Genomic DNA, 72,089 nt, shown 5'->3' on the forward strand with positions numbered 1-72,089 from the left:
CATGCAACCTGTTGTAAAGTAGCACTCAAGAACATGGAAATTATATTGGAGTCAAAACCTTGGCTCAGGCAAACATGGGACCTGCGAGCAAATGCTTTTCCTGATAATTCAAAATTTCTCACCATGTAATGAGCTTCTCCATCTAGTCCATGTATTAGTAAATGCATTAGGTATTTCTATATTTATACTGGTAAATACATTAATTTATCCTATGTTTAAATCTCCTGTATGTAGTGAGTTTGTGTAGCTGTGGCTCTACAAGCAATTTCACAGAGGTCCACTCTGTCTTTGTACTTTGTGCAGTGGTTTTATCCAGAATCTCCAAAAATTCTTATCAGGGCAAGATGCCCAGGAAGCACCATCAGGCTGGTGGTTATCTTTCAGCTGCAGTCAGAATTGAACTAATTTCTTAGTTTCTAATTTGCTTTGGTTATAAATAGCCCTGAAAAGCTTATTTTCACTGGAGTATTAATTTTGTGGAAAAGGACAAGGGTTATGGAGTTGGATTGTTTGCTCCAGTGGGAATACAACAGTTCAATGAGACATTAACTGGCAAATTTAATTTTTCTATTACATTCAAATATTTTTTCCTTCCACATATTTCATCTAACTTCTTCATCAGCTCAAACTCTTTGCTTCACTGTTGTTCAAATAAATCTCCAACTATCCAACAAAATTGACTCTTACAGTGGTTCTACAGTGGTTCCTTAAGTTGGTTTGTTACCTGAGCTAAACATTTGGTACCAAATGCAAAAAAAAAAAAAAAATTGTATTCACATATAAATTCTTCCCATCACCTCTCTGCATCAAAATCCTGTCTGCTGATGAACAGAGGTTCCTGAAACCAGGCTCAGCCCATGCCAAGGGTGATGGTTTCTGCTCCTATCAAAAGTTGGGGAGCACAATCCCGATGTTCCCCCACACTTGTGACAACAGGACAGTGGCTTTCTAGTGTCACTAAGTCAGGCTCTCAGCCCAGAGAGGCTCATACACACCCTGTTGTACTGCACATCACCTGCCAGCTTTTCATCCCTTCAGTCAAAGCATTTCCTTGGAAAATTGTTTTTTGTAATTGAATTATAGCTTACACATTTTGTTTTTGTGTGTCTACAGAAATAGTGCTGCAATTGAATTTTCCTGCCTTGCTATGCATTCCTAAATAGACTTAACCTGGTGAAAGTACACCAAATTCAAAACCTGTAAAGTAATTGAATAGTCAAATACAGCAATTACTTCAGATGTGGAAATTGTAGCACTGGGCAGATGACCTTGCAAGTTACATCTGTGTACAGCTGTGTGGGTGGGACCATGAGCTCAAGAGGGATTGTAGCATAGACAAAGAATTTTTTTTCAAACTGCAGGAGAAAATCTCTGCAAGACACTCTTGACCTTTTTATTTACTGACAGCTTTTATTTAAATTTGTAAAGAGGAAAGGTGAATATTTTCCAAACTCAGATGAAACCAGATATAAATTACCATCCAGGGAAGCTGACTCTTTCAAATTTAGCAAATAGAAAATGATTCTTCATTGAGCTTTTGTTCTAAAAATATCTTTTCCCAGATTACAACTATTTCATCTGTATGTTTGTTTTTGAAATATTTTATTTTCCACATTTTCAAAGACCAGTTATTGTTTAAAGCACTGTAAATATCTTTCATTAGTGAGCATATCACATATGTTTCAGTTCAATTTTCAGATTTGATGTCTGCAACCTCAGCTCTCAGAGGGCTTTCTGAGGTCTCTTGATTTCATTTATTCAAAATAATGAGGCCTCTGAAATACTGGGAAGTGGATGGAGGTGAAGAATAGAAAAGCAAGAGTAACACAGTAAGGAAAAAAAAAAAATAAAATATATATATATATATATATATATATATAAAAAATATTTATTGAATATATATGTGTTTTAACCCTAAATACTAGCCAATTAGTTTGTGATGCACAAGTGTGAAATTATGTAGCTGAAAATCTTAGAAAACTCCCCATATTTTCATCTTCTTTCTTTCTTTCTTTCTTTCTTTCTTTCTTTCTTTCTTTCTTTCTTTCTTTCTTTCTTTCTTTCTTTCTTTCTTTCTTTCTTTCTTTCTTCTTCAAAATAAATTTAAGTGAATTTTTATAGCAACACTTTTATCTCAAGGGATGGTTTCCTTTGAAAAGTGGAAACTATTTAGCAGACAATCAGTCACAACTTGCCACCTCTGGAAATTAATAAGTTCAAGAGACAAATCAAATTCTTATGTAGGAAAGACAGTGCTGGTATCATGTCCTTTTAAGATGATAGATTTTGGAATGCACTTTTTGAAATGTGAAGATTATCTTGCCTTTTCCTTAATTTTTCAGACCACTATATTAGTAAAAATGAAAGTCTTGATCAACCCTTTCATATTCATGACTTATATCTTGATAGCATTTAAAAGTAAAATTTCAGTTGCTATTTTAATTTTAAAGTACTTTCCCCATTAACTCATTAGAAAATATTTGATTTCTGCCTAATGAAAACACACTTGAAGGTCGAAGCACAAATAAGCCCAGTCAGGGTTGAAATCCCTCCATCACTCTCTCATTGCTCCTGACAGCATTAAGCAAGAGACAAAAGGCAAATGTTAATAATGGAGTGTCAGCTTGGATGTTTGTCACTAATGTTGAATGTCCTTGCCCTTCTGTGTACTTTTATCAGTGCCCTTACACTCCTTTAAAATATTTTCTAGGAGAAAAACCTGTAAGCGAAAAACAGCAGCATGTCAGCAAACAGTGTAATTATTTTGAGTTCATTATGAGGATTCTGAGGATCTCTTCAAATGTTGAATCAAGCTCCAAAGTTGCATTCATCTGTCCTTGATGAACTCCTCCCTAATTTTGCTCCTTGAGGGAGATGACACAAAAAAGGACATCACCAAGGGAAACAGTCTAGGGAATTTATGGCCCATATGTTTTCCTAGAAACTATCAGAGATAGTGAGTCACTGATGTTTCCATAGGAAAGCCCTACCAATTTTCCTGCAAGTCAGAAGAGCTGGTCCAACAGCATTCAGTGCATCCCCACTGATAGCTTCTTTTCATTTGCTGTTTGAAATGTCACCATCAAGTTAGCAAAAAATAAAATATGACAGTAGTGGGGCTAAGTTAGTCACATCATTAGCAGCCTGGTCATGTCACTTAACTGATCACCCCAACTGCAATTGTCATCAGATCTCAGGTTTTGGCTACCAGAGGCATCCCAGGAGTGACAAGAGCAGAGACAAGGTTGTTTTTTCTCTGAGCCACTGCTCCAGGTCTGCTCCTTCCCTCATCTGTGATGAGCCAGCTGTTTCAGCCCAATCTCACTTCCACATCTTCCTAACTCCAGATGAAATCCATTGGCCGTAGAGGGTGGGAAGATGAGCTGCTGTACACTCTGCTGCTCAGTGTGATCCTCCAAGGAAATGGTCAGGCCTGGATTAGGCCTTTAGAGACTTTGGCAGCTGGGATCAGGACCGAAATGACACTGTCCATATTTCTCTATTTAGTGCCAAGCTAGGGATCAAGCAAGTTAGTCTCTTCTGAGCCTGTTAGGAATGGTCCAAGATAAAGGATGCTATTGAAAGAGGGTATCCAGACATCCCCAGAATTCCCTCTATTCTATAAATTTTCTATAAAACTTTCACGTTACAAAATAAGCAGCCTCAGCCAAAAATGTTTTATGCAAAGAGAAAATGTACTTGTGGGAATGGTAGAGCCAATGGAGACAAACTTAAGTTTTAAAGTGTGATATAGAACTACCATACACTGTATCATTGTCCTGCCTTGGAATGTGGTAGAGATTTAGGGTGTTTTGCTGCTAATGCCACTGCAACTTTGATGAGCTGGGCACAGTTCTTATTTGTTGGTCTGTTTGTTTCATTGTGCTTATGGCAGCAGATTATCTTATTTATTGTTCACAATGTGCTTCTTCAATCTGTCTTCATAAGTTTAATAGAAATAGGTTGACCTGTGAATAACACACAATAGAAGAAAGGAAAAATATTTTCCTTAAAATTCAAAACAGAGCAGTTTGTTTCTTAACCTGCAGCAGACTTTTGAAGCATGAAATGATCAGTGCAGTCTATAGCACCTTACAGTCTAATATGACTGAAAACTCTGAGGTGAAATGAACTTGTGGGAGAAGAATGAGTGCACAGTTGTGGAACAAGCCTGTGCGGTCTGGATGTAAATGGGCAAAAGATAAACACAGCCATGGACTCTGCTTCAAGCAAGGATCAGAACATCACAGTCCATGCTCCATCCCTATCCTGACATGTTGGTTTTCTCAGGAAATTGTCTGTCACTGGGAATCCCTGTGATGAGCCAGGAACTCTTCCACCAAAAGTGCCAGTTGTGTTTGTTGGGGGATGCAGGAGCTGTGGGAGCTCACACTCACACATAGGAGGGCTCACCATGAGTCTTAGCAAACTTTGTCCTGTGAGAGCAGCATCAGTCTGTGCAGCTGAGGTTCTGATGTGAGGACTGATCTCTGGGAGCATTTTTACTTCAATGTAGTAAAACTAAAGCAGAATCAAAAAGTTAAAAAGAATGAAAGTAGAAAAAAAAGTCTGTCTTTGCCTCTAGTTATTGGTAGAGATGAATCCTGATCACTGCAATGATTTTGGAGTCAGAGACAGAAACAGATGGAGGGGGCCATCAGTGTTTTCAAAAGAACTTACAGTTGCTGCAGTTAAATGGCTGAGTAGGATGAATCTACTCAAAGATTTTGGCAATATTTACATAGGTATTTAGCCTTCTGAACCAGTAATTTGAGTACTTCTGATCAGCAATTTCAACAAATAAAAGAGGAAAGTGGAATAAAATTGAACTGGCAGAACTTTTTATTTGGTTAATAATTACGAACTCCCAAGATTCAGCCTCAAAATCTGTTCTCATTCTGCTGGTGTTTTGTGATCTCAAACCTTTGCTCAAGAGGAGAAATTTTTCTTGTTTCATCTTACTTAAACATTCACACTACAGTGAACCAATTTTGACATCAAAGACATATTAACCACCTCAGGCTTCTTTCTCCTCCACGTTGCAATCACACCTGTTTTAAGTTGTCCTGCCATGGAGATAAATTTATTTAAAATGCAGAATAATTGATTGAAATTTATTATTGTGAAGCATTGTTCTAACTTTTAATGCTGTGTATTTGTTTTTGCTTCAGCAGCACATTTATGACAAGACATCCTCCTGACTGTCTTCCTTCGTGACCAGCAAAGCAGTTACAGGCAGCATCCCTGAGCTTCCACAGCACACATTGTCTGAATAGCCTGTGGAGGACAGCCTAGTTCCTTACTTATGATTTTACTGTGATTTCTATGCTCTAAATCATTTCTTATTTTATTTGTTAGCGCTTTGTTTTTAAAAATGATGGCTGTTAAAAATGCCTTAAAACATACAAGTGCTTAGTTAATTTCAAAGTCCTAAAGTAATTTAAAAATATTAAAAATCAGAGGCTTTTTTATTGTGTGACTTCCTGGAAGTCCACTGAAATCATGGTAGATGACTAATGACTCAAAAAACCTCCTGATAATGTTGCATCTCTAGAACAAAATTGATAGTAATGGTAGAGGCAAGCACCAGTATTCTGAGAGGACCTTGTAAAACTTACACAGATTACTGTGTGTCTATCAGCCTGTCAAAACTCAGGAACCAAGAAAGTTTGTAAAACCACATCTGATTAAAAACAGAGGGGGAAAAAAGGTGAAAACTCTGACAGAACTAGTTAGAGAGCACTGAGATATCTCTGAGTATGAATAATTTATTTTTGCAGGCGTGGGGATTTTAAAGAACATGGTTTAGAGATTCACCATCACTTTGCTGCCATGGAAACATCCAGCAATAAGTGTTCAAATAAAGGCATCATCAAAACAATATTGTTTAGCAGATTTCACCTCAGAAAAATGTTGATTATGTATGCAGTGTAAATATAAACAGCTTGGGAGAGGGGTATATATTACATTTTTATTAGACACGGAATAGGTTTCTGTCTCAAAGTCGTGACTCCTGAAACCCAGAAGAGCAAAATTCTGATCAGTATGGAAAATGTCTTCTATTTAGCTGGTTTATTTTATTCAGTAAATTTATTCACCAGAAAGTATACTTTTGGATTATCAGAAGTATTCATGAACGTTTAGGAAATTCCAAAAAAAATGTTAAAAAATATGCTACAAAGAGGGAGCAAAGTAATGTCAGAGAAGTTAGTACATCTCTTTTCTAACCTAAACATTTTGAGATTTCATTTTAAAGTTTTCATTACATAGGTCAGTGTTTAAAAATAGTGTGTTAGATCAATGAGAGCTAAAAAATGACAAATGAATATTTGATCTGGTCTTTTAAAATTGAGATTGTTTCAAATTTTTGCAGAGAAATCTCTGGGATTTTACTTTAAATTAGTTAACCACCAGCTCTGCTTTCTGTAATTCTAATAACTAAGTTAGAATCTGATAATGTCACAGCCACATATGCCTGGAAATGTAAACACTGGAAAGATTTTAAGTTTCCTATTTGCCCTTACTGCATTGTACAGAAGTGATTTGTTCATAATCTCAACAAAATTAATAAATTATTTTTCAGTAATAGAAAGACAGATTTATTCTTTCTGAGGGTTATACTCATAGGCATTTTACTGACGCTTAGAAGATACAGATGGTATTTTAAAAAGTTCTGAACTGTTTTTAAAATGCTTTCTTTTTGACTGCTCAGCACAGGGTTACATCAGAATTACTTTCTTGATGTCAGCTGTCATGAATGAATCAGCCAAATGAGTATCGAATGGTACAACTATAATATAGTATGAGGTAATAAACCACATTTGGGCTATCACACATATGATAGTCAGCAAAATATCAAAAAATGGTCCAGAATATATTTCTGAATTACATGCCCTTTCACTACCCTGTATATCCTTCATAATTTCTGCAGAGTAAATATAGACTGCCTCAAGTGGACTTTATTACTATTTTTCATGACAAGTAATACTATGTGTGACATGACTATAAATTAAATTAAACATGGAGAATGTGACGTTCAACTTAAAATATCACAAAACCAATTTACAAATATAACTTATAATAATTTAAAATATTATAAATAGCCCTTCAAACAGGGCAATAATATTTGTACAGAGGTTTGTGTAGAAGAGATTATACACATTAAAACCTAACATTACCCAAAATTACATTAAAATATTAATGCAACTACATAAAATATAGATACTAATTTTTATAAGAAGTAGATAAAAACAATTTTTGGATGATTTGAAACATTTCTATTAAACATTTTTTATTCTCTTTATCTCTAAAATATCTGACTAAGTGAAATTACTCCACAATATTTCTAGATGCAGTTCTAGCCCAGGGTTATTCAGCTATCCACATTTCTGGATATTGAATAGAGACAAAGCCTAGTAAGCCTTCTCCCACTTTTTTGCTACTAATAATGAATACTTCTGACTTTCCCATCTGGAGAGCAGATACAAAGGCTACTGCGCTGTAAATCCTCTCTATGAGATTATAAGAAAATGGACAAAATTTGTTCAGAAGAAAGTATCTCCACAGAGGTCTTCATGACTTTCCTCTATTCACAGAGAAAGTAAACAATCTTCACCTTCACAGAAGTGCCAGCACAACGAGTTCCTGGACTAGTCCTGAGTCGATACTGAAGAATATAACACATTGTGAAGATTTTCATAGTTTGCAACTATGCCAAGCTTTTTTTTCCTTCTTTTTATTTTTAGTTGAAAAATATCAACTCTCGACATACTGTGGTAGGTTGACCCTGGCTGGATGTTAGGTGCCCATCAAAGCCACTTTATCACTCTCTTCCACAGCTGAACAAGAGAGAGAAAAAATATCAAAAGATGCATGGTTGAAATAAGGACAAGTAGAGATCACTCAGCTATTACCTTCATGGGCAAAACAGACTTGACTTGAGGGAATAATTTAATTTATTACCAATCAATTCAGAGTAAGAAAAATGAGAATTAAAAAGTAAGTCATAAATTACCTTCTCTCTACTCCTCCCTTCTTCCCAGGCTCATCTTCTTCCCTCTTTTTCTCTACCTCCTCTCCCCAGTGGTGCAGGGGGATGGGGAATGGGAGCTGCAGTCAGTTCATGGCACATTGCCTCTCCTTCCTACGCAGGGGGAGGATTCCTCACAATATCACCCTTCTCCAGTGTGGGATCCCTCCATGGACTTCTCCAACATGAGTCCTGCCCACGGGCTGCAGGTCTTCAGTGACCTCTCCAGCTTGGTTCCCTTCCTTGCACTGCAGTCCTTCAGGAACAAAATGTCCTTCAGGACATTTTCCCTGCAGGATTACAAGTCCTGCCAGCAAACCTGCTGCAGCATGGGCTCCTCTCTCCATGGAGCCACAGGTCCTGCTGGAAGCCTTCTCCAGCATGGGCTCTGTACACGGTCGTGGTCTCCTTCAGGCACACCTTGGTGTGGGGTCTCCCACTGGCTGCAGGTGGTTCTCTGCATCCCCGTGGACCTCCATGGGCTGCAGGGTGACAAATCCCTCACCATGGTCTGCACCAAGGGCTGGGTTCTAGATTTTGTGGTCACTGCAAGCTTTGCAAGGTAAAGAAAGAAATTTGAAAGCAAAATGGATGTGATTAACTGTGCGACGCCACTCTTTCATTCATTGTTGTCAGTTGATGTCATAAAAGGCTAAATTGGAGAGAATTGTTGCTCTCCTTATTTATGCCATTTTATTTAATTGTGAAGCAAGCAAATCAATGTTATTACATTAATATTTTGTTTCCACAGAAGCAGACAAGGAAACTAAATGACTTACTAATGATTTAAATTTAAAGCACACAGAACAATTTGCATTGGACCTCAGTGTGGTAATGTTCAGAAACAGTATTCATTTTTGAAAATTAGTTTCTGAACAATCTAGACCATTTCATCCCAAGTAAAATTATCTGAGCAGAAGTCTAACATGTGCCTTATATTCATAGCCTTAGATAAAAGAACTGCTTGTTCTTAAAGATGTCCTGAGAAATTAGATCTTCCCAGAAAAGTTTATATTTTTGTGTTATAACAGAACTCATGCCACATTGTTGTTTATATGTTTCGAGTGATATATTTCAAAATGTAGTTCAACAAGAGAAACATAACTAAATATGATACACTTGCCCAATATCACTGGTTTAATAATTCACAGAAAATAATTTCATAATACTATATGAGCAACAGTTTATGGAGCACTTACAGGATGAAACATAAAGCCTTATAGATGAGGATTTCCTTTACAGTACTTGTATCAGGTAAAGCAGCATTAGAGCTTCATTGGCAGACTTCTCTTGAATTTTTAGCATTTCATGACTCATGTACAAAGTAGACTGCATAACTTTATAAGGGTTGGTAATAGTGATGACAGATTTTTATGCATGTCTTACAGCAGAATGTTGATCAGATTTCTGCAGCCGCACAAAAAATCTAACTACTTGAGAGAGTAAGTGTGGAAATTGAAATGAAGTAGGATGAAATAACATAAAAAACCCCAGGACTGTTCTTGTGCTAGAAAGTATTAGGAACCTGAGAGCATTCAGAAGGCCTTGCATAATTTCTCACCTCCCAGTAAAGATGATTTAGCTTGGGAACTGCAGAGAGATACTAAAGCAAGAGCATGATATTTTCTTTTGAAAAATTTTAATTTTTTTTCCATTTGAATAACCCTGAACATACTAGGGGAAAAGGCATTATGTTGAAATCTTTGTGTTAAAACATTTTAAAATAATGAGGACTGTCTTAATGAAAATAGAGTTTCTGCTCAACCTACTACATAGTACCACAACAATTTCTGAGGAATAGAATATGAAAACTGCATGCAAAATAATATTCCCTAAAGTCGTGGGACATTTTGGATACAGCAGGACATAATTCTCAAAAAACCTCTTGGTCTTTTTCTTTTCTCTGAAAGGGAGAAGAGATGAAAATGAACTCCCTTCTTTGAGCAGCAATTAAAGGTTGGGGCAGGGTGCCTGGATTCTCTTTTTGAACAAAGGGCTGTTCAGGTCTGTTAGCATAATACCTGGCATATGAAACTATTTATCCTTCAAACAATAAAAGGTATTAAAAGAAATAACTGTGTGGGCTGAAGGTAAAGAAAGGTTTCTGACTGATGTGTAACTTACTGATGAGAGGGCTCTCTCTGCACCCCTGGAGTCCCTCCTTGGCTGTCAGTGGCCACATCCTGACACACTTACCTATAGCATGAAGAAATAACTTCAGGGTGTGGACATTAAGATGTCTGGTTCTATCATGAGTATGTTTATATTGCAAAGTGTACAAACACCACCTGCTTTACAATGACACAAGGTGATCCCAGATGAATATCAGGGCCACAAAACCACCAGTGTGGTGGAATGGAAAATAGAGAAAATGGGTGGGGTTTCAGCTATGATTTATGTAGATATATGTCATTACATCCATTACTCAAAATTTGTTTTAACAGGGAACGCTGTACATATTCCAGTATGTTGCAATGTTTTACCTCCAAGGTTCTTGTTACTACTACAAATTAAATAAAGGCAAGTTTAAAACAGAATTCTGAGTTGGATGGAATCCCCTGTCCTATTGAAGAGAAAAAGAAGAAAATAAGCAAATTGGAGAAAAAATTGTCTGGTGGTGAAACATTATGTTTTCTCATGTGCAAGCTTGACATTCATGTTGTGTACTTTTCTCTTAATAGCCTCAGTGGACCTGGGCTCACATGTGGAAGCTGGAAGACGGAAGTAGTTCACATCTATGATTTCCACCTCTCCTTTGGGATGGCTGTTCCTGTAGGAGGTTGTCTAAAGCAAGCTGGCAAGGATTTTAGTTTGTTTTGCATCACTGACTATGACCTGGGCACCTCTGGAGCTGACAGACCTTCTCCTGAGCCATGACTGCATTAGGGTGGCAGCTCCTCCCAGAGAGGAGCTGGATGGACAGGTGGAAAAGGCTGTCATGTCACCTGGGCCAGTTTAATCCCCACTACATTCAAGAAGATACAATAGTGTCACTCAGTACTGCCTCCTCAGCTGCACAAAGTCATGCTGACTTTAGCAAAACTTTTGCAGGCAAGACCTCTATCACGTTCATCTGAAACAAGTTGAATGTGCACACTGAAGCTTAAGGATGTTTGGAAAAATGAATACTATCACTGACAGAGAGCAAAGAACAATTGAGAGCTGAAATACTGTGCTGTCTGTCAGGCAGCAACTAGCTGAAAATGGAACTTCTTTGCGTCGCTTCTCTTCATTTATTCTCACAATACAGATCATACATTTTTCATGAGAAGCAAGTGCCTATGCAGATAAATGTCTGCCAAGAGTGCAACTGGGATGCAAGAGCCCATTTTGAACTCATATAGGAGTAACCTTTGGAAACCACTAACTGTAATACAATATTGCAATGATTTGGAAGTTATATATGGATTTTCTATTGCATCCTGCTTCTCTAAAGATACACAAACTTCTTCCCTCAAATGGAAAAACAGATCAAGAACACAGTAAGACATTCCTCATTTGATATGATCCTTTGAATGATATGTTCAAAATTACATCAAACTTCACTTCTTAGCATATTTTACTTCTACTGTATTTGCACTTCATATTTCTACAACAGAAAATGAAGAATAAAGCAAGTGGCTTTGAATGTCAGGGTTGAGCTGTAAAGTTTTATTCATTTTTGTTTCTCACATCAGCCTTCTGCCAATCTCCCTGCAAATGTATTCCCATGTTCACATAGAAATCATTGCAGTTTGAGGCATCCAAGTCACTGGGATTTGTGGATGAGATGCAAACATAGGTGACAGAAAGTGTCAACCTCAATACACACAAAACAACATAACCTGTTCTCAACTAAAATAATTTCATAAACCTACCTTAAGTTTAAAACAATGGTCATGAACATTCCATCATATCCTGACATCTGTTTCTCAAAAGGAAAGGATAAAGCTTGCTCCCACAATTTTGAGACAAATTGCCAGCTCCTGCTGTGCCCCTCACTGTGGACACAGACTCTCGACTGCAACTGTGGACTTAAAGTGCATAATTTTCCAGGCTTGAACACATAAAGTCCATTCCCAAGATGAATCCATTTATTGTTGGCGAATTCAACAATGAAAGGAATGAATGAGGAAAGGAATGAGGATTAAAAATTTATTTTCTTGATTCCGGTATTGATCAAAGAGATTGTCAGCCTAATTTAGGGAAGCCTATTTGAATCTTCCCCTAAGCTCAATCATCATTAATCATGCAAATTTTCCTTCCAAATGTGCTTATATTGGTGATCAAGATGGCCCATGCAGAAGATCATTGAAGGCAGTGGATGGATCTAGGCAGTAATAGCCTGGACACAAAAAAAATTTCTCTTATCCTTTCTCAGCCTCTCAGATTTTTCCTCTTATTATGCTTTTTCTCATTATAAAGATGGTATGAATTCAGGACATTATAAAGATGGTATAAATTTCTCAGCGTTAATCATAGGGCTCACAACTACTGAGATTAAGCTTTTCCACAAAGATTTTATTAAATCAGTGACAAAGAATAGAAACAAGTAATGCTGTTAATAGAGACTAATAAGATTGTTGTTCTTAACTAATCATATTTTAAGATTCTTTGTGCAAGGATACATATTCAGAGGAAGAAATAAGACAAGCCAGGATTGTTAGTTATTACAGCAGACTGCAATAAAGTCTTCTCTTCTCCAGCCTGAAGAACCCCAGCTCTCAGCCTTCCCTCAAAGGAGAGACTAGCTCTAGCAAAATTCCTATTCGAAGGATATCATCATGATTGTTTCTCTTGGACAAAGTTTTGTCTTCACCTTTTTCTTTGATCATAAAAGGAGCCAAAGTGCATTGCATTGATATTTATTTGCTACCGCTTATGGCTTTCTCTGTTGGAAGCTTTTGTGGGAAATAGAACTCATCAGCACTCCAAGAAAACTTGTGGATTCTGTGTCCAAATGACATGCACTTACTCAATGCAAAATAAGATCAAGAAAAGGAAAGCAACTTCTAGACTTTAGTTTTGCTTCTTTCTGATTTGAGAGCTTCAAAATCTGCTCCTTGAAAAAATAGGAGAGAGCACTATTTTATTTTCCAGCTCCTAAATGATGAGAATTATGCTACTTCTTCCAGGAAACATTGTATCCATAGGAACAGACCCAGCCTCCCTGTGGAATATCATGGTGCATTGACTTCAGCCAGGTTCAGAGGAGGTTTTAGCTTAGTGCTGCAACATTTCTTATATACATAAGGCGACAGGATGTGAAATAGCTCCAGCCACACCCAGAATGTGGGTGTTGTGAAACTACAGGAGGGAATCCTGACATGCCAGAGATATGCCAGGTGACCAGAGGGTCAGTAGAGACCATTCTGTGCCATAAAGTAATATGGTGAGAGCTAAAAAGTGCCCTGTTAGTAGAGCCACTGGCTGGGTGAGCTTGCCTTGGATACAGTCACCTTTTTGCTCTTCATTTTTCAAATTTAAGCTCCTAATTTATATATCTTCAAGTTTAGGATTATGTATGTGCATATGTGTGTGCATATATATATATATATATATATATATATATATATATATACACACACACACACACACACAGAGATATATGCATGTATGTGCACATATGTGTACATAGGTACAGGCCTTGTTGATGCTAGTTCTTAATCTCTGACCGAACCTGGGATGTTTTTCCCCAAAGCCTTGTTCCCTAGAAGGTGCCCATGCCCCTGAGCACATTGATCCTCTTACAAGCTGAATCATGTCAGGGAAGGAGGGCAGACTGATGAAGCAGGTTTGCCATGCAGCTGGAGATAAGGCAGGAGAAACACAATTAACCTAAACTCAATCTTCATGTCCGAGCAATACTTTGGACCATCTATGGGTCAAGATTTCATTCATAGCAGTTTTTTTCCTGAAGTCTCAACTAGACCTGACTGAGCTGAGACGTAAATTGTTCTGCATTTTCTCCAGCTAAAATTGACCTGCTTGGGTCTACTTTATTTGTGTCATCTTATGTAATTATACCACTCTACCTGAGGTCTCTGTGAAGCCTTTTGTGTCTGGGCCTCAGTAATTATTTTTCTAGCACCTCTTTATACATATTTCCTGCCAGGGCACTTTAATGCAAGATGCCTGGGAGTAATTGGGTACAAAATAATATGAGTTCCATAGAAAAATCTGTGCAAAGGCAAAAGACATGTGTTGTAGTATTTGAATGACCAAAATTATTGACCTAATAAACAACTAATGATGTAGGAAGAACAAAAAAAAAAAAAAAGACTGTGATCCACTTGAAAGCTCTCTTTTTTCCACCCACTGTTTTGACATATACATCTTCCACACTTCTGAGCTGTTCTTTCATTCAGGACTGACTAAGCATAGTATGATTAGCTCCTTTCTGCTCAGGGGATATGTATTTAGTATCCTTTCATGGGAAAGAAAATAATAAGCAACTTGGACTTTCCAATATTAGCCAGAGAGCATAGAGTGTGGTTTGCAAGTGCTATTGAGACTGAAAAAGAATGTAATTTCCAAATGCTCATTTTAGTTTTGCAATTGGAAGAAGACTCTTTTGTAATGTTATTTCATCCATAGGGTTCTTTACAGAGTTTTTTTCCAACAACCACTTTTGTTTTAACATACTGGTTTCAAAAGACACAAAAATTTCTTCATCCAACTGAAGCTTTTTTTTTTTATCAGCGTAATTTAAAATAAACTTCATGTGTATTATACTCAAGGTATTTCCCAATTAATGATGAAATTCTATCTTTACCCATTTTTACCTTGTTTTCTTTCAAGATTTCTATAGAAAATATCAGTGACTGAGGTTTAATAACACATTTGATATCCTCATTGTTAAAACCAAAAATACTATGTCTCTTTTATCAGACATGGAGCTGATACTGAAGCAGTTATCTTCAAAGTAAGTTTTTTATGCTTTCTGGTTTCTCGATTGCTAAATAGCAAAATTAGAGCATGAGCCTTTATTCCATGTATCACTCCTATAATAGGTGTTCAGAGTAATGTAGACTTAAACAGAAACTTTCTTTAAAGGAAAAGATCTAAATAAAACAGAAGTAATGGGGGGATACAAATGTACTTTCTCAATGTTAACTGAGAGTAATTAACCAGCAGTTAATCAAGATGAAGACTAGTTGCAGTGGCTCAGGATGGAAACACAAGCCAGTTTTATTCTTGAGGATTATTTTTTTTTCATTTTTTTATTTTATATATATATTTCAAATTACTTTCTAATCAGGGTCGTAATGTGGGTCTTTGACCATTTTTGGTAGAGCAGAGTGGTGCTTTTCAGGAAATCATACTTCAAGGTAGATTTACATTACTAATATATGTGAATCACCATTTTCCCCCATTGAATATGTTCCCCTCTGGACTAGAAACCACCAGTATAATTGCCAGAGCTGAAAACTCTGGTTCAATCTCCCACCCCTGGGATTAGAGAGGTTACAGACATGAAAAAAAATCACCTACTGTTCCCATGGAAACTTTTTTTTTGTGTAGATGCTTCCAGGCAAATGACAATACTGGTGATTGTTTAAAGAGCAGGATTTCAAATTTCTGTTTGAAATACTTCCCAAATCCCGTTGTTGCCTCAGGGAGAAAAATAACAACAAAAATTGCCAATATTATTAATAATAATACAGTTCTGAGTAATGCATATTGTCTTTAGTTCAATTTATAAGTGATTTGACATGAGTTTAACAGAAGGTCTGGATTAATTTTGGACCAGACACTATAATAGCACCTGATCTGGAAAAGGCTAAATGGGTCTTTTTTGAGGAGTAGTTTTGGTTGGTTTTCTTTCACATTTGGCATTCATTTGTAAGTCACTGAACTGATGCTTTATGTCTGGGCGATGAAGCTTGCCATAGGTTATTCTGCTAGCCTTCATCAGTCTGAGACAAAGGAAAAGGGATGGTATTTCCTCCTAAGTTGCATGTTCCAACATGTGGCATTAGATGTCCCCTCCTTGTGTCTGCCCTCACCAGAGTTCAGCCCTGCCTGTTATAATTCATGCAGCAGTGGTCTCCCTGGAAAAGTTGGAATATATTTCTAGGCACTGAGGCTGGAGATGGAGGGAGCAGAACTTCCTCTGGCCCTGAAGCAGCATCTATTCACCTACAGGTCACCAGGAGAAAATCCCTGATGAGCAGGCTCGGGTCTATGCAGGGAGAAAAAGCATTCTCACCCTGTATTCTTAAAAATTCTTCACAATTGGAAAAAGCTCCCACACCCTTAGAAATCAGCAGAAAAAACTTACTCCTTCCTCAACCTTTGGTGCAGCCCTGCTGCACAGCCCAGGATGAGTATCCAGTGCGCTTCCTGCAGCTCCTCATGCTGACAGCAGGTACAAAAAGCAGCAGCATTTTTTTCTTGGCCTGTTCTTTACTGAATTAATCAATTGGATCTTTTGCACTGCTTACTGGTTTGCCTTATTAGAGAGACTTCACTTCTGTGTTACCTTGAATGTCTGATGTCTTCCTGGAATACCACAAATTACTTTTCAGTTCATAAGATACTTTCCTCCAAGAGTATAAAAGACCACTTTTCTCTGATAATGCTGAATGTTGCACAAAAAGAACCCAAAACTCATATAGATTTTTCTCTATTGAAAATACCCCAAAATACAGAAAGATAAGCAAATAAAAAAACAGTACTGCTTTAAAAATTTAAATGTTAATTAAAGTTAGGACAGAATGGAAAAAAAAATTGTGGAGCTGAATTTTAGGGAACAAGGAGTTACACAATTATTGGGCTCCTTCAGTAAAAGCCTTGTAACCTGTGGACTTGGAGCTGATATCAAAATCCTCACGACCAACCAAAACATGACAGAGAAGGTCTCAAAAATAAACAGTGTTAGTTTTCCCTGAAAATTTGTAGCAGCAATGAAAATTACAGAGACAATTTGCTACTGTTTTTCCAAGAAATGAAAATGTGTAATTGAATATGTTCATTTTGTTCTCCCAGGGCTCTTCTGCATTGATCACTCTAAGTGGCAGAGAAATTAACATCGCCAGCTGAAATGCTATCTGTGAAACAGAATCTTGACCAAGCATACATACCAATGTGTCTGAAATCTCTGCATTAATGCAGCCCCTGGGCAAAGGTGACAGGCAATGGTGAAACAAACATACTAATTAGTAATATTTCTATGCAGTAAACAAATACAAATAAAATATCATTATTTTTTCCAGCTCTAGAGCTATTCTGTTGCCTTCTAACAATGGTGAAGTCACCTTTCTGGTGTGTCTAACTCAAACAGAGGTAATTTATGGCAGGTAAATTAGATGTCAAGGATGTTTTCCAACAGAGATCCCACAGTCTGGCATGCCTCACAGTATGGCATTTCTGTTTCAAGGCACCCTTGTCACCCCTGACTATGAACAAATCCATTTGACATCTGGATGTTTTGTCACCTGCTCTCCTAAAAATGAGTGTCGAGCAAGAGTAACAAAAATTCAGTAACTGACACACAGGAATGAAAGTTTTCTCTGCTTTGAGTTAGAATCGTAATGAAGCTAAGAAGATTCAAAATAAATACCGTCAACTCTATTTTAACACTTTCATAAAATACTTAATGAGCACGGATATATGCCATCTTTTGGAATCACAATTATTTAAAACTCTTGCCTTTGTAGTAATTTTACTTTAGGAAGTGCATAGGATTTCCAATACTGTAAAAAAGTTGATTTTATATTCTATTTTTGCAACAATGTTCTTCTAACAGCTTGCCCGCATTAAGAAAAAATAAAGAAAATTGACTAAAGTAGTGAAATTAAAGAATTTAGTGCCATTGAATTAAAGCTCTCCTTTTTAAACAAAGACCACCGCCACTCAAAAAAAACCCCTACAAAATAAAAACTTTGTCATGCTATGACTGAATTATTCCATTAAATAATTTATTACATTAAAATAATCTTCTTTTTTTTTTCCAAAAAAATGAAACCCGAGGTTCTATTTCTGAAGATTTTTGGGATTTTGTAATCCTTTTTCGAGTTCTTGTTAAATTCTGCATTAGTTTGGGCAGGCAGCAATCAATGAAAGTAGTAGAGGGAGCTAAAGGGAACTAAAAAGGTTAAATTATTATCCCTGAGGCCTACAGGTCAGCAACCAAGATGGTTTTCACTGAATGCTACACTGGCAATTCACTCTTCAGATCCCCTGGGCATTGCAGGAACAAACCCTAAGTCTTGCCTCTGAAATGAAGGACCTCAGAGCTGACTGGGTGCTCAGATCTGCCGCCAGACCCTGTCCTGTATCCAGCCTGGGAAAAGAATGCAGCTCAAATCAAGCATTGTGGTACAGTCCTGGGAGACTCAAGGTTTGGAGTACAGTCCATCTGCTGTCTCACTATTGCAGGTGCTGCATTCCTACTCCTGTCTTTCTGTTAGGATGAGTATCTTTCTCCTTGGACTCTCAAAGCCCTCCACAATTCAGTATCAGACAGGAAAAAGAAACAAAGGAATTAGTACCTTGCCCAGATCAACATTTGGGTTTTTCTCATTAGCCTTCACCAGACAGCATATTATGAAACAGAAGTTTCAGAGCACGCTTTTGATGCTTATTAGCACCCCCTCAGCAGCCTGTCTGAATCAGAGTATGTGTCCTGCCATGTTAACACCTGTGCAAAACCAATCCTTTCCACTCACTTCAGTGGGGACACTTTTACACACAAGATTTTCTTTGGGCTGCAGCGCTGATTTTGTTGTATTTATCTGAGAGCACACAATGGTTCCTAAAGACGCAACAGGGCTATTATTAGTTTTCCTTGTCAATACACACGCAATTCTAAAAGAAAAATAACATTAACCTGATGACGTCAGTAAATCTGGTGGCATTAGTAGGACCTAATCTCCAAATTCAGCTTCCTCCAAGCAGATATCACTTGAAATAACTTAAAGTTTTTATCTTTTCTATTCATCCCTCTTACCATTTATGTCTTTTTAGTCTCCTCTTCTTTGGAAAAGGCAAATTAACTTCATGAACTCACTTTGTAGCTTTCCAGGCTGTTGACATTCCTGAAGGTTTTTAATGTCTCTGAAACATGCACACACAAATATTCGGAAAATCAACAAGCTCTCTCATACCTAGGACCTGATAGTGCTAAACCCCTTTTACTCACCACACAAAGTAAAGGAATTTTCAGGTTCATCTACTACCTCAAAGATTTTTTTAAAAGAAGCTCTGCATGGAGATAGCTTGGTCTATGTCATGTTCACATCTGTGGATGACTATTCTAGCAAGCACTCACCCACAGGTCTGACTATAAAAAATACCATCCAATAATTCAGTCACAAACTTCAGCCTGTTTGTGTGACATTAATCACGCTTCTATTCCACTGACATTAAACTTCAGTGCTCCTTGTCAGCCATTTCTGAAAGGAAGCCTGTTTAACAGTTAATCAGTGCCTTCTAAAATAACTGCTTTCATTTTAAGCTACAATCCTGACATCCCAGCACAAGGCTAAGGAAGTTTTTCTGCAGCAAAACAATACTTTACAGTCCAAAAGGGGATCCAACCTGTGAGCATCCTGTTTCCAGGTAGTTTGTCATCATTCATAACAAATACTAATGAGAGGGAAACACTGCAAAAAAGTTGGTGCAGGAAAAGGTTTGAAGTTTTGTCTTTTACTAACACAGCTTCCACTCACTCCATCAGAAAGCTGGAGCTGCTGCTTACACCAGCATGGATTTACAATGATACTCTGCTTCCACTCTGTGGCGGAGTTTGGTAGCTCACCAGTCATGCAGCAGCATAAATTGAATGGAGGAGGTTTGTACTTATTAAAGAGCTTGAATTAGAAAGAATAAAAATAGGAAATTAGGCATGATTATCAGAAACAGTTTCAATAGTGTTTATCCTTTCACTGCAGTCATTCACTTTTATATTTTCATTTTCATTTTTTATTTTATTATTTTCATGATCTTTTAGTTCATTTTTATAATTTAATTTTCATTTTTATTCATTTCCATCTTCCACCTGTTTCAAGACCACTTTTGTCACCATGGATTGCAATACAAGGTATTCCTCTTTAGATCTCCCTGTTACTGTACTTACTTCCAGACCTGAGGCTGGCTGCTATGTGCAAGAGGAAAGGTGAGATGGAGGGTTTGCACTGAGGATGGGGGTCTGCAGCACGCCCCATCCTGCCCCAGGCACGTGTGGGGCTGACGGGACAGCTCCCTGCCCTGGTGCAGCACATCTGCTCCTTGGCTTAGCCTCTGCCAAAGCCATGAGCAGAGAAAAAAGGAGGCAGCCCCAAGGGTGTTTTCAGTGTCTGTGCTGAAGTGTTTAATAGGGGGTCCATCCAGGTGTGGCCTTTTTGCAGTGGCCTTTTTGCACAAGGAAATCTGGCCCCAGGAATATGAGTCAATGTTTTCCAGGGGCACAGTTAAATCTTTCAAGCAACCAACTCTTCTTTGTAAGGAAATCTCCAGCAACCCACAGACAGAAGGCAGAGTAAAACCTGATGACTAAAAATACTATGACTGAGTGGGACTCCAAACACATTGGCAACAGCTGTCTGCTTATTTTGTGTTGTTTCTGGAAGGCAGCACTATTACTTTAGGTAAATAAATGCTGCATTTGTGTAATCTCTACTTATTTATTTTAAATGTGAAAAACGGTATTTTGATTCCCTTGCTATCTTCCAGCTCTGACTCTTCAACTTTTTGGGGGGGGATGGAGGAGGGGCAGGTTGTCTATAATTTATTAAATCAAATTTCTCTTATTAATCTGAAAGCATTCAATGTCTCCAGACAATGCATACGACTGTATCTTAAAAGCTAATTAGTACACTATCTCAAAAAAGAAAATATATTGGTGTTTTCAATAATGCAAGTACAGAATTAAAAATTAAACCTTCAAACTATTGACCAAAGAATCTATAAATTTTATTTTCTTTATTACAGCGATTTATAGAAAGGTTTTTGTTGCTTTACAGACCTTTTCTTAATTTCTTAATCTTTATTATTGTCCATTAATTGTCCATTTTTCACTTTTTGGTTGTTTGCTTTTTAGTTTTTGGTTTGGGTTTTTTGGTTTTTTGTCTTATCAGCACTAGACTCAATATTTCCAAAATAAGGTGTGTTGTTTCATCTGTTATTTCTCACAACTTTCATTTCTTGCTTAAATCCCCATGTGGACACGTATCTGAACAGGTGGAATGATAACCTGAGATCCCAGAATAGGCCAGTCAGGCCATGGACCAGTCAGACCAGAGGGGACCACGTTTGCATTGCCATTGCAACAGGAGAGACAGCTGTCATCCTTGGAGAAAGAAATCACTAAGTGATATGAAAGGAGAGGAGAAGAGGCTGGATTTTTATCACTGCATTGTGGGAAATGAGACTGAGAAAGCACAGTAGACATGTTTGTACAGCCTAGGCAGAAATTAGCAAATCTGGGACATCAGAAATGCTCTGTTTTAATGATTTCTTTACTAAAAAATGACATTTTGGGAGATTCCTGGCTACTGTCCTGTGGCAAAGTTCCTGTTTGGACAGACTTGGGTACAAGGAGTTGGTCAGGATGGTACTCTGCACACTCGGTATATGGATGGATTTAACACTAGCACTCAAAATTTGCTGTCACATGGCAGAGGAATAAAGATCTGAACTCATCAGCAATAGTAAATGTAGAAAATATTCTGACAAAACTGGGCACCCTCAATGTTGCAGAGCTGGGAAACGTGAACAGGAAACTATTACTGGAAAAAAGTTTTCACAGAAAGAGTGATAAAGTTCTGGAATTATCTGCCCGGGGAGGTGGTGGAGTCACCATCCCTGGATGCCTTTTCTTAAAGACTGGATGTGGCAGTCAGTGCCATGGTTTAGTTGAGGTGTTAGGGCATGAGTTGGACTGGATGATCTTTAAGGTCTCTTCCAACTTAGTCATTCTGTGTATTCTGTGAATACTGGTTGTATTGGGTAGCAAACTTGCAAAAAATCACAAAGTAGGGGCACAAATTTGAATCTCTATAATTGCAACTCATCACATTCATGTTTTGATTCCTCTATGAAAATCAGAATTTTGGTCAGTACCCAGGGTCATACCAGTTCTACAGTTGAAGCTGAGAGAGGAGGGACAGTCCAAGCTTCTTTCTTTGATCCTTCTGACACCGTTGCTGCCAGATCATAAAATTTGGAACAGAACAACCTGTTCAAGGAGCAGACAGCCAGCCTGGGATTTTTCCAAAGCACCACTGTGTGCAGGTTGCAGAAGCCTCCTCACACAAACATCTTCCATAGGTCTTTTTATGAGACCAGTTATGAAGCTATAAAAATGATCTGTGGTCCTTTCCTAATTTTAGTATATTGGACTCTGGTGTCAAGCAATATGAAGGTGAAATATGTTCCAAAACTGACACAATGTAGGTGCCAGAATATACACTGCTTTTTCACTTCACTAGACATAGAAAAAGAGTACAATTTTACCATTGCATTTCAGGAACTATGAGCACAAAGTGACAGTGGGTCAGTGTTGTGCAGGCAGTTTTGTGTCGAGCAAGTGCAATTCAGCTGCTCCTTCCTGCATCCTCCTTCTGAGTGACCACCTAGCTCAGATCAGAAATGTTTCCCTATTTTTTTGCCAGGTGAGTTGTGCTGCCTTAGAGAGATTAAACAGCTCTGCACAGGGTCAGGAGAGTGCTTGAGGCAGCAAGAAGCCAGAGGGGGAAGTAGCAGCAGATGGGATTGGTCTGCTGTGACAATAACAGTGGAATTCATGGCAGAGCAGTGCCTGATACCAAGGTTAGAGTGAGGAATGGAGGGGAGGAGAGGTAACAAGTGGAAATAAAAGAGGGGGTCTGAAACCAGCTTTTCCTCTATGTGGCTGGGAGGTGACCTGAAGCATTTGGAGATATGTCTGAGGACACTTTCCTGAAGGTTTTTTCTGCTACATCTGCCTGGTAGAAATGGAGTAAGAAAAAACAGAGCAAATATTCCCATGAACGTCAACCTTGTAGCCTCTCAGCTGTAGGGACATTTTCCTTCTTGAGCCTGTGCCTCAACAACTGGAGCTATTCTGACCAGGACATGTTTTCTACACATCACAGAGAGGTCTATTGAATGTCATTCTTTTCCATGAAGAAACTGCTGAATTTGGAAACAGTCTCAGTTTTGCCTGTTCTCCTTTCTCACTGAATTGTCTGCCCTGTTGGACTCGGCTTAGCTGTCATTTATGGAAGTAACTCAGTGCTGCAGAGATTCTCACTACAGGGTTTATCTCTGAAAGAGGCTGAAGTCCATATACACTGATCTTAGTTTTTATGAACAGTTTAAATAACTGATGAGAAATTTGCTATAAAAATGTCAGGAAACATGGCAAATAATAACCCAATGAAAAATCACCAACAAATCCTGGAATACATTTTTGTATCAGGGCTCTTTTTGTCTTGCATTAAATGAGAGCTACCAACTTCCACAGCCATCCTCTGATGATCTGACCAGGATTTGCAGAATTGCTGAGTGCTCACAGCTTGAGGAGCTTAAAGGGGGCAGTGAAACCTATGTGCTAACCATGTGAAACCTTCTGTAATACTAGGGAACCCAAAAGTCTTGCCAGAGGGCTTTCCCCACAACTATTTATAACAAAATTATCCTAATCTTACATGCTCAAGAAATGTTGAGAGGAAGAGATTTCTACAGGTCAGTAGTCCAACAATCCCAGCAGTTGCTCAAACAAAATTGTCACCAGACCTAGATCTGGTTGTTTATAGCTTTATCCAGCCTGATGTTGAAAACCTCCAAGCCTGGAAATTCCACAACCAGATCCTACTCTCAGAGAGAAGAAGGTTTTGCAAAAGCCTTTTGTTACACCATCTGCAATTGCCAAGAGGGGTGTAACCCTGATATCTCTGTAGCTATGCCTCAAGCTGCTATAAAATTGCTTCTTAGCTTTCCCTTCTCCCTGCTATAAGCCCAAGTAACACTAATAATAAGGACAGACATGATTTTTAATAGTCATAATTTCTCTTTATCTACTGGCCATGATACACCTTGCATGTGTTTTGCCTTTTTTTGCAATGAGACCGTGATCCTGGCTCATCTTATGGTGTCCACCACAAGCTTATTTTTCTATAAAAAGATTCATTCTTTCACCTCACAAGAAAAAAAAGACATTGGAACATCAATTTTTTGACACTTAGCACTTATAGAGTGACTGTGTGATACCTTAGCACTCTCAAAAAGAGTAAATTGCAACTGGAAAAATGTAGGTAAACCTTAACTTCATTGCTAGGCCAAGACAACGAGCTTAGTAAGATTGACATAGATATAAATTCATGATCATTTTTAAAGTTGCCATTATTCTGCATTCTAAAAGAAATTTTCTAAATTTAATTCAATATTTTCTAAATCAAAATTGAGGCAGAGGAGAACAAATTGTTCTATGAGCTCACAAGCCATGTCTGTCCCACACTGCAGACATATAGCCCAAAGAGGAAAAGTTGCTCATTCCCTACAATTTAGCCCTTTCAGTGCACAGTGGAGGACACTCTGTACCACTAGATAAATGCACTCCTGCCTCTACTTCAACTGTCTATGACACAGAGGAGCTGAAAGTTCCTTGAACTGCTCAAATTCACCTAACATTAGCCCAATCCTTTCCCAGTTAATCTCCCAGCACAAGTTTCTGCTTCCTAGGATGCAGTCATGTACCAGGAACTGAGAAGAAAAGAAAGGAAGTAGCAATTTGGAAAGGTTTTGATTTTTAGATCAGATATAAATCATTTAATGCCTTAGAACAAAAGAGAAATTGAAAACAGATTTTGTCTTCAAATCTGCTTCCACCATCATAGAAATTGTTCTGCAGACTTGTTCCTTTTCTTTTTTATGCACAAAGTATTTGAAGCCAACCAAGGGCTCTAAAAGAAAATAGAGAAGCAGAATTGTCTCTGAAGTTTCAGATGTCTAACAGCTTTATTGATAAGAACTGCTCAGAAACATACCTATTTTATTATCCACACAAAGAGGAGACATTCAAAAGTTCCTCATGCCAAAACCAGTCATACATCTCAGACAAAAATTTGAACCTTGTGATTTAGTTTTACTTTAAATTCCCGTCCTGAGTTTTCTTTTGAGTGAGTTCTGTGGGAATTCACCCTGGGACGATTTCAAAGCACTCAAACATTTGCAGTTGTGATTAAGGACTCACAAATCCTTCCACTGTAGCAATCAGCTGAATAATGCAGTTTAGATTTAAGTGAAATCCCATCATAAAATGCTTCGGAGAGTCTTCAAGACATGAAACACTCCTGAGACAAAGCTACTATCTCCTGCATAAAAATCAAGGGTTTCCACTTAGGGTTACAAGTAGGAAACAGAGCCTCAGACCACCTCATATCCTTACAGAGGATGATCTGAATTTCTACCTAAAGTAATACAGTTCTGTATTTGGCTAATGCTCAAAATTTTTAGGGAGAAATGGCTGCACTGAAGCAGCAGGAAATTGATGTAATTCATCACCTGAAGAGCCTCAGATGTTCTGTCCACTCTGTAACTAAGGGCACCATAACGGTGACATAGGAGAAGGATTACTACAATGAACTACTTAAAACAAGAAGCATATGATCATACTGATCTGAGGGAGCCCCTTTTTTATTGCCATTTTTATTCCACACTTGTGAAGGTAGAAATGTTAACAAAAGGCTCAGACGATGATATTTGTAATATTGCTCAGATCTGTGCCTTTGAAAATGTAAAGAAACCCCCAAATCCCTTGATGGCTTAAAAAGGGAGGACACAAGAACAGTCTGATACTGTCAAGAATTTTCATATTCAGTACAGCAAAATAAAAGGTTCTTCCATTAAGAGAAAAATATTTCTAGAGATGTTGAAAAGCCTGCAGTGTTGAAGCTGGAAAACTTTTTTTTTTCATTATTTGTCCCACTTTTAAATAGTGTCACTCACAAACTAGGGCATGGCAGACAAATACAGATGAGTGGGTTCTCCAACACAGAAAACATATTTGAACATTTAATTATTCATTACCATTTCAAGCAAACTCCCTGTGCTTTGTCTGCACAAAAAGGGAGTGCAGAGAAATATACATTACAATATAATTTACAATATAATACTGAAATATTGAAGCATAAAAGAACGAACTTTGTATTTTTAATAAATTTTGGTTTTAATGGATGTTAGTTCAAGTAAGAAACATCTCCAAACAAATGAACAAAGAACTACAAATCAAACCAAAACCTAAGTAATTAATCTGTGCATTTTTTCTGCTTTGGCTTAAAAGTAAGTTTTATTAAATACTGTGAATGGATATTTTCTTCTTGGCTGTCAATACGTCATCGTCATGATTTTTCATCTCATTTTGACATGAAATTTTCAGACTAAATGTTTGGTTTGAGTGATCTTTGACATGATTCCCCCATCATCCCTCTCTCTAAGTTGGAGAAATATGGAGTTGATAGTGGAAGTGTTCAGTGGATGAGGAATTGGCTGGATGGCACAGTGGGCTTGAGTGCACCCTCAGCAAGTTTGCAGATGGCCTTGCCTCTGATGAGCCCAGTGAATGTGTGTGACAATGAACCACCACCCCCACAGACACACAGAAAAGCTCAGCCAAGTCCTGATGCAGAGAGTCTGCACTGCAGAAAGTGCCTGTGATGAACACAGACCAAGAAAGACTCAGTGATTCAAAGCATTTCAATTTATGTTGTGGACAGCTGCTCAAACAAACAGACAATGCTTTCTTTTCTTTTCTTTTCTTTTCTTTTCTTTTCTTTTCTTTTCTTTTCTTTTCTTTTCTTTTCTTTTCTTTTCTTTTCTTTTCTTTTCTTTTCTTTTCTTTTCTAACACTAACTTTCTTTTCTTAATTCTCTTTCAACTCCCAAAGTAGCTAAGGAACTTCATTTTCACATTTTAAGTATTGCACTTAAATATGCAGCTATACATAATTAACAGAAGGAATTACTTGCACACATAAATGACAACTCCCAAATTAGCTCTCTGTTTAAAATTAGGATGCCTAGCTTTCCCCAGCTCTTCTTTTTGCTGTTGTTAGACTTTCTGGTATCTGAACCATCCCTCTGGTAGGCAAGGACACATTTATATTGGCTTCCACTAGGGGAGCAACCATCCCTGCAGGAGAATGAAGTTTGGGACGTAGCAAATGGATGCTCTTCAGAACTACTCCTCTCTCCCATCTTGCCTCAGGTTTGACTGACTGAGAGTCTGTGGAGAACAACGCACCCCTGCTTCAGCTGGGCAGCTGGAGCAAGGGGCACATGGGCCTTTCTTTTTTTCTCTGTCCCACAGGCCTGGAGGTGACAGTCACTAGAAGTCCATGTGGTTCAAATTAAAGGCAATGCAAAGAAAGAAGCAATATCACTTTTTCATGCAGCACTGGAAGGAAATTGTGGATGAAAGCACAGCTAACTTCCTGCAAAAGCCTGAAAGAGAAAATTACTTCTTTTTTTTTACCCTGCATGTGAGAAGTGAATACAAAGGACAAGAAATAAGACAAATAAGAGACAAGAGATAAGAAAAATAAACTCCAAACAACTTCAGTAGCAAGAAGCTAATAAAATATTAGTTTGGTCACTGTTCTTGCAAGCACAGCCTGAAAGAGTCTGGAAATGTGTGATGGAGTTGCTTCAAAATGTAACATTTCCAGATAAGGATAGTTAAAAATTGCTCTCATGTTTCAGAAAGGTCAAAAAGAAACCTGTTCTTTGCTATCTTGAAGGAAGATCTAATTGTATCAATTGTGCTCACTTAACTGAAGACGTGTCACAAGTGAGGAAAAAAATGGTGACTTCTTTGTAAAAAATGAAACAGGCATGTAAGTTCATATCACCAAGATCTTCTTGGCTCTTCAGGGGATTCATGAAAAAACAGAGCCCTCTACTGGCCTCTGCTCCCCTCTGTTCTAAGCCCTTGAGAGATCCCAGTGTCATCACTAAAAGCTTTTCTGCCCTATGTAGTGTTCTTGGTCTAAATCAATGAGGATGGAGTGCAATTCAAGTTCCAAAAGCCATTCCTACACCTCCATAAAACTATTTTTGTGAGAGAAGATTGGTATCTTATCAGAATAGCAAAGAGAGATCTGGGTTAGTTCTGATCAGTTCCAGTAGAAAATGTTGCATACAAGAAATACTTTACTTTTGCTAAAATAAACTAAAATCTTTACTGCTGATATAGTAAAGATACTGGTTCAGGTATTAGGGTACTGGTTCAGGTATTAAGATACTGCTGATACAGGTTCCAGAACATTATGGGAAGCAGGTAAAGCACTTGCCTTTCCCCTAGTACAGACCTCATATCTATTTTATCCCCTTTATTTATTTTATTTGAACACTATCCCCTTCCAGAAATAGCTTGTGCACCATGTTATTGGTCCTCTGCAAATGCAAACAGAACATATCCACCCCGCCCAGGTGGATTTCAGATGAGAGGACTGCAAACTTGGCACATCCTTAATTCTATAATGAACACATCCCTTTGGAAGAAAAATGAGCAGTTTTCAAATGTAAAAGCCAAATCCATCTAGTTTCACCTCTGTGCATACCCTAACAGAATTATTTCCTATTAGCACAATGTTTGTTGTGCTTTTCATTTAGATCATAGCACTTAATTTGGAAGAATTCCTGTAATTTGGAGTAATTTTACTTTAAATGTATGACAAGTAAAGGATCACCAGGATTAGGCCCACAGCAGAGATAATGGGCAGCCACTCCATTTTGTCTGCCCTGATTGCAAAGCATTCCCACAGCCCCCTCCCAGCCACCTGACTGAACAATCTCTGCTTCCGTACCCACTGCTGGTGCCAGGCCAAACTTCCATCCTCTCCAGCAGAACTTCAGCCTCTTGCCTGGGGATCAGAAATTGTCTTTGACTGACAGACTCCTAGAATACCTTTAGGCAACTGAGTTAGGGCCCAGACCAAGTTAAAACAGTGCTGTGCAGCATTATCCTGGAAAACAGTTTAATTATTGTAGCGGTGCAAATGAATCAACATTTGTAGGAGGGCTTTTACTGACTGAAGAGCCTTCAGCTGAGTTGCTTAGAGCACAGTTTTGCAAATGGGTTTGATCCCTGTATGGGCCATTCACTTAGGAGTTGGACTCTTGTGGGTTGCTTCCAGCTCAAAATATTCTTTGTGCAGGATGTTCTTAGTGTGCAGGATGCCTGTGTGCCAAGAGATGAGAAGGCTACTCAGGACAGTCTTACTACTGTACAAAGAAAGAAAGATACAAGGCATGCAAAGCATAAACTAAACATATTGTATTTCTAACAAACAGCTTACATGTATGAATCAAATATGGACAGCATGATTTTCTGAAGAGAATAAACAAAAACAAGAAGTTGTGGAACATAAGATATGCAAGAAGCTGACCCAACAAACAAGAGACATAAATCTGGTTTATGTTTTTGAGAAGCAGGATCCCTCCATGGGCTGTATAGTTTTTGTACAGTGTTGCATATTACCTTTCACATTGCTTTAAATAATGAAACCTGCAAACTGATGGCCCTGGGGCAGGACACAACAGATCAGCTGTGAGAAAGGCACATTTGAGAGCCTCATGTAAATGGCTGACAGCACAGGGCACACATCTGCCGCTATCTGGACCCTTCAGGCTTCCCAAAGGATACAGCTGTTTACAACAAGCCATGCACCACATGCACACAGACATTCACTTACTCACCTTGCAAGGTGGGAAGAATTCCTCCTCCTCTGGGTTGCATCTTCTCTGAAGACGTGTTTTGGAGTACTGCAACAAACTCCAAATTCCTTATCTTGTTAGATCACAGATTATCTAGGGTTTTCAAAACATCTGTGTGCAACTCTGTGGCATATGTTGCCTAAGTTCAGGATGACAGACAATTTCACTGTACATCCAGTCTTGCACATGTTGGTAAGGGTGAAAAGAAACATATTTGAAATTGCATCCAAGAACTGCCCAAAATGCCATATTGATGTGGCACATTAAAGGACCTTTCAACTTGCTCCATTGTTTCACTTATGAAGAGTGGGACATGAATATAATAAGGGCTAATAATGGTACAGTTACTACCCTGCTACTACTATTCTCATGGAAACAGATTTGAGCAGAATGGCGTGGAAATTATGTTGGAAGGAAAACTTTAGATCCAAAGAGCAATACTATCTGGGGGATTTCTAAGCACTCACTTTCACAAACTGATCAGCTTTCACAGCAACACAGGTATGAAAACAAAATCAGTGCAGATCTTGAATTATATTTATCATAAACTTGGCTGGGCTTATCAGTAACTCCTCAGGCAGGAAGTCTCACACACATGACAGATACAGTGCAACTGAAACAACATGACATGCACTACTGGAAAAAAAATCTGGAGCACAAAGAATAAATACCCCCTAGAGAGACAAAATATAGAAAAACACCCTCACAGACCAGTATTTTCAGACAATTTATTTATAGAATTGTTACTTCAATTTGGCACACAATTGGAAAATGCTAATACAATTTGGTGGGACAAGAGTAAAAATGCTGGAGTGTTGCTGATCCTTTGGAGACAAAAAATGAAATATGAATTGCAAATAAGGAACAATTGGTGTAGAAAACAATGTTACCTGAAAGTGGGCTCTATCAGCTGTAGAACACAAAAAAACCTGAAAGATCTCAGACACTGGGATGACATTTCCAAATGTAGACTGAAGCTGTTAAGAGGCAACTTTGACACAACCCAGATTATTTGCTCTATTGACAGAGGTTGAGCTTTTCAGAATTTAGCTTAATTTACTGCTCCTGTTTGATCTGGCTTGGTGCTGCTCACATTGATTTCTGTGGGAATACTGCTATTGAGTTTAACAAAATCAGGCCTATCACAGAGGGCCAATGCAGTCTCCTTCATAAGCAATGAAGCTCTGAACCCGGGGGGCCACAAATGCCAAATGCTTGGAACATTATAATGAGAAACCATTTTCTCCTTCAGTCCATCAGCATATTTTCTGTATGTTCAGTACCCCTAATTGCACAAATCTCTTCACGTTCCCATTATTTGGTTGGCAACTATTGCACTCCTGGTTGAATCAGTCACTATCTTAGACCTTAGTCCCAAACATTACCAGCTTCAGGATAAATTGGATAGTTGACTGCTGGGGTCCTCTCACTCTGGGACTGTCTTAATCTCTGATCTTTCATTTTTCTTGTCCACATCGACTAAGAAAGGATCAAGGATCAGAAGGGAACAGAGAGGAAGAGCAAAGAGGGAAAAGTGGCCACTAATTACTGGCTTCAGTGAGAGGACAATGGATGAGCACTTCTCACTGAAGAGCTGAAAGAGCTGCTGTGGCACCTCTTCAACAACTTCTCAGTATGGATCATGGGTGCTTGACCTGCTGGTGGGGTGGGAAGACACTCGCAGCAAGTACTCAGTCATCATTGCAAGAGCTGCCCTAAAGAAGCTGTGGTTCAGAAGTCAAGCAATTGGGTCCTCAGAGTTACCACATTCTTGTCTCAGTGAGTTACCTAACAGTGAAGCAGTTATAGTCCAGTTTTATCACTGAGGACAGTCGATTAGAAGACAAGACTATAGGTGATATTTTGGCAAAGTCAAATCTGTAATTGCTTGTGTGATAGGGCCTAAACCACTAAAGCACAGATGAAGGGCTCAGCATGAGTGGCCTGACTGAAAACCATCCACTGAGTTTCACCTGGGTTAGAGGCAGTCCTTCCTACCCTCCTCCTGCTTGGGCTTAAAATCCCACAGGCATTTATTTGTGGTCCATTGAATCTTACCTGTACCATTATCTAAACCCTGAAAGACAAGAGACATGAAACAATTACTGCAATTTAAAAATAAAGAAACAAAAATAACCGTCCTCTGTTGCACATCCATCTGCTTCTTTTCACTGCTTGTTTACTTCAGAAAACAGATCTACAAAGAAATTGGGCATAACTGGGGAGACAGTAGCCTGGAAAAGCAGTTTTCTGTGAGAGAAACTGCTACTGGAATGACATCCAGGAGACAACAAAGCAGCCATTCTCTGCTGGCATAACACAGCAGAAGCCCAGAACAATACTTGGTCACTTCTTTCTGCACAATTCTTGGGAGATGTGGACTCCTTGTTTTAGACATTAAATCAGAAATATACAATACTGCACAACTGTGGTACAACCCAAACAGGTAACAGGATGCTACAAAGACATTGGAATACACTTATAAATAAAAAGAAAAAGCAGAGATGAACCCCGTACTGACCCCCTCCCCACCTCTGGTTGCCAGCCATTGCCCATTAAAAAAAAAAAAAAAATCAAAACTTTTCTCACACCTGAAGCCAATTAGAAAATCTATCCCTTGTAACAACCATGAAGTAAATATATCTAACAATATCACTAGATGACTTTGCAGCTTCACCTGTATGGTTAATTCACTCTCCAAGTATGCCATATCTGCTCAGTATTTTCATTATCATTACATGTAGGTCATAACAAACAGCTCTTAAATCCATCTGTAAAAGTCTGGCAAACAGGTTAATCTCAAAACCAGTTAAATACAATATTCAACCCATTTATTTCTGTCTCCATTTATTTAGAAAACATTCATTCAAGGAATGAAAGCTAGAACTCTTGGTACAATACCAGGTATTATCTATGCTATCATACACTCTTTTTAGAAGAATGAAAAAGAGAAAATACATACAGCTTTAGAATAATTTCACTTGCAACCACCTTAATCATAATAGCCACTCAAAATATCCACACCATTGGAAACCCAATGCTAAAATAATACATTCTCTTTCTTCCCTTATTTGGAGCTAGAATGCTACTATGATTTCTTTTTAATTAAGATTTTTTAAAAATATATATTTTTGTAGGACCTACCTACAACATGCAATTGTTTTAAGTAGTATCCCTAAAAATGGTGTGCGACAGCTTCATGTGGAAAAGGCTAAGATGTAAAGAACACTGTTGTAGCCCAGCAATGAGATTTGGGTATGGTATGATTTCCTACCCTCTGGGCATAAGGTTAACTCACATCCACACTGATGAGACCAAACAAATATTCAAGCCAGAATTTAAGCAGAATGTTTCAGATTGGAGTGTAAACAGTCAAAGAAACGACACACTGAGTTTTAACACCATACAAACAAAGTGCACTGGGATGCGTGCACTGAGCAAGCACTTGTGAATACTTGCTGGTCTGCATAAGAGTTACATTTATTGCAAAATGACATCTGAAACTGATATTCACCAGCTGCTCACCTATTCTCACACCAAAGCTCTTTAAATTACACTGGGAGACCACAAGCACTACCTTAGCCCCCAACTGTGGGAAATGAGCTCAGGCATTACTACAAGTAATTAACTGGGCACCACACTCTCACCTCTTCCTTAATTTCACCAGGAGTGAGATTAGGCCAATAACGGTCCCCTGTGAAAGGTACTGAACACTGTGATCCATTGCAACAAAGCAATTTAGGATATTAATGTGTCTGAACAAACTCAATTCTTCCTAATGGAAGGCCAGGCATTTTAGCCAGCATGTGTGGGGAAGAAAAGGAGGGCCTCTCGTAAGATACTTTGTTTTCCTAAGGAAAAATAACATAGGCAAATACTTTTGTTCACTGGTCTATGCCTTCAACGAATACAAGTAAGCTCTTGTACATTACACAACATTTTTCATTTCCCATACAGGAAGTCTGATCACAGCTTATGCAAGGACATGATAGAAGCATTCCCCAGAATAAAAGCAGTCCCATTTTTAGGAAGTATGTTTACATAGGATTTCAAGCTGATTCTAAAACCCTAATTTGCCACAGATTTTATCTTAATTGCCTACTTAAATATTGTGCATTCGATCTCTGTGACACAATCAGGTTTTTATATTAGGCTAACTATGGCTATTTCTCATATTTAGATTTTAATCCATGTTCTTTAACAAATAAACATACAAACAGCTGTTTTCATTAAATTAGATTTCAAGACATTTAAATCAGCCTTCAAAAGCTGCAATCTTCTTGTAAAATCTTAAGCCTTGATAAATATGTTTCTTTTATTCTTCACTGAAGTTTGGAAGCTCAACAACTTTTTGAAATAGATCAGATCCTTTTTAAAAAGGGCATGATCACTTATTTGTCACAGCATATAGAAGTTTCTTAAATTTAAGAATTGAAAGTAAAATTATTTTGTGTATTATCTACATGTGTAAAAGTTATTTTCAAAGAGCAGCAATAGTGTCTGTGTTAGAAGTTCTCCAGAAACTACCTGTACCAAAAGGCTCATAGGAATAAACTACAGTCTTCTTTGCCAGTAAGTTTAAGAAATAAGTCTGTATCTGTACTTATGCAACATCTTTTGGGAAGTCTTTTGGAAATGTGAATTTCATCTAGAAGTTGAAAGCAGTATCTAAACATTCTCCACTACTGACTTAAGGAGAAAAACCTCTTTTTAATCAGAACAGCAGTTCTCATTAACGATATGAAAGAACACAAAATTAAAGAATTAAGGGTTTGGATCAAGCAGCCTAAGACTTTACTGAACAAACTTTGAACAGAAACTATCTATATTAACTTAGAATTTTAGCATTCTTAAGGAGAGATGGGCAGCTTATTTTCTGATAATTCAAATAACACGTATATTTTAACCTCCTGAAACCTTTCAGGGGGATGCAGAGAACAACAATGCAGAGGGTTATATGTTTGGAGATAGAAGTCTACAACTTTTAGAGGTTCAACAAGTTGTCATTTTGATATCAAAGGACCCGCATTCTGTTCTGTATGTACTAGATTGCAAAGAACATTTTTCAGTAAAGTTTTGCAGACCCTGTTGTACTTCACATGCCACATGTTCTTCAAACTTGCTTAAGGAGATTCAAGTCCAAACAGTCTCTCTTCTCTCCGTAAATTACCACAAACCAAATAAGCACAAGCTGTTTGGAATGGCTGAAGAGCTTTCTGCAGGAGAGAGTGTGCTGCAAGCTAAAAAGACAAAGCTATTCCTGGAGTTGTAGAAAAAGTGCTGGTTTATATCTTGTGTTGGAAATGGAACTAACCAGTCAACCTACTATTTCTGTAAAACTCATTCCCTATGACTCTGTCCAATGGAAAGAAAACCCAAACAAACAAAATAAGAGGTACTGAAGGAAGAAGCTGCTTCTATAGGCACAAACATCACATGATGAACAAGCCCCACACTAGAGAAAAATCTATCGTGCATCTTCAACACTGCTTGCAGAAATCAAGGACAAGAAGTAACTGCTAAAAACTATACAAGGAAATGCTGCCTTCTTTTAAAAAGGTATAAGGAAATAATTACACTGATTAATAAAACACTGATATTCACAACCCACCTGAACTAAAACTGGTTTACATCTTCAGGAAAGAAGTCAAAAAACATTTCCTTTTTTCTCTTAAAAAGCAAAGAGTGCCACACTGTCCAAGATAAGCTGTTGCTGCATATAGATTTGAATCAACCTTCTTGTGCTTTCCATTCAGGGGATACAAAATACAAGGTCATGATTCCTGATAAATCATTTACAGTTATCAGATGCCTATAAAAATCAAGCTTTTTTCCTACCTAATTTATTATGGAATCACTAAAACTACAATAAGATGTAAAAGGTTTCAAGAAATTCCTGTGAGAAATACTTAGGTTATTTTACAAAAAAAAATAGGATTTTTCTTTAGTTCACCTATGTTCACCAATATATATGGTAAATGCACCTTGAGTATAAGAACTGCATGAAAACAGTCTGAAAAAAATAAAACATGGAAACTGATGTGTGAGACCATCGTCCCCTTCCTACTTCCGATTATTATTATTATTATTATTTTATTCTTTTTAAATACCACCACTGACAAAACCCAATGCAAGATATAGTCCCCAAACCCACACCAAACTGCTTTGCTTTGCTGTGCATCTTTTCCAGCAGGTTTTCACACCTGCTTCTTCAGACAGAGCATCTGGAGGCTACAAAAGCACAACTTGTACTTCTCCACCAGTCATGCTTATTTGTGTGACGTTTTTTCCAGATCTGGAAGTTTTTCAATTAGTGCTTTATGGTTCATGTTGATACTGGCTATAAGTCCTCCTTCATTGCCATCTGAGCCAGTGTAACTAATTTCTTCACCAGTCAGGGTAGTCATATGGCCACCCAACGCTCTCAACACTGCATTTCCAGCACATATGTCCCACTTCTTAATGTAGGTGACATGGATATACACGTCAGCTTCTTCTTGATTCTTTTCAGGCACGTCAAGGAGGGCCAACACTTTATAACCTAGAAGGAATGGGAAGAGGTAAAAAAAAATTAAACCAAACTTTCCTGTCAAAACACATTAAAAGAACAAGACCAGACACTCAAATATAGTTCTGCTCTTATGTTTACTCATTAATTTCTCAATCTCTGTATCATGCTCAAATTTATCTTTTTCTCCCTGGCTTTTTATTTCTAAAGAAGGAAGATGTATACACCACTCTTTAATAAAGTAAATCAGTCCAGGGCATTTCCCCTTTATTATTCATTATGCAGTACAAAGTAATTGCTCAAAACAGTATCCATTCTTTTATGGATTTTTTTTTTCAAATTTTCAACTCTTTGACCAATATTCCCGATTCATTAAGCTGTTCATTTCTTCATCTTGTTAAACAGAGTCAAGCCCTGGACAAGACCTGCTATAATCAGTTACACTTTCACTTTCTTTGTCATTTAGAGTCGTTATCAAGAAGCAATACAAGACCTTCTTGACTAAACAATCTATGAGGGAAATCTGGCTTTTCATCACATTAAAGGCACAGAAAGATACATTTCTGCAAAAATAAGGGAAAAAAAGCCTCCCATTTATGTTCTGTCAGTAACATGCACAAGGATATTGCATAAGTAAAAAGTATTTTAAAATTCCTGTAAATTAAGTAGTAGGCAGATAAAAATGGACTTAAGTGACACTAATTTTCTCTTTTGACATAAATGCAATAAACAATACCAAACTTTAATGGCCCTTTTCTTAATTTTTTTTAAATCAACAATACTAACAGCTAACTAACAACCAGCAGATTCTCTTCCATGATTGTGCCTGTGGTCACACAACACTTTTTCTCCCACTGAGGCATCAGTGCCTTCCATGAACACACATCAGTGTGTTTCAATGAAAGGACCACAACAGCATTGCTGGCCTAGGCTTAGACTCAATAACACACAGACTTGTGAACAGCCTAAAAGCTGAATCAAGTTTGCATGCAGGTTCCTAAATACAGAAAAAACTTTGTCCCTATTGTCAAGTGTTTGTTTTCAGTGATGTGAAGATCAAAAGACAAATGGAAAAAGAGAAGACACCACAGTACACCCTTTTGTCTAGTAACAGCTACACCACTAAAATATTCATAAGCAATAAAATGGATAGGGTGCTTAAAGAACCAAACCTGCTCCACCAGCGGGGATTATCACAGTTTTATTTCCAAATGTCTGCCGTGCAACCTGCTCAACTTTTCCTGCATGGGAGCGGGACACAATAATCCTTGGAGTCTTCTCGTTGTAGGAGGAACGAGCTTTTACATTTGACCCACCATCCACCATTGCCCAAGCTACAAGAGAAACAAAAATTCTACTAAGATTTACAAAAGATAATCTCTGTTAAGTGTGAGGATGAAAGGGTACTTATGTAACAATATGTAATTGATACCTCTGACTGAATATCTCTCACTACTGTAAAAGAGAAAGTTAAGGCTGACAGAGGATGGGGTGCATACAAGGGAATGGAAAGAGGCCACACACGCATTGGTGCATATGGCATTATCCCAAGCCTGACTGTTCTTGTGTAATATTTCCAAAAAACAGAATAAGAACGAAAAATCCCAAGTAGTTAATATTCAGAATTTGCAATTGGAAAGCCACCAAAGTTAAAAGGATGGCTCCTAGTCAGAAATACATCCAGTATTTCCTCAGACAATGTTTTTATGTAAGAACAAAAAGCCCCACTACCCTTTAAAGTAGATACTAAAAATGCTGTGGAGTCATTTTGTTCAGAAGGATAGTAATGCTAAAGAAGGAAATAGCTCAGGAGGATAGTGCTACAAAGAAAAACATTTGATGTTGTGTTTCAGAGAACAGAGTTTAGAATCCACAACTTCCCACTTATTTCATCATGAAGTTCAAAGCCAAGCTTGGTAGGTGGTATCCCCTAACCATTAATCTGACATTTACTTAGTAAACTACCCAGAAATTTCATCTCAGCAGAGAACCAGATTGTTTGGCAACAGATTGAGCTCTGTGTAATAACAATGCTGACTGCCCTTTATTGCTTTGTATTTGTGTGGTAGTATTAGGAACAATCTGACTCCAAACATATTGGTATTTCCAGCTTGGAAAATGAATACTTGTCACGCAAAATGACAGAATTCATTGCATCTCCTCTGATTTCATGTCTGAACATTGCACACCTCACTATTACCAAAGGAGATAAATTACCAACATTACAATGGTAAAACCCCATTTCTTCAGATAGGCATTGATACCTAAAAAATATGTTCCAAAATCTCCAAGATTCTTGAAGCATATTGGAATACAGTACAAACTCAAGTGATTGGTAATTAAATTCATATTTATAGATAGCAAACATTTAGCACAAAATGTTGAGTGTTTAGTGTTTTAGGGCCAAAAAAGAACAACAAATACAAAATGCATTTGTTCAGACTTAGTTTTTGTTCCAGAGCTACTGCAAATCTTCAGAACTCTAGAGGTCAGTATCGCCTAAGGGAAAATGTAAACAGCAATTTCTGTTTTAAATACACAGTAAGACATACATATTAAACTACTTTGAAGCTTTCAGAAGTCCATGCAAATTGCCAAACTTGCAGCAATGCTCGCTGATACATCATTAATACTAAAGAATTAATTACTTCACAGCTGTGGCATTAAAAACTTGTCACATAATCAATAAGGCTATGCTAGACACATAGGCACATCTTGCCTGTTACACACAAACAGTTGCCATTAAGATCTTTATTCAATCTTTTTTTTATTCACACCAAATAAACAGCAGTTCCTGAGTATATTATCTCAGATCCAAGCTATTCTGCTAAATGAGCAAAGCACTCTTTTTGCTAAAAACTAAAGGCACACATCAAACTGGTCAGTATTTGTAGGTTTAACCTTTTTTTTGTTTGCAATAAGCACTCTAATTGAAGGGATCTTAACTCTTTAAAATATTCTCAGTTAGTTTGTTCTAAATGCATCCATTTTTATTTTAAACAAGGGCAGCATTTTTTCTTTGGGGTTTTATAGCACAGAACACATCTACAGCTCTAATTGTGTGGTCTGCTGCAGTGACCTTTTGCTGCTGGTACTATTTTCTTGTTTATATCTAGAGATGTTCTCTCAAACATCAAATTTCGATTAATACTATGACTGACTATCATGGAAATATGTGAAGGCATGAAGATACCTGTGTATGATGAGAAGGGCTTGTGTATCACACCTATTACTGGTTTACCATTTACAGCCACACAAACCATGGTCGTGACGTACTGTCGAAGATCCTCTGTGGGCAAAACAAGAAAGTGAGCAAGTTTACAATCAGATGCCAAGAACACAAAAGGAAAATAGACAGGAGATTATTCAGATTATTCTCTGAAGACTAGTTTATATTCTGCCTCTTGCAGTTGTGTAACTTTGATGTATCTTCAAATAACCTTTCAGTTTTCAAAAGACTTAGAAGACTTTTCAGGTTTTCAGCAATTTTTCTTGTTCAGTAGGTGTAACCTATACTCCTACCAGATCTAATGCTAACAGCTGTGTCTTATACAACATGTGCTTTCACGGCAATCCGTGCCCCTCCATTCTCTCTTCTCTGCCTCACCCCCTATCCTCTATTGGCTCAAAAATGGTAACTGAAAAACCAAAGAACATCCACTGGAAAGGATAATTGTATCAATTACATAGTCACAAAAAAAAAAAATCTCACTTTTCTAGTTGTTCCTTAGTACTTTTCAGCAAGAATTTTAGCTGGATTGCTTTGAACTGCTTATGTGACATCATAAAACATTTGAAAAGGGGGAAGACTGAATTATGCATGCTTTTTTGAAAAATGACAACAAAACATTTCTTATATCAAGTTAAATAGGATACTTACTTAGCATTACCTTTAAATAAACAAAACCAAAAACTTAAGATACTTAGAGTTGCCACAGTAAGGACTAAAATAAAGAAATGTGTAATTCCAGTACAATCCATAATTGACCATTACCATTTATTATAGCAATCAGTAAGTTGTAAGGATACCAAAGTAATTTCAGAGTTGGAATATGTAAAAGCAAATGCTGTAAGTTGAGAACTAGAGAGATTTCATGATGCAATCTGTTCAATTAAATCACTCTAGCTTTGACATAAGACACTTTAACAAGAGATGTCCTTTTAAATACTTACTATCTTGTCTCCAGTGTAAAAGGCAAACACCAGAATTACACACATGATTTGTCAACAAGAATCAGCTACCTGTGTATTCTTGTGTAGCATCTAATGGATCGATCCAGACAGTGACACTTTCTGCTGGCACCTCTCTAGGCTGTATTTTTTGCTTTATGTCTTCAGGAATACTGCGATCCCAGGAGACTGTCTCCAGATCAGCTGTATCAACACGCTCCTCAGAATTTATCTGTGGTCAGACAACAAAAGTAGTTACATTAACATATCAGATACAGTAACTGTGGCACTTGGCAAAATTACAGGTTTGCTCACATTTCCTTTTTCTTCCTTCACCTCAAATGCAGGATTTTTTTCATTTTTTCATTATTATGGTCATGTGACAAGTAATGCAAAACCACAATCCAGAATTTTACTGTGAACCACACCACAGCTGGACATTGTTGCTTTGGCTGCAGGTCTCCCTACTGAACATTCCCACAGTATGAATCACATCTTTTTTAATCAATATTTAAATGCAGTTGCTTCAAGTACTACAGGCAGAACATTTGACTCTGGAGAATCATACAGTACACAGACAATAGGGGGTCTAAAATTTAATTTATACAGACCAGTAGAAGCACATGGAAATGTAGAGATATACTATCACCAGATAATGCGCAGACTCTGCATGACTTGGACAAGAAGAAATCTTGGATTATATATTCCTGCTGCAGGCATTGAGTTACAAGTGGAAGTTTAAGCAGCTCAGTTGAATTTAACCACTACACAACTGTCAGACAAATTTATTTCACAAACAAGTAAGTAACATCCCATACCCATTTTTAGGGTAGGTTGGGGTAAGAGCCTAAGATGGCCCATGAAGAACATTTATTAACAGCAGTCAAAAGTCACATTAAAGCCTATGGTCACCTGCTACCCAGCTTAATGAACTTTACTCCACACCAGAGGCCATTTCAGTACATCAAGAAGAGTTTGGCCCAGTAGTGGAGCACACAGCACCAGTCTGTTGAATGGAGTAACATACTGCAAAACCCAACACAACGTCCTTGTGACTGCAGTACCACAATATTTTTGGATGATCAGAGACACAGTTGTCCTAAAAGTTGTAGGTAAGTGACATGGAAAGACAATGAAAATGAAGGAGCTATCAGACTACATTTGACTGTGACAGACCTTAAATGAGCAGGATTTTTACGTAACTCACATCATGACAAGAAAAGGCATCACACACACCTCGACTGTAACAGGGTATTAACCAAGGGTTAAGGGCCATTTTCTCCAAGAGAACTCAAAATGAAAAATGAAGCAGAACTGCAGCAACTCCAGCCATACATCATAGCTGTCTTCTCACGTAAAACCAGTATTTGAAGCATTATATGCCAAACATGGAGCTCTTGAAGTTGCCGTGACATTTACAAATTAAACATCTGTCACTATACAATAAACCTGATGATTGCATTTTCCCCTAGGGAAAACAGTCCTGCAAAGTCAAGATGAGTAGTTCCACAGACTTGGCAGTCTCAACATAGCCCCTGGCAGTCTAAGTTCCACTACAGCACATGACATACAATCATAAAAAAAACATTTCCTCAACAGAAGAAAGGGGCCTCCACAAAGTTAAAGGGTTAGAAGCAATGCTCAAAAGGAAGAATATCTTGTTAAACCTGTTGTTACAGTACACTAGAATGTAAAGTCTGAAACTATCTGAAAGGTACTGTTTTCAGAGAAACACCACCTACACTAGCTCTAGATTTTGTAGCAGTGGCTGTGACACTGCAGCATTTATAATGCTTGTAAGGAGTCTCAACAGACATGATTATTCCACTAGAAAAAAAAAAACAAAAAACCAAAAAACTGGGGAAAGAGTGATAAGGTTGCACAGACATCTGGAGAAAGTAAAAAAACTCACAAAAACAAAACCCCAAAGCATGTCACTCATTCTTCCATTCATAGGACTATTTACTCTGTAGCTTTGGCTGAATACTTGCCTGAAAGGGGCTCAACCCTTAAAACTTCTTTTATTCCTCCTGTTTTCTGTTTTCTTTTTTTTTTTTCTTTTCTTTTTTTTTTTTTTAATGAAGGAGAATGTACCTGGAAAACATGCCTCTGTGTTAATTCCATATTCCTATTTGTCATTCTCATTTGCTGGCAGCCTCCAAAGGCCATGACCTTTACACTTTCTACTTTTCTCAAGCAATATGGATATATAGTCCACTGCAATCCCAAATCCTCACTCAGAAATTAGGAGTAGCTATGGTAGAAAGACAATCACAAGGCCAGATATTTCAGGCACTAGACCTTATTTAAGCAAGATGCTCTGGGGTTAATTGCCTAACAGCTGTAAGGTGTAAAAGCCCATCTGGGGAAGTTCTGGAAGCTGAGCACTGACATGAAGGTTAACTACATTTTGGCAATCTTCCCCACTTATGCTTGAAGCAAAAGCCCTCCTCACAAAGAACTGCATCAAACACAAAGGTTTAATAAAATGTATGTAAATCAGTGCATGGAATACTGCTGAAAAGTTAAAAAGAAAAAAAAAAACACAAAAAAACCCCCCCAAAAAACCCCAACAACAACAACAACAAAAAAAAAAAAAAACAAAAAAAAAAAAAAAAAAAAAAAAACAAAAAAAAACCCATTACTCCCCAAACAAGGCAGTCTGGCTGCATCTCACCAGTACAGAGCTGCCCCAAAACCAGCCTGTAAGGTGCAGGAATTCCATAACAAATGAGAGATGCTGCTCATGGGACCCAGCAGAAGAGGTCGAACACCAATACCAGGATCAGTCCACAGTGTGCCTTCCAAAACAGCCAGATGTTTCCAGCCTTTGGAAATCTCTGCACAGAGAACACTCCTGTCCAGCACACTGGTGATTGGAATACAGATCTGCTCAGGAACACAGGAAGCAACTCCAGTGTACCACAAACTTGTCTGGATAAATGCAGTGCTCTGAACAGCTAACAGTCCTGGCCACCCAAAGACTTCAGGGAACCTCACAGTGGCTCTTTGTTCTGTGCTCGTTTAGTCCCTAACATCACTTCATGCTGTCTTTGCGGCAGCTTATCACCCAAAAAGCCTGCTTGAATACTTGAATACTAGCTAGCTGTCCCTGGCATGGTGCACAACTTCAGGCTTTTTCCTGGTCTGAAAGAGTGGAACACAACTGTAGTGGAACACAACACTTGCCTTTGAATTCACCCATCGAAGGTAAGTTAAAGTGAAAAAATATACGCAAACAGACATCCTCTGAAATCCAAACCTTAGTGCTGTTTCGCTAGAAAATAAAACAAATATAACACAAGTACTATCACACCTGTATTATAAAAATATCAATTAAGCTACTCAGAATTAAAAAAAAATAAAAACCAAACCAAAAAAACCCACAAAACAGTATCCCCACACAGAGTTCAGATAACAAGAAAAGTTAACATTTACCAGTCAGAATATGAACATAAGAGTATTCCAGGTATTACCTTTCAAAAGCAGAGATTGGAATAGGTTGCTCAGAGAGGTAGTGAATGCCCTATCCCTCAAGTGTTCCAGGTCAGGTTGGATGGGGCTCTGAGCAATCTGACTGAGTTGAAGATGTCTCAGTTCATTGCAAGGAGGTTGGGCTAGATAGCCTTTAAAGGGCTCTTCCAACCCATGTTATTCTGATTCTGTGACTCAATGGACAAGTCTACTGATTTGATTAGGACCAAGGAAATGAAAAGCCTGGAGGCCTGCAAGCCTGGAGTGTGCAAGGGGGAACATTAGTAAAACATTAATAGGTGATTGTTTTTGTTTTGTTGGTGCCCAACCAATTTGTTGCTGCATGACCTACACAGCCACTTCACCAGTGATTATCATGCCCAAGATCATGACCATGCATGCCCAAGACTCAACTCTGCCACCTATATCCACTCGACATGAGATGGAGGAAGGAAGTAGAGAGACAAAAGTAAATGCAAACATTTGCAAACAATAAACCAACAGTGATTTCAATTTCAATTTACAATTATATATACCTTTTGTACTATTGTCTAGAGCAACCACCAAGAGTTCATATTCATGTCTGTCCAACCTGGTGGTCTAGATGGAGTGAATGTAACAGTTGACAAGGGTGCCAAGACCAGCTGGCGTCACCTGCCTAGACTTCTGTAAGGCCTTTGATAGGTTCCCACATGACATCATTATCTCCAAATTGGAGAGATATGGATTTAAAGATTATTCAGTGGATAAAGAATTGGATGGATAGACACAGCCAGGAAGTTTGGGCCAACAACTTGTACGTCCACATGGAAGTCAGTGATGGTCTCCCTCAAGGCTCTGTTTTGGGACTGGTGCTCTTTAATATCTTCATCAATGACAACAGTAAGATCAAATGGACCCTCAGCAAGTTTGCAGATGACATGAAGTCAAGCAGTGCACTTGACCCAGCAGAAGGAAGGTATACCGTCCTGAGTGACCTGGACAAACATGAGAAGTTGGCTCACGAGAACCTCATGAAGTTCAACAAGTCCAAGTGCAAGATGCTGCACCTGGTTTGGGGTAATCCCAGGCATGAGTACAGACTAGGGGAACTCACTGAGAGCAGCATTAACAGAGACACACTTGGGGTTTACCATGGATGTGTGCTCACAGCCCAGACTGCCAACTACCTCCTGGGATGCATCAAAAAAGCAGCATGGCCAGCAGATGGAGGGAAGTGATTCTCCCCCTCTCCTCTACCCTGGTGAGACCCCACCTGGAGTGCTGCAACCAGGTATGGAGTCCTCAGCACAATCATGATGTGGACCTGTTAGAGTGGGTACAGAGAAGGGCCACAAAGATGATGAGATGGATGAACACTTCTCCTATGAAGACACACTGAGAGCTGGGTTTATTCATCTGGAAGAGAGAGAAGGCTCATGGGAGACCTTAAGGCAGCCTTCCAGTGCTTAAATAGTGCTTATAAAAAAAAGAGAGAATAACTCTTTACATGGGCAGATAGGGATAGGACAAGGGGAAATAGTTTCAAACTAAAAAAGGAGAGATTTGGCTGATTTTAGGAAGAAATTCTTTACTGTGAGGGTGGTGAGCCACTGGAGCATGTTGCCTAGAAAGGTTGTGGATGCCTCATCCCTCGAAGTGTTTAAGACCAGACTGGACGGGGCTTTGAGCAGCTTGGTCTAGTGGAAGGCATTCCTTTTCCATACGACAGAGTAGTTGGAACAAGATGATCTCTAAGGTCCTTTCCAACACAAGTCATTTTATGACTCCACAATACCCACAACTATACATCTTGGAAGGTATACTGATCTACGAGGTAGCTACATGGGACTGTAATTGATTTGCTCTTATGTGACTGTGCTTCAGAGATATCTCAACTCCAAGGAGAGGGGTTCAACCAGCAGTCTTTGTGATTTCCCCCACTTAGAGACCCCTTCAACCACTGCCGCTTCACTGCAAAGAGCAGCCCTATACTCACTGCGCTACACTGACTGACTATTTTACCTCCATTGGCTCTGCTTCTCTGTTTTCTTCCTCAAATGTATCAGAGGTGAAAGCTGTCTCAGCTTCTCACAGCATCTGTACCTACACAAATCCTGTGAAAGAATCAGATGCCAAAACCTCTGAATGTAAACACCCACTAGACAAGTCAGGACATATCAATATACTCAACAGGAGAGCACTCTCCAGGAGAGCAAAAAGCACTCAAAGCACCATTATTTCCAGTATCTGAGGAAAATATCTAACCTACCCTGTTTACAAAACAAGGCTCCAGAATCTGTTACAGAGGGAGGGGTATGCTTTCATACCAAGATCACACCAAGACTTAGCTCACCTGCATCCAGGACCACTCATGATCCCTTCGGTCCAAATTTCAAATCTGGGGGTGGTAAATGAAAAGTGCTTCTTTAAAGCTTGGGTTAACTCTGAAAAGAATGCAAACTGGGAAATCAAAGTACCTGCAACCAGGTAAGGAGTCTTGTAAATTTAAAATGCCTTTAAGCTTTAAAGAATTTGAATAGGAGCTTTACCAGCGTAGTAAAAAAAAGAGCCAACCCTGATTTTATTCAATACACTGACAAATTTAAAGCCAGCTGCTTGCTTTCAAAAAGGTTCTTTTCCTCCTTAGATTACCACAACATATTAGAAAGGAAAAATAAGCTTTTACAGGTGATCTTCATGCCTCTCAAAAATGTTCCTCTTGACAAGGTTCAATTTACATAGTTTTGGCAAGGCAGATTTTGTTATGAATGGAAAGAAGACCTTGAGACCATAAGGAATCATATGGTTTTCTAAAAAAAAAAAAAACCCAAACAAAAAACTTATTAAAAGGTAATTCAGTTTAGAAACTTTAAGTTTAAAGTCCTAACTTTAATTAAGTTTAAAACTGTAAAGCATATTTGTATATAAATGTGTAAAGTATAAAATCATACAAGTGTATAAAATAATCAGAGGCATAAAACCCATTGGCCTCATGTTGCCATTGATTTGATCAGAAAACAACAAGTATTCCTATAATTATAGCACAACACTGAAAAAGGACACATGCCTTTTTCAAGGCACCTAAGTCAAAGCAGACAGAGGTTCTCCTCTATCATCAACTAAATCTTTGTTTATTTTAGCAACAAGACGTTACTTAATGCAAGAACAAGATGGCAGAATATGCAAAGAAGAATCTGGACAAGTCTAAATGTCAAGAAGCTCAATTAGTGCTTTATCAACACTCATTAGGTGACCTTGGCCATTAAGCCAGCAGGAAGCAGACTGAAACAAACAGGATTTAATAAATGATAAAGACATATCCAATGACAACTCTGCTTCTACGGACTTACAGTGAATAGAGTTTGGTGAAAACAACAAAAGTGGAATTGAGGGAATCAGCACGGATCACAGGATTCACTGTTTCCACTGGTAATCTACAGAAACAACTAGAATTTTAGACCAAGAAAATAAAGCCACTTGCTCATTAGCTCACAAAAGTCGTTTCAGTAGATGGCACAATTGTCCATTGCAGTTCTATACAGACCCAAGTCTAGTAAAGAGAAAGAGATGACTTGCTTGTAACAAGAGTTGTAGAACTTCATTTTAAGAAAACATCCAAATAAGAATAGATTAGAAATCTATCAATAAAATACATAATACCCAAAAAATGTCCGCTGTTTGTGAGTGGCTACACTAAGAAATTCAGCTCTCCAGATGCTCAGATTATAGATTAAACATCCGCAGTATACAAACAAGCCAAATAAACTATTTGTAATTGCATCTGAAAAGATAATCACAGAACTCATTAGCATAAAGTTACAGTCTAGCTTCATTTTTATGCAGAGAGAGTGGGCATAAGTCATTTGGCATCATTTTGAACCCATGTTAGAAGATGCATCATCTCCAGACAACACCTATTACTGAGATTTCAGACTAACATTCACACTTTGTTTTATTTAGAAACCCACTGGCAGTGGGTTCTGCAAAGATCATCCAGGTCAGAAGAACATGAACTTTATTAAAAGCTCTGAGACCCGAGGAGGCTATTCTCACAACATGAAAAGATAAATTACTGAACCTACTCACTAAAGTGCAATACCTCTAGAGTTTAAGTAGTATTCCCTTTTTTTAAACCTACTTCTTTAATACACCTATCTTTCACAGAGAATCAGTATCAGTTACAGAGCTTGCCATCTCAGATGAAATTCCATTTTTTTAGGCATGGTAGTTGGCACTATGATCAGAAGCCTGTAAACAGTTGGTGAAACCTAGACAGTACTTCTGATATCCTGATAAAAAAGGAATGCTTGGAATCATTAATCTTCAAAAGTCAGATTAATTTAGAAGAAAATCAAAGTAAAAGTGACATGTTCTTAAAGTTTCATTTCAAGTGCTGATTGCAGCATTAGCATGCATAAGCTTGAAATGTGGTATTTATCATCAGTCTTAACTGGGAAAGAGACATAAGAACATTTGGATTTAGAATAGTGACAAGACTCATAAAAAGATGCTCAAAGAAAAAGACTGGGACAGAAGAAGACTTGATTTCCACCACAGTCACAATATTAAAAAAGGGAGCAAACAAGATTAAACTCCATTCAGTATTTACACTAGAAAACAAGAGATATAGCTGGTGCAACTTTAGAACAAAAAGAAGCCGAAACAGCTCAAAATGAAAATGAAGGGCAGAATACAATGTGACCAGTAAGACTGAAGTCTGCATCCTGTGAAAATATTTCTAGCATAGCACAGCAGTGAAATAGCAGAATTGTGTGTGTCACTTTAAAATTGGCTTTTTCAGTCAGAGGATAAGAGGTAATCAGGTCAAAGTGCAAGTTTAAGGAACAGTCTGTCAATCATTCCTGCCTTTGTGATCAGGCAGGGCTGCTCCTTCAGATGTGCTGGAGATGGGCTGTAGTGGGAAGTGAACCAGGGTATCCCTAAATAACCTTTCTTTTAAATAACTTTCATTTTAAATTTTTACTCGGGATACAATCAGTTATCAAGATCCTGACATTGATCCCTGGTCAGACCACATTAAAAGAGTAAGATAAGGCCCTAAGGCATGATGCTGAGAGGGATCTTTCAGCAGGTAATGCTGCTGAAACCCTGGTATCACAAGATCATTTCTTCACAGAAGCTCTTCTGAGTAGAACATACCAGTGTTTTTGGCTAGTATCACTGAATTTGGAAAGAATGATTCCCCAGTCCACTCCCACCCCAGCAGCAGAGCTGGATCAAGCATCTCCTTAATCTCCTCACCTAATTCCCACCCCAGCCCTTATCACACCACCACTCTGCCAGCACACAGGAATAAATAAGGCTGCATGGAGAACCAACCAGGAAAGAAGTAACCCAAAAAAGATAAACAAAATAAATAAAAAATGAAAGCAGCAGAGGGGATGATTGCAGCTGGATCAGAGCTTTAACTCTTTCTTAGCATGACAAATGAATGAGGACAACATATTGGTAATGCGGGAGTGGTAACACCTCGAGCCTGTAACTGCAATTGAGAACTTCACCAAGAGAAAGCGATGCACATATTTTAGCATTAAGTATATTTTAAAATCAACTGTACAAAGATGCTTCAAGGAATACACATGCAAATATTTACTGGATGTTAAGTGCAATTACACAACACTGGGTAATACCCAAGGTAGCAGTAAGTGACTTGCCCCTTATCTTTCTCAGGCCTATTTCTAAAGGATATAAACACCACCACTAAATCTAAACTAAATCTACACAGTGACAAAACACAATTGAGGCACTCCTACCTGGATATTACCTAACATAGCCTTGAGAAGTCTGAACTGATGCAAATGCATCTATTTATACCAAACACAGCAGTTGATGTCAGCAGTGGAGTTGTTCCTCCTCTGTAGAGACAATACCTAGTAAAGGTACTTTGTTCAAGAGAACAAAGGCAAACACCTTCTGTGGGATTTTTTCCCCTCAGATTTTGAAAGGGCTTTTTTTATAAATCCCAACTCTTAGTATTATAAGGCTTCTTCCAGATTTATTTCAGCTTCTGCATGTGAGAAGGCTAACTCTTCGATCTTCTCTTAATAACCACACTTTAAGAGATTCAGATCTGCTTCAGAAAGACTGTTTGCATGTTTTCCCTTTTTACCATCCAGCAGCACAAAACAAGGAATACAACACTGTTCACTGACTTAGGTTTATTTCAGTTGAATGGCTATTCCCCTTGGTTATTTTGAAATATTGGAAAGCCACAGTTATTCTTAGAGAATCACAGAGTAATAGAATGGTTTGGGCTGGCAGGTACCTTCCAGATCTCACTCCAAACCCCCTGCTGTGGGTTGGGACACCTTCCACTAAACCAGGTTGCTAAAGGCTTAATCCTGCCTCACCTTGAACACTTCCAGGGAGCAGTCATCCACAACTTCTCTGGGCAACCTGGTCCAGTGCCTCACCACTCCTACAGTAAAGAATTTTGTCCTAATGACCAATCTAAACCTGCTCTCTTCCAGTTGAAAGCCATTCTTCCTTGTCCTGTCAACACATGTCCTTGTACAAAACTCCTCCCCAGTTCTCCTAAAGCCCCCTTCAGGTACTGAAAGGCTCTGTAATGTCTCACAGGAGCCTTCTTTTGTCCAGACTGAAGAACTCCATTTTCTTTGCTTTACAGGCATATTTTAGCACCTAGTTTTTGTGCTTGTTCATCTTCTTCCTGGATGCAACATTTGGCAACAATTTAAATACTGAGGTTCTCCTGTTAAGCTCAAGAACTTCAGGACGTGAGAAAATCAGCATTTTGCATAACCTAACTCTTGGAATTATTGCAGTTTTTGTTTGACAGCTTTTATTAGCATCATTTTCTCTAGTCAGGAGAGAAGATGAGGTTTACTTGACTTCAGCAGCATCTTTTATGCTGGAGTGTCACTCTGTACAGCGGGGATAAGATTACAGATATAAAGAAGATATTTCTTACACGATGCAATTTATACTGCCTTAGAAAATCCTCTATAATCCTTATATTCACACCAAGACTCAGCAGCTCTGTTTTAGATGAGTTGCTCTGAAGTTATACTTGAAGGATTAGTAGATGAGATGATACCTTGCCTTCACACCTGAAGCACACATAGTATGTAAATAGTAGTAAAACTAAGCTTTTATTTTAGTTTGAGCAAATGTTTATGAATACATCTTCATCACAGACCTCAAGAGACAAAATGTCTTATCAGTGTATATACAGCTCAGTGAGTATTTTTTAAACACCACATGAGGTAAGCTGTTATTATCCCCATCATGTTCTTAGAATATTTAATGTGCCACAGCTGATCCGTCAGACTGAATAACTCCAAATCACCTGAAAAATTTGTCAAGTACACTCATCCTAGATAACCTCAGTGCTCAAGCTCAGTCAATCTAATGAAGAGTTGGGAAAAAGAAAAGACATATGCCTGGTATTTTCCAGTTCCACAGACCTATGCACACATTTTCAGTTTTATACTGCTTTTGAGAACACATGCGCACTGTCATAAGTACCATCTATTCTTAAAGACTAGCGGCACACATCACCTGTGAGAAAAATAAAAGGGAGTACCAAAGTTTTTTAAAAGTAGATGTTCAAAGTCAACACCTTCTGCCAGAAAGACACAAGTCAGACTGTCACTGCTAGGAATACCAGGCTCCAGAGCAAGTTTACATGTGACCACAGAGCAGGCAATACACAGTCCACTGTGTTCTTCAAGCCCAGACAGAGCCCCCAGCCTTCTCCAGAAGCACAGACAACTCTTACATCTAGATTAATGAAGTCCCTCCATCTGTGAAAGGGGAGAAAGCATAGAGGTTTCAAGCCAGCTAAACTGTAAAGCCAAGATCTCTAAGGGCACTGAATAATGCAAGAGCACAGGGGTCAATACTTTTTCTTCCTTTAACACTGGGCCTGTGAAGGTGCCTTGTCACAGCCAGAGACAATCCAGGAAATCTTCAAAACAGAACCTGCATAATCTTTCTGTAGAGGAACATTAGTCACATCTCAAGTTTATTTCAAACATTGAAGAATTTATTGTTTCCTCTAGATTTCATATTCAATAAGTTCTTTACAACACTTTAAAACCCCACCAAAACAAACAAACAAAAAACCCAAAAAAGCCAACAAACAAAAAACTACACATTTTTCTGTGGAACTTTCAAAACAGATACTGAAAAGTGAATAGTAACTCAGTAACCAAAAACTGGACTTAGCTAATTTTTCTCTCAACCCATCCAGCAGCAATATGCAATTACCACTTATGAGATCCAAATTTAGGGCTTTCTATCCGTTTGAAATGGCCATGAAAAGCTAAGGAATTTAACACCAAAAGACAGAAGTTCCCATTGATTGAAGTGAAAGCAGTAACAACGCTAACAAACCCCAAAACTCCTCAAAATATAGTTCAAAGGTTAGGGTGCGACCTTAAGAGATAAACTCCAGAATTCAGGAGTGAAGGAGAGCAGGAAGGGGTGTACACCTCTGAAAGCAAAGTAAACTCATTTTGCTCAGGTAGGCAGTGATCCACGGTATTGACACAGCTACTCTTATCAGCTGTCCCACAGCCACGAGCGCTAAACACTCGGTTATTGCAGCGCTGTGCTCCTAAGCCTCGAATTCTCAGCCGCTACTCCCGCCCCTGGCTCTCCCCACAACTGACGGCAGGAAGGACAACTGGCAGGAAGGATAACTGCCGAAACAACGGCGTTCCTCATCTCTGCATCTTAACCGTAGGCGGAATTTGCGCTGCACAATTACCTGTACCCCTAACCACAGAGCTCATGATCCGCAACGGCGAGACCCGGTGTTTCCTCCACCCCTCCACGCCCGCAGTGCTTGATACTGTTTCACCAGCGTGGCTCCTCTTGCAACACGCTGCAACTCTTTCCCCTGCAACCCAACACCCACGGCGAGGAGCGTGAGGTGGCACGGCCACAAATTCAGCGGGAGGGGAAGGAAAAGCACAAACGAGGGCAGCGCTTCCCGCACCGCGGTGAGCCGCCGGTGCGGAGCGGCCCAGCGCCGGGGCTCCACAGCGGGGTCCCAGCGCCGGGGCTCCACAGCGGGCCCACAGCAGCCCCCGCCCCACGGAGGGCGCCTAGCACCCACCTGCACGGCGGGGAAGGCGCCCTTCAGCAGGTAGAACATCCTGCGGTTGGAGAGGAGGTCGCCGGTGGTCAGCTGCTCCTCGGCCCCCTCCCGCGTCTTCCCCTTCGCCTTGGCGTTGAGGACGTTCCCCTCGCGGACCCGCTTCACCTCCTCCCCGCCCCTGACGGCGGCCAGCACGGACACGGCCAGCAGCTCCCGCAGGTCCACGGCGCCGCCGGGCGCAGAGCCGTGGGGCGTCTCGGGCCCGCCGGCCGCCGGCTCGCTCAGCATGAAGAAGGCGAAGCGGCCGGCCAGGAAGCCGGAGTAGAGGTGGTAGAGGACGCCCAGCCCCAGGAGGCAGAACACGGCCATGCCGAGCGGCGAGAGGCGGATGCCCATAGGGGCCATGGCCGCGGGGCGGGCGGGTGGCGGGGCCGGGCAGTCACCACAATCCCATGGCACGGCCGGGGCGCTGCGCTCCGCTGCTGCGGCGGCGCCGGGCCGGCTCCACGCTCGCGGCCGGGAGGCAGCGCCGTCTGCATCCGGGTCAGGCGGAGGCGGAGCCCGCCGCCCGCGCTGGGCAGGTCCCGCTGTCCCTCGGCCGCCGCGCTCCCGGGCGCTGCGCCTCCCGGCAGGAGCTCGGTGGTCCCGCCGCTACCTGCCGTGCTCATCCATGGTAGCACACACTGGTCGGTCATCGCCCGCTGGTTCTCATGAGCTCTGTGGTTTGGGGTGATTTTTTCCTCAACTCCCTCTAGGCAGCAGATGCGCCAGGAGCCCGCAGCGGCGGGGCTGAGGGAGCTGCTCCGCCCGCGGGGCAGGAGCTGGAGCTCGAGCCGGAGCGGGAGCCCGAGCGGGAGCGGGAGCCCGCCCGGCACGCTGGGAAGGAGTTTTCTGATAGAAATTGCTGTTGGCATAAACTGCTGCTAAATTTCTGAAGGCGCAATGTTAGCGGTGCTGAGCATCATTGCTGAGCAATTCTTGTTTTTGTCATAGAGATATGTCCGAGATATTTGGGACTCTCTACCCCCCTGTTCCTCGAAGAATTCCTCTCATACAGTAAAATGAAGCAAATTCAACTTTTTCCTCAGCCAAGTGATGTGATAAAAGCCTACCTGTCTTAATTTATACTTTTTCTTTGCGCCTCAGTTGCTTTGGGGGAGTGTGAAACCTCATAGCCAGGATGGACATCTGGGGTGGGAACTGGGAGGAGTCTCTGATTTCTTTTCTGTTCTCATTTCTGTTTCCTTTTATTAGTTTTCAGTAAATTACAGACAAAAGAACTATGTTAATTGAGCATTTTTGAATGCTTTTTATTCAAGCAGCGTTCTTGTCTGTTGATACGCAAATTGTAGAAACAGATCTTGGCAGTGACTGTGGGAAGAAGTGATTATTAGGGAACATGCATTATGACTGGTTTCTTGGGCATTTTAATTTTTTTTAAATGTTAAACTTACATAATCAAGAATGAGAAAACTATAAAGATCAAAATTGAGGCCAGCCTTGCAAACTGAAGTTGCCCTATAGTCTCCTCTGCATTTCCATTTTAATAACATCTACATTTACATGGTTACATATCCAGTGTCCTGCAGGATTGCACCCTGCCTGAAGTGCAAGTGTATGCGCAGGGAGTGAAAGTTAAAGGATCGTAGAATGAGAAACCATTTCATTTGGATTCAGGAGTTGGGATTCAAGAGCTGGGTTTTACTCCAACTATGCTGAGGTTAAACTTTATGTGCTATTAGGCAAAAACTAGAACATCCATGCTTTCCAGCTTCCCATTCCTTTTAAGGTGCAAATTGTTGATTTTATTGTTTGTTTTCTTTGTCTGCAGTTGCTTCACTGGCAGAATGGGAGCTTGAAAGAATACACTGATCATTTTCCTTAACATTGATTTTACTGTTCAAGATTTCATATAATAACTAATGATAAGAAGCTGTGCAGCAATACAGGGTTCATCTTAGACAGGATAGACTTGTGTCAGTAATGAGCAAAATAGCTAGGCAGCAAATGCTGCCTGATACTGTCAGTAACAGTTTTTGAGTGTGTTCAGTAAAAGGAACTTTAAACTCCACTGTGGGGGAGGAAACCCAGAAGGAAGAAAGCCTGCAACTTTATGAACTAGTTTCTTAGTGAAAAGAAAGTGAAATACTAGGCCTTTTTTGTCCCACTGAAGTTTGCAAAGACCTTACAGAGGTGTAGAAAATTAATGGATTTATTACTTGCTACTTACATTTTTATGCCTGCGGTAAACATAGAAAATATTAACAGTAATGTAAACTGTGAAGAAGTTGGTGGACAGAGGGCTCCTTATTTCTGTGATACTGTATGTACCATCTGTGGCAGGTTTTAGAAGAGACTGTTCATTACTGAATGCAGTCACACAACCAATAGACAATATGCTGTCAGCCTGTTTCTTTGTAGCAATCAAATTACTCTGTAATTACCAATATCATTATAAAGGTTGCAGTCTGGCATTTTCCATGTTGTTTTCCTAAGATCCCTAAATCAGGTTCCTCATGTTTATCCCAGGTACTATGTTTATCCAGGATGCTGTTGGCTTCACCTGGGCTACAGAACACCCCAGAGATCTTTGCAAAGTGCTCTTGGCAGATAGTATAGGCAAGGTTTCTTTATTGCTTCAACCTGTAAGATGAGTTTCCAGAGACCATGGTGTAGGCATAAAATGAAATCAGCTTGTGAAAAAAAAATCTGTTATTAGCAAAAGCAGATTTATCCCTTTACGTGAGGGCTAAGTACAAATTCTAATGGAAATGTTCCTTTTGAAAATGGGGAGTGTGCCAGAGCACAGGGAGTTTGGTGTCTCTGACTTTTAGAGCCTATGGCAAGAATGTATGAACTGATAAGTTCCCATCCTTGTCCAGGCTAGCAGTGTTTTGTCAACAGTACTTTACAGTGCAGTATATTGTCACGACTGCTTTGCCAGCATCGTTGCTGACTCGTGGAAAAACAGGCAATGCCCACATCTTCCGCAGCTCCAGCCACGCAAGCAGGTTAACAGGGTGTGTCACCAGCCAGAGAAGTGCTGTGCTGCAGAAGTTGTTGTTTCTCTGTGACTGGCAGTTTATGAAACCATTCGAGGGCAACCTTCCTGAGTGCTCAGTTTTTATGTCTGATGTTGCAGTGTGTCTGTGGAAAAGATAAGGAGGCCCTCGGGTTCAGAGCTGAGTTTGGTCTGCAGTGCATGGGAAAGGTCTGCTGTGTCTACACTTCGGAAAGGCCAATACAGAGCAGATGGCTGTTGGATGGTACCAAAGGGCAACCTGCTGTGGAAGTGCCAGCACCACCTGCAGCCACTACGTTTCCCTGTCAGTGCTGGGAATGTAGTCCATGACAGAGTCCCATACAAGGTCTTTCACGGCAAGGGATAGCTTTCCTTTGCATAGGGCATTGGATTGGAGCAGTGTGTGTGTATGGGCAACTGTGCATAGTTGTCATTTGGTTTACGCCATCAGGTTCTTCCTTATTTCTCTCTCTTTTCTCATATTTTCTGGTTTTTTCTGGTTGTTTTGTTTGTGATACCATCTCATCCAATCCTGTTTGCAGCAGCAGTGGCAGTTATAGATAGCTCTTTCTTATATGCTCTCTGACCATGCCGGGCTGAGAGCCTTGGGGTGGTAGTGCAAAGATATACTGAACCTAAGGGTATTATTAAAGCCTTTATTTAATGTAAAATAAAATGTTATTTTATGTAAAATAAAAGCTGAACATTATAAAATGTGTGCAGCATGAAGGTGGACTAAACAAGGTGAAAAAAACGTGGATGAATGTCTCTATTTTAGAGTGTATCCCAGTGAAGCATTCCCAGGTACCTATAGTCCAGCTTTTCTCAGAGGTTTTCTCCCCATAGTGTGCTCCTTTTTCATGGATTCTTCCTTTTTCTTTGTGGAGAAAGGATGGCTCCAAATACACCTGAAAGCTAGGCTGCCATCCAGCAGAATTTTGATTGACTGGGAAGTTGGACAGAGAGAAAAAAGTGAAATTCAACAAGGGCAGGTGTAGGGTCCAGCACCTGAGGAGGAATAACCTCAGGACAGGCTGGAGCTGACCTACTGGAGAGCAGCTCTGCAGAGAACTGAGAGTCTTGGTAGATGGCAAGCTGACCATGAGCCAGCAGTGCCCTTGCGGCCAGGAGGACAAATAATATCCTGCGTACATTGGGATAAGTGTAGCCAGCAGGTCAACAGAGGTGATCCTCCCCCTCTACTGGGCCCTAGTGAGGCCACACCTGGAGTTTTGTGTTCAGTTCTGGTCTCCAAAGTTCAGGAAAAACAAGGAACTCCTGGAGACAGTACATTGGAGGTCCACAAAGATCATTATGGGTTTGGAGCATCTCTCGGATGAGGAGAGACTTCAGGAGCTGCGCCTGTTTAGTCTAGAAAGGAGAAGACTGAGAAGGGATCTTATTAACATATATAAGTATCCGAAAAGTGGGTGAAAAGGGTATGGTGCCAGACTCCTTCTAGTGTGCCCAGTGACAGGACAAGGAGCAATGACCATAAATTTAAACACACAAAGTTACACCTTGGCTTTTTTACACTCTGGGTATGGCAGAGCAGTGGAACAAGCTGCCCAGGGAGGTTGTGGAATCTCCCTTTCTGGAGACATTCACTCACTTGGACTTGTGCCTGTGTTACCTGCTCTAGGTGACTGCCTTGGCAGAAGGGGTTGGAATAGATGTTCTGCAGTGGTCCTTTCCAGCCCTAATAAGTGTGTGATTCTGTAAAATATAAATATAAGAAGGGGCTATAATCTGAAATTCAGATGGGAATTACATCTGTACTCCTCACTAGGACAGGATCCAGGTCCTGTAGCTTGCAGCAGGTCACACTGCCAGAACTAGAGCTGTCATGGGTATACATGGTCCCCAAGTATGAGCTGTGCAGACCCTGTTTCCTGCATTCCTCCATGTCAGCTTAGCGTGGATACTGAGGTATCCTGCCAGCAGCGATGCAGCAAAGCTCCTCACTGTCTGAATGTTAGTAAAGACTGCTTTGCCCTCCTGCCTACTCACTCTCATGAGTTTCTCAGTGCACTAAGCTGTTTCCAGGGAATGCTGCTTACAGCAAATCTGCCTCTGTGCCAGGCTTGGTTCTGGCTTCATGGCAATGCCAAGATTACAGAGTGCAGTACCTATGATTCAGGAGAAGGCCTAAGGGAAAACGGAAGAGCCTGATCCAGGAGAGAGCATCCAAGGTGAAAACAGATGCAAAATGGCATGGGAAGAGAGCTGTCTATGGTGAGGCTCTGGAAAGGAGTGTGGTCCAAGCATGGATTTGCAGAAGAGCAGCTGCAGCCAGGTGCTGTAAGCTCAGGAGTCAAGGAGTGGGAAGAGACTAAAAGTACCTGTGGGGTGGTCTGGGAAATTCCGATACACCTTCTGCTTGATCTGATAGAAAAGCGGTTAGCCGAAATGTTTGGAACAAATCTTAATGGACACAGGGTTTATAAATCAGATTGGCACTTTGCTAACTGAAGATTTTTTGGTGTGCTCCTTCAAGACCTTATGCCATCTTATGAGTTTTCCTAAACCAAGCCTGGTTTAGGAAAATGGGAAAGAGTGGAATTTAGCTTTTTTTTTTGAGTCATAGATTTGTTAATAGGCCAGTTAGGTACAAAGCTTAACTGCTATTCTGAAAGAAAAAAGACTTTAGGGAGTCAAGTGTAGAAATATCTTCTGAATAAGTAAGAAATTAAGAAGTTTAGAAGGGAAAAGACTGAATTTGTATGGAACCCTTAGAGGATTAGAAGAGTGAATTTATCAGTAAAAGCTTATGGGATACATAAAAAGAGGCTCTGTAGATACAAGCTAAGCTATATGGTATGCAGAAGACTGCAACCAAAGGAAATATGAGGAGGCAGATTTTTTATATTTGATCTTTGTGCAAAAAGCTTAACTGCTTGTAACTTTGTCGGGTTTGGATGCTGTACAGAGAAATCCTTTTGTTTGAATTGTAAACAGCCTGGGAGTTAAATGTAATTTCACTGGTAACTGAACACCAAGGCTGTGGAGACTCTAAACCACAGCTTAGGAAATGCCCAGCACTCATGAACTGCACTGAAGCTATACAGAGCAGTCTGGGAGAGTGTCATAAAAATCAAGGAAAGCAGAAAAAGCTGCTGGCAATAGCAAGGAAACTGCTGTGCTGACAATAAAGCAGTGGAGGAGACATCAAACTGCAGGAATATTAAGGGATTTTGTGACAGCTGTCAAGTACGGCCTACACTTTGATCAAGTAAATTACTTAGCTTAGCATGGAGTAAAGTTTAGGCGTCCAAGAAAAAGAGTAATAGTAAATGACGTGATATAAATTTCTGGCCTTGTACGCAAAAGTTAAAGTATGTAAAGTAAGTAAAAATGGTATCAAATTAGAACAGCATTTACATATGAGTTAGAAATATTTATTAGTGTGAGATACCCATTCCATTTATAAAGGAATTGATGACTTGTAAGTTCAAGGCAGTGAAAAACTGTATTTCAAAGCTTTGTGGAGAGTCTTCTTTAAAAGTCTGATATATTGCCTGTGGGGCTTAATTGCTGATGGACTCTACCAGAGCCTTTCAGAAAGGGTTGTGATGGTAAGACCATCTCAGCTAGGCAGAAGTTCATTTTAACACCATGCTGGTTAACAGAGGCACCTCCCAGAATGATCAGAGATTTTCTGTCCACCCAAAACAAGCCAGTATATTCTCTTGCTTCCAGCGCTGCAGAAAGCTACAGACTTGACACTGAATGCTGCCACTTCCCCAGCAGCTGGGTGGCAATCACAGCTCCTCTGTTGCCGCACACGACTGCTTATTTCTGGCCCTGTACACCTCTACCCCTAGTTGTTCCAGGATGGCTAATCATGGAGCTCTTCTGCAAACCAAGCCAGTTAAAGCATGTTTATGTCCCTGTGTGGTGCTGCCCACCTTTAGCTTGGTACAAGTCCAAATCTGCCTGATCTCTCTGTAATGTGTCCCCAGCTATGTTTTCACCTTCTCCATGCAGACTGGGGAGCTCATCCATCAGAAAACTAACCCAGCGAAGCAAACAGAACATATTGGACGTAGCATGCAAGTTCAGTGTTAAACTGCTCTTTTGGATGGCAGATTTGGGTTTTTTGTGATGTTTGAAGCTGTGTCCTAAGGAACTGGATGTTATATTGAGTCACGGGCTCAGAGTGAGGGTCAAGAACACTTGAAGGCTCCTAAGTATTGTCCATAATGTCCTGTGTTGTGAAACTGCCTCCTGTACTTCCTATTGCAGCACCAGTATAGCTTCACAAAAGAGTGTGAATGCCTGCAAGAAAAGAGCTTGTGCTCTTTGAATGTCTGAGGATGGTTACCTCGAAACAAAGTAATAAACCCCAGGTCTTTCCATAGACAATATATTTGAAGAGGGCAATCTAAAAATCTAGGGTAGTTCAGCACTCCTGGCAAAAGCCCTCAAAATTTGCATTGATGCAGTGCCACCCACCCCTTGGCATGCTTTTTGCAGTTCCGATGTCCCTGGAACTGTAGGCTTTATGATTTTCCAAATCCTAGCCTTTCCTGAAACTAATGGTAATTCGTTGCTTTTGGCTTTTCCCTTTCTGCCACACCCATATCTTGTTTTTTTTTCTTCTGTACTCTCTTAATTAAATTGTCATTGCTTCACCTTATTGTTTATAATAATAATGCTAGGTTTTGTCTTGTGTGAAGTATTTATAGAATTACAGAATCATAAAATTGCAGAATGGTTCTGTTTGGAAAAGATCATTGATTCTGACCATTAGCCCAGCACTGCCCTGTTCAGTAAACCATGTCCTTAAGTGTCACATCCACATTTTCTTTAAAAGCTTCAGGGGTGGTAATTCCATCTGTTCCCTGTGTAGCTTGTTTCAATGCTTGACAACCTTTTGGGGAAGAAATTTTTCCTAACATCCAATCTAAACCTCCCTTGAGGGTTTAGACCACCAACTTGAGACCATTCTCTCTTGTCTGATTGCTTGTCACCTGGTAGAAGAGGCTACAACCTCCTTTCAGGGAGTTGTAGAGAGCAAGAAAGTATCCTCTGAATCTCCTTTTCTCCAGGCTAAACGATCCCAGTTCTGTCAGCTGCTTCTCACAGGATTTCTGCTCAAGATTCTTCCCCAGCTCTGTTGCCCTTCTCTAGACACACTCCAGCACCTCAATGTCTTCGTTTTAGAGAGGGGCTCAAAAGTGAACACAGAATTCAAGTGCTGGGTACAGTGCCGAGTACAGGGGGACAATCATTGCCCTGGTCTTGCTGGCCAAACTATTGCTGATACAGGCCAGGATGCCTTTGGCCACCTGAGCACACACTGGCTCATCTTCAGCTGGCTGTTCACCAACACCCCCAGGTCCTTTTCTGATGGGTTGCTTTCCAGCTACTCTGCCCCAGCCTGTACTGCTGCATAGTGCCCCTCATCCAAATAATCAATAAAGGTATTAAACAGGACTGGCCTGGCTGCTGAACCCTGGGGAACACCAGTAGTGACCAGCCACCAGCTGGTAACTCCATTCACCACCACTCTCTGGGCCTGACCAGAGAGCTTTTCGTCAGTTTTATCAAGCCAGATTTTATTCAGTGAACAGTGCACTTTTGTGTGTCTGAGTGGTGTAGCAAGTTACTGGCCATTTCCTCTTGGATTACAGAGGCTTCATTCTGCACACCCTCTCTGTCTTCCAGTTTAGAGGGCTGGATACCCTGAGGATAACTAGTCTTTACTACTAAAGACTGAGGCAAAGAAGGCACTAAGTATCTCAGTCTGTCCCTCATCCTTTGCCACTATGTTTCCCCTTGAATAGAATAAAGATGGAGATACTCCCTAGCCCTCCTTTTGTTGATGTATTTTTAAAAACTTTTTTTTTACTTTTGATCATTTTACTGACTTTATAGATTTCATTCTAGTTAGGCTTTGGCCTTTCTAATTTTCTACCTGCATAACTTCATGATATCCTTATAGTCTTCCTGAATGGTCTGCCCTTTCTTCTAATAGCCATAAGAAATGTTTATGTCTCACTGTTTTCTGGTAATGTCCTGATTAGAATACTGAATTTTCAAAGATGGACTTTTAATAATAATTTTGTATTACTTTATTTAGAAAAATTAGGATATTATAAGTGAGATTTAAGGACTACCCAGGAAGACATAACTGAAACAATAATTGGTGTTTTCTCCTTTTAGTACTTTTTCTAACTGTCAGTCTAGGCAGATGAAAAGGAGCAGTGGGAAGTAAGGAGAAAGTTAGCTGAAGAATTATGAGTTTAAAGTAGCAGTGTGTTCTAGTCTCAAGTATTTATTGGAAACTTTTTGTCTGTAGTTATGATTAGCATTGTCAACAAATGTTTTATTGAGACATTCTCAAGTAACATCCACTGTTAAAAATGGCATCCTTCTGCTTGCATAAAATTGTTATGCATGTGTACTAGTATCGTAAATGCAGGTCCATCTGACTCCATGTTCTCAGAAGGCTAATTTATTACTTTATTATACTATGTTATATTAAAGAATATATACTGTGCTATACTGAAGAATACAGAAAAGATACTTACTGAATGCTAAAAAGATAATAATAAAATTTTGTGACACTGGAAAGAGTCCCGACACAGCTTGGCCCTCATTGGCCAATGAGTCAACTCACACCGGAGTCCAATCAGGCAATCACCTTTGTGTAAACAATCTCCAAACACATTCCAGACGAGCACAACACAGGAGAAGCAAATGAGATAAGAATTGTTTTCCTTTCTGTGAGGCCTCTCTCGCTGCCTTTCAGCTTCCTAGGAGAAAAACCCTGGGTGAAGGAATTTTTTCAGAGAATGTGAATGCCACATACGAGAATGCTGTTCTTTTGGTTTTTACTAGTATTGTGAAGGCAATACCTTGAACCCCATTTCTGAAAAAAACCCATGCACTACCTGCACATATTTTCATGTCAAATAAATATATCTAAACAATGGGGATCTTGTTTGCCTTTTCTTTGCTTCAGAAAGCGTCAAACTGTGGGCTGCCTTCCTTTATCCTTTTTTTTGAGTGTGAACACGTTGTTGCATGATAATTTTGAAAAGAGTAGGCTAAGGATAGGAGCAGCACAAAATCAGGATTTTTTCCCCGCAGAAGCAAAAAATGTGCTCTCGGGCAGGAGGCAATGTTCTCATGCTCATAAAAAAAGCATATTTTTGTATTCAAATAAATGGTTCTGTTAAGCAGAGTAGAACTGCATGCAGCAATTGCATCAGTCAAGTGGATGTTTTTCCCAAGTACCTTTAGATGTTCATCATAAAATTGTTCGAAAAGTAACTATATTTTGTTTGACCATTGCAGACTGGCATTTTATCTTTACATGTAATTATGACCCTCACAAAATATTCTAGACCACTAATACAGATTTCTGTTATTACTATTCTCCTGAGCAGTAAGAGTAATTTTTTTAAGTGGCTAAAATTTAATGCCTTAAACAATTTTTCCTGGTAAGTCAAAGACAATACTGTTGATCGATACATGTATTTTAATAAAAAGTGCTTGAAATGTCTATTTAAAATTATTTTTATACTCATAAAAATGTACTCCTTATTTTGCTATATTGTCCAAGATATTTTCTGTAATTGGCTCATATTAACTTGACTTTTACTCCTAAGAATAATTGTGAACAAAATTTTGCCAATTTTCTCTTAATGACAGTGTTTCTCTGGAATAAAATGAATGTCTTCCAAGACACTTGGACTGAAGCACATTGAATCCAATAAAGTAAGGATTTTCCTTCCAAATCCCATCTCTTTCTTCCTGTTTTTCTGCAAATGAATGAGCAAGACACTTCTTTGAGAGTAAAAATCTTTATGTGAACACCTCTGTTAAAATTTTTTGCACCTTATGCTAAACAATTCTTCACTGTGTGAAGGATGACCATGTTCAGGATGACCACGAACATGTTTAGTTCAAAATTCCAATTTTAAAATGTTGCCAGTTCACTATGAAGGCCTCTTGTTATTGTTCTTCAAACACAGTGTGCAAATGTCAAGTTTTGAAGCAAATTAACAGCCAGGGAATCATGAAATGTGTGTGGTAGTTTCAGAAGGAGAAAAAAACCAGTTTTCATGAAGCTGATGTGGCTCACATTCCCATACAAGTTTGCTGTGGTCAGTTAGCGCATACTGGGCAGGTCTCCATCCCAGCCAGATTCTTGCATTAACATCAGAGACAAGGAGTGTTGTTGGAGTGTGCTAGAACTGAGTTCAACCAAATATGTGGGTTGAAATATGTAGGCTCCAGGTATAGCTGGAAAATCTGAACAAGAAGAGAGGGTGACAGATGAACACTACTGTTCAGCTATTAAAAGTGCATTGTGCACAATATTCATGTTTGAAAAAACCCCATCAGCCTGGAATCAGTACATGTTTGGGTTTTTTTTCACGGACCGTGTTCAGCTTTCTTCATTACGACTTGCAAATAGGGGCAGCAGAATGGACTCTCAATACATACCCTGCAACATAACCTTGAACATTTGGATACCAATGACAAAGAGGTAGGGGAAAAGCTTTTTTTAAAGAAGGACCCTAAAGGAATAATTAGTTAAAATAGGTCATGTTATTCTTTCATTTAACTTTATCAGTGCCTTTCCACACCGTAAGAGATAACCTTAAAGGATAAGCCAGAAGTATCAGAAGGAAATGCTTGGTTTCTAATCTTTGCTTAAGCACAAAATATTTGGAGATATATGGATATGAATGCTGTCTTCCAAACAATTCAAGTAGTACTTTGCTGAACATGACTGCAGTCCTACTGCTGCACAGATACAATCTCCAATAGAGTTTATGTCTCTGCCTCTGTAGTGTAAGTAATATATTATTTCCTGAAACTTTTAATTTCTTGCTGATGCATTTTAAGGCATTTCATGAAGTTGCAGGTCACCTTCTTATTGTTGGTCCCTACTTTCAAGACATTAAAAATCTTAGGTCTCAAACGTATGAGTCTGCCCAAGTACTTGTGTATCTGGTGTTATATTTCTGGTATGATTGCTGTCCCCATCACAGCAACAGTGTTCAGACTCTTTATGGGCTGATTGCTCCCAGAGCTGTTGCTTTGTAGTGCACAGCACTAAATAAACTGACATTCCATACCCCAAAAGGCGAATAGAAGGTTAAACTGGGATGTCATCATCGCAATAATTTCCCAGGGAGGAAACAGTGAACTTAGTAGAATCAGATTGTCTGCTGTTGCTAAGATACTGGCATATGAACAAAACTTCATGGTCAAAAAAATAAGGCTAACACATGTGAAAGAATCAGCCCTAGGCGCTCAATCTCTTCCTGCAGCAGAAAGCTGTCATCCATCAACACAATCACCAGAGGGCTACATGCAGCCTTAACAAGCTCTTTAACGTACTGGTGATGGATCTCAACAGAGGTGAATTTGTCCAGAAAGTGTTTGAAGCAAATGTCCATGTGTAAATTTGTCACACTACACTGCCTGAGCCAAAATTGGTTTAGCTGGTGCTCCAGGGATCTCTGTATATATGTATGTATGTATGTATGTATTACACAGACAATCATTGATGCTTCCATGTCTTGTGTATTTTAGATGTGTTCCACAGGGCAGGCAAGAGATGCAGGAGCAAGTCAGAATCAAAAGTGCTGACTGAAAAGCCTTTGTCTTGTACCATTCAGAATTCTCTGAGATTCTTAATAATTAAAACAAACAGCACAGTTCATCAAAGAAAAATTCAATAATTTGTGAAGTGAGAAACCCTACTAAGCTATCTCTGCAATACAAGCAAAGACAATAATGGATCTTGTTCAAGCAAACACATGATTAAACCTGACAGTGCACATTAAACATTTGATGTGGGCAACAGTCAATACTAATGGAAGCTGTTAGTGGAAAAATCCTCTGAACTATCTCGTGGAAGAGGTGGATTGGAAACAGTGAAAAGATGGGTACATTAACAATCGGGTACTGTGGTGAATTCTAAAACCCTCCACAAACAGCAAAAGGTTTAGAAAAAAAAATAATCACAGTGTGTGAATTAGTAGGACTTCAACTAAAGACAGTTGCTAAAATGACTGAAGAGGTAAATTGTTTTGTTTTGAGATTTTTTTGTTACAAGAGTTTGATAAATTAACTTCTTTCCTCATGCAACATATCTGTTGCATGTTGTTGCTAACTGTGTGTGAGAGCTCTATTTAATGGGCAATTGAATTGCCAGAGAAATCCAGTTGTAGAAATAACTCTGTGTTGAATAACTGGAGATCACACCAGAAAATAAACTTAAGGAAAAGAAGATAAAACATTCTAACATTCTTTGAAATGTAGCCTGAGTATTGTAACATTTTGTGAAAGAAGATCTGAACATTTTACTATTCCGCAAATGAACATTTTGTGGTACATTTGACATACCTGAAAGACTACTGATAGGACAAGAGGTGATGGACACAAACTAGAATACACAATATTCCAACTGCACACAAGAAAATATTTTTTTTTACTGTAAGAGTTGTCAAATTCTGGCAGAGGTTACTGACAGGTAACTCCATACTTGCATATGGAGTATACATTCAATGAAGTCTGGATGGCAGTTTATTATCAGTGAGAGATATCTTAAGTTATATCCATGAGGGGATATATTTTTTTCTATTTTGTTATTGCTGATAATTCTAACTATTGGTAAAATATCATTGAAACACAGATGTCTCTCTCCATATTCCTTGCCGTGGGCACCTTGTAAATTTAGCATCACTCTAGAATATTACTTAGGTAATGTTGCCATCTGGACATTTTGGAGAGGCTTACTTCTGAGAAAAGAGTTATTTCACTCCTGAGAAAACAATTCTTATTTGTGGAGGTTCAGCTCAGCAGCTCTGCTGAGATGAAAGAGGCTCCTTGCTCAGTAGCTGATGTCTCAAAGCGTAAATGCGGGCTGCAGAATCAGGCGTATCTCAAAGCAGTCACTATGCTCAGTCCTTGAGCCCTTTTATACAAAATTTTATTATTTAAATTTTTTTTTTAGATGGTAATGAAATTATGTGATCCCAGGGTTGATGGTCGTTCAACCACATTAAAATCATCTACTTAGTCCTGCATTTTGGCAGTGTTTCAATCATGCTTTGCATGCTGTTCAGCTCCTTGGAGTCATTAGGTTTTTCCTGTTTTCAGAATAAATAAAAGGAGGTGGGAATAACATTTGTATTATGCACTTTTTAATGATTATTTAAAATTAAATAATGCTTGTGTTCCACATTATCCTGGCAAATATTTGGAACAATTTCTTTGGGGCTAATGAAATTAAAGTAATGGAAGACAACATGTAAGTGATAATAGAATCTAACATAGAAAATATTTATAAAATATTTAGAAATATTGGAATAATTGATCAAAATTAAAAAGAATCAAGAGTTAGTTTTCTTTCACTGTTACTAAAATGGTATTTAAATTAACATTAGCTAAAGTTAGAAAAATAACCCCATTCTGGATGAGTGATTGCGTTGCTTGGAAGCTGCTTCAAAGGAAGCCATTATAAATAAATTCATTAGAAAGTGACTTGTTTCCATGTTCTAGTTCCATCTTCCTCTTTCAGATGTGTTAGTTAAAATTCCCCATAAAATTAAAATGTGATGTTAAAGTGAGGACTAGCAGTGCTTGCTAGAATATATTTTATTCTCTGCCTTAAACCTAGAATAATTTTAGCAGTGAAATTACTTGAGATTTGTGCCACCTTCAGTCAGAGCACACTCTGAGTGTAGAAAGGTATGATTTTGATGTCATGTAAAACTTTCTCATTTGTATTAGAAGATGCTGATGTGTCTCGTGCAGACAAAACCCAACTCTGGCAGGACTATGCTGTTACAGAAAGTTCTTTCTGTTTAATGGGTTTTTGAGACTTAGCACAGTCTTGTTGAAATATTTTCTACTTAGAGACTCTCAAACTACTGTAATTCTTGGTGTGTGTGGTTCAGACAAGTCTCCAATTTTTGTCCTCCCAAAGCAACCAGAAAGCAGATCATTAGGAGGGAGGCTCCATGAGCCAAGGGGGAGATGTTTGGGACAGGGTTCTGCCAGCACTGCCCCTAATAGCAGATGAAAATTGTGGTGGGAGAGCTGAAGGACGAGAAAAGTGCACACAAGTGAATAGTGGCATCTGGGTAAATATTATAAAGGGAATGGGAAGAGCTGGAATGAAAACTGCTATTTGGTTATGTTGCTTGAAAGCATCATGACTGATTGCAACTGTAAGGAGTGCTTTTCTTTGGTACTTTTCACACATCTCCCCAATTGCCTGGCATTAATCCATGGGCCATCACTGCTTTGTGGGAATGAAAGACTATTTCAGGGACAAATGGCACGTTATTTCTTTATCCTAATGCCAAGCATTTTGGGCATAGCAGGAGACAGGAGATCTTCATACATTACCAGGGAAATTAAGCATATACGTTTTATAACAGGGAAGAATTTTGTGCTCATTTTTCTAGGAAGTGTGGCTGTGGGTTTTTAAAAACATACAGGAACATGCCTATATTCACTCTGCTGCCTGATTTCAAGCACCTCCTGATGCTTCTTAGATTTTGAGCTGTGTAAAACCTATATACATTTTTTCAAGGTGAGACAGCTTGTGTGGGATTCATCTCACCTACCTTTGTAAATCCCTGTAATTAGGCTCTATCATAGCCCATGGAAACAGAGTAAAACCACTGAATTGCATTTATCTGCTCATAAACTAAGTGAATTGTTCTCTCAAGCAAATTGGTTTTCTCTATTGAGTAGACAGGCAACAGAGGACAAGCTAGCTCTTACATAGCTAACGTCAGTTGAAAAGTGTTCTGATCACATTACACCATATCTCTAAGGAAAAATGCACCCACCCACTGCCTCAGTAGCTTTCCTTCACAATATTAAGCACAAAGTATTTAAACTGTGAGGAATCCTGCATCAGCCAGACCTTGGAGGTAAAGCTATACCACCTCGTTTATGAAGGAGCTGGCCAAAGAGTTCTTAGTCTCCACAGGTTCTAATTTTAGGACACAAAGTTTAAACTAGAGCAAACGCCCTCCCATCTGCTTGGTGAAACATTCTATATGTAAAGATAAAAAAATAAATTTTCTCTTCCTCAGTAGAGTTTTGCATATGGGGTCCATTTCATCAGTTTTACTTTCTCTCTTTGGTACATCTCTAATCCCCAAAGAAGGAGCAAAACTGCACTAAGCTCAGGCTAATCTGGGCTAACATGACTGGAAACCCTGGAGGCCCTTTCTCCCATGAAGCCCGCTGAAGTCACTGCTGAAGAGCCAGCCTCTGGCCATGCCCCTGACCCTGGCCTCCCCTCTTGCTGCCTTCCTTGCAGCAGATCTGCTCCACCAGCTGCTCCTGCTGGCTGCCCCAATGCCCGAGGCAGAGACAGCAGCAAACAAGCATCATTTGCATCCCAGATGAGAATAAGAGAGTAAGATTTCCTGAGACAGCTAGCACACATACCTGAGAATATTTTACTATTAATGTGTTCACTTACATGTTATCTAGAAGGTGTTTCTGACTTGTGTCTAGTGGTCTGGCATGTTTGGTAGCTGTAGAAAATGACAACACTATTACTGGCTTCAGTATAATATCTTAGTTCCTGAGTTCAGTGGAGAAATCAAGGCCACAAGGATTTTCCTCAAATAGTCTGTCAAGATTAAAAATAGAATACTTAGTCTAAATGATGTAGCAAACTTATTTATTTGTTTTTTAGGTGCTTGATGTATGAGCATATGTAAATCCTTTTTATCTATGGCCATTGAAATGTGAATAAATCTTCTATTCATTCTCAGATCAATATTTTCCTTGCTTGAAGACCGGGAGGATCTGCATAGATAAAGTTCATGCAAAGGGAATTAAAGAAACTGAGTTTGAGATTGCTGTAAACTCATGTTGTCCTCATTATTCATGTTTACATTTTCTGTACTTTTTTTGTGTGAAACCTCTATCTCCCTGCAGAGGGAGTTCATAGTGTGAAACCAGCAAGCTCATTTTTAGTGACTGAAAAAAGAATTTTCAGTAAATAGAACTCAGAGAATCATAACCAGATATTTGAGCATTTAACTGTTAGTAGAATTCCTTTCTGTGTAGAAATATGTGTATGAACATATGCTTCTGTCTGTATGACCTTGTGCCTGAGTTCACAAATAACCTCTCACAGCATGCAGTTATTGAATAACTCTTCAATTATTGAATCAATCATAGAATCAATCATAGAGTCATAGAATTTGTTGGCTTGGAATGGACTTTCAAGATCATCCAGTTCCACCTCCCCTTCCACAGGCAGGGACACCTTTCATTAAACCAGATTATTCAGAGCCCCATCCAACCCAGTCTTGAACACTCCGAGGTTTGGAGCATCCACAACTTCTCTGGGCAAACTCTCCAGTGTCTCACCACTCTCACAGTAAAGAATTTTGTCCTAATATCTTGTCTAAACCTCCACTCTTTCCGTTTAAAGGTGTTATTTTTTTTAATTTAGTAAAAAAAAAATCTGAAATTCAAGTGCACATTGCTCTATTCCAACAATGAAACTACTAGAGAGAGTAATGGGTGAATCAAGGCATTTCACATGCTCAAATACCTGTACAGAAAGTAACTTGACACTTAGGAAAAATTGTAGTAGAAATCAGTAGAACAGTCTCCTTCCAGGACTTCCACTTGCTGCCACAGCAGACATTTTGATCTTTTTGTGAAACCTGACGGGAGTTTCCTGAATGGTTCCCAGAGTGCTTCCTAAGGAAGATCACAGAGTTTGAGCTGTTTCATGTCGCATGATGGTGTCTTTAACATATTTCTGAACTGGTTTGTTCTTGGAGGATTTGATCACCACTAGCTTGAAGAGGTTGCACTGCCACACACTGCATACAGCTGGTTGCAAATGAAGTTTCTGATTTCACTCAGTGCCTTATCCATGCAGCTGGAACTCATGCTGACATTCCATGATGGTGTCCTGGTGGTTTTGATAGAGGAAAAACAGGAGGCCCAGCAGTTTCCATCAGGTCGAGCATAAATAGGAGTAAACATCAGCAATCTCAACACAGTTAACAGTATACCAACTTGCAAATTTGAGATGGAGAAAAAAAAAGTGGTAGTAAAAATTGACGGGAAAGCCGCATAACTTCAATTTCGTGCAGTGTCTTGCTGAATGCAAAAGTGATTATCAGTTTCATCCTGAAAATAAAAGCCCCAACTGGAAGGTTTAGATATATGTGTGTATATCTGGCTAGAAGGTTCTGAAAAATTTCCCTCAAAGCTTGGCTGAAACCAGCCGAAACTTTTCTGACCACAAGAAAAGCATGAAGAAACAAAACCAAGTTTTGAGTGAAGCAGATACTACAAATGAAAGGGCTAATTGACTCTCAAATCTGATAAATAGATGGATGGAAACTTTTCAAGTAAGTCTTTTGGTGAAAATAGGCTTAGACAACTCACCAGGGTAGTACCTTCTCCTTGAACTGCATTGACCCCAGCTGTGAATTAACACATGCCAGGGAAGATGCATAAGGCCTCAGGGCTCCTTACGGGATGAGAATGGAATCAATAAAACATGGAGCCAAACATACATTGTGTTTGCAAGATAGGAAAATAAGGGAAGAGTCTAATTTTCAGCACCATCCAGCAGATTGCCTTCCTGCCTGGGTAATAGGGGCAACACAAGTCTCAACTATTTACCAGAAAACTTGGGAGGCTGCAGAGCAGCATCTTGCTTCTCAGTTTTAGGCAATTACTTGATCATCATTTAATCTTCTGAGGTGGTTGCCAAATTCCCTTTGAGGGACCAAATTAGGGACTATTTAAGGAGTTTTCTCCCTGGGTATAGCTTTTATTAAAGCAACATGCATGGCTAATTACAAAGTAATAAAAGCTGGAAGCTGAAATTTATGAAAAAGCTGGGGGAAAAAAATCATCTTTCAGTATTTCTTTTGACACAGTAAGTCCTGGGTAAGCAAATGTAAAATGAGCCTATGTTGTCCTGAATAGAAGCATTTAGTGCATTGATGTTGGTTATCATGTGTTCTTTTGCCTCAAGCTTTCCTGTTTGCACTGCACTTTTGCAAAAAGCCCCTGTACGTGTTTGTTAGCTGGGCAATGCTGAGAGCTGCAGGCTGAGAACCAGCCTGAGATAGAGCTCTTCTCTGATGAATGGACTT

The 72,089-nt window shown here is 39.3% G+C and overlaps 1 protein-coding gene across 1 annotated transcript; it reads right to left on the reverse strand.

The window, feature by feature from the left end:
- Window positions 1–30,423: 30,423 nt before the first annotated feature.
- On the reverse strand, window positions 30,424–53,790 carry BPNT2 (3'(2'), 5'-bisphosphate nucleotidase 2). Its single transcript, XM_038128424.1, has 5 exons — window positions 52,950–53,790; window positions 40,460–40,619; window positions 39,411–39,506; window positions 37,390–37,551; window positions 30,424–36,250 (listed from the first exon to the last, which is right to left on the reverse strand). The coding sequence occupies exons 1-5, from the start codon at window positions 53,334–53,336 to the stop codon at window positions 35,979–35,981; spliced, it is 1,077 nt and encodes a 358-aa protein (XP_037984352.1). The 5' UTR covers window positions 53,337–53,790; the 3' UTR covers window positions 30,424–35,978.
- Between the last annotated feature and the right edge of the window lie 18,299 nt (window positions 53,791–72,089).

Source organism: Motacilla alba, chromosome 2, assembly GCF_015832195.1.
Source record: "Motacilla alba alba isolate MOTALB_02 chromosome 2, Motacilla_alba_V1.0_pri, whole genome shotgun sequence".
NCBI lineage: Eukaryota > Metazoa > Chordata > Aves > Passeriformes > Motacillidae > Motacilla > Motacilla alba.

Excerpts from the sequence above, each read along its gene's own strand:
- BPNT2 (XM_038128424.1), bottom strand. The coding sequence starts at position 53,336 with ATGGCCCCTATGGGCATCCGCCTCTCGCCGCTCGGCATGGCCGTGTTC. Across the intron at positions 37,552-39,410 it reads GCCCTTCTCATCATACACAG|CTTGGGCAATGGTGGATGGT; the intron begins GTATCTTCATGC and ends TTTCTCTTGTAG. Across the intron at positions 36,251-37,389 it reads AATCCCCGCTGGTGGAGCAG|GTTATAAAGTGTTGGCCCTC; the intron begins GTTTGGTTCTTT and ends CATTCCTTCTAG.